Consider the following 72,089-nt stretch of genomic DNA (forward strand, 5'->3'; position numbering starts at 1 on the left):
TCTTCATAAGATCTTAAAGTCAATAACTAACATAATGAACAAACCGCAAACATAGGGGTTCCAAAAGAATCAGCATTTTGCAAATTCTATGATCGTTTACCTGACGAAGATATAGGGCTCATGGTTGGTGTGACCGGTCGACAAGGATTGCTTACTTCTCCTAGGCACCTGATACCACCTCTGGTATACCCATGTTTACCCAACTCTCTAGTCTGTATTGCTTATAGGAGTTATGAGATTGATCATTGTTCGTCATCTTCTTTCATCAAGTTCATTCCCTAATGCAAGTATTCATAACAACCATCTATCTATTGCCCTGCTCTGGGAATAAGTATCAAGTAAACATGTTTATCTAAATATTTGAATTTTTACCCTCTTTCTTGCCAATAGGTTGCAAAATCACTGAATATGAATATCCATATGCTGTTGACATCGACTTTGAATTCTATCGTTCTACACATGACATGCTAGTCGGTCGAAAATGGCTGCTTTACGAATTGGAAAATATAATGAGTTCTTCCCCTAGAGGTGTAATGTTTATAGCAGAAATGGGATATGGAAAATCTGCATTAATGTATCATCTCGCATGCCAGGACGATCAACGACAAGCAGGTTATCCAATATACGAAAATATATCCGTTTTCCATATTTGTACTTTTGAATCGCAAAAGACATTGCTTCCAGGATTATTTGTCAAAAATATGGCGGAGGGATTTGCGAAGTACATACCGAAATTTAAACAGTATTTGGAGCAACATCGAAGGGTTAAAGATTATTTTGAAGGTGGAAAATGTCTTGAGAATGCAGAAGGATGTCTTGATTTTCTAGTTATCAAGACACTTCATCAACTCAAAAATGAATCAAAAACTCATATTGTCGTCATAGATGCTCTGGATGAGTGCATAGAATATGATAATAGATTCAATATTGTAAGCCTACTTCTTAGACGAATTACAACATTTCCCAAATATATCAAATTTCTAACCTCCTCCCGTAATATTTCACGCATATCTCCACTAAACCGACATTTAACTGTGTTTGAACAAAAAGCAGATAATGATAAAAATATCAAGGACATCGATCTCTTTGTTACGGAGAAACTGCAGAATGCTCAACTGAAGGAGATCAGTAATTTCAAATCTTTATTCAAACGTTCGGACGTGGACGAGATCAGGAACAAAGCTGTGAAATATGGAAAAGGAAATATGCTTTTCGTATTGCATGCATTGAAATTGTGGATTGACACTGAGCAGTTGTCTTTAGATACCATTCCTAATACACTTGAATCATTATTTTATGATGAATTTCTTAGAATATTTGGAAACGATGACTCTAAGTTTGGCAGTACAAGAAAAATCTTAGAAATATTGTGCGCAAGCACTGAACCGCTGTCTGAGGACGAAATTTTCGAAATTGCCAACATCCCTGAGGCTGATCAGATTAACATGATTAGGTTGATAGGGAATGAATTAAGCCATTTCATCAGACTAGTTCGCGGGAAAGTACTAATCCTACATAGGTCGCTCTCGAAATTTCTAACAAATAACGAAAGGAGAAGAGAACAGTTCTATATATCAAAACGAAACGGTTGTACCCATTTGTCTTACTATTTCCTAAGAAGTGTGAATTCTAAACGGAGTTGCAATGATACTGATATTTTACAGTTAACAGAATATGTATCTTGCTCGAAAAAACAAGAATTGAAAGATCTGTACCTAAAATATGGGAAACTATTCTATTCTAGTATTCACTACAAGACAAATTTCACGCATCCTACAACGTCCCTTCTTCACCGAGCTGCACTAAAATTATATTCTTACTGCAGTATGTCTCTTTTTCTGGATCTGTACTTAAAATTACCGTCTGCACATGTTGATGAAAATGACGATGGAAATATCACTGCTTTGTACGTTGCTGCGGCCTATGATAATCACGAAGGACTTGAGGCTCTTTTGAAATATGGAGGCAACGTGAATTTTACCAGGTTAGGACCCAGAATAATAAATAGTTCTTTTCATGACATGGTTGAATTCAGCAAAAATTCTACCCAGTGGGAGTACAATCTGTTGAATATTGCATCTCAAAATGGACATCTCAATGTAGTTCACATTCTTCTCCGAAATAAGGTTGATATGAAACATAAAATTTCCTGTGGACTCGATTCTTTCCAACTGGCTTCCGAATTTGGACAAACTTCGGTTGTGAAATACTTTCTCATGTATTACATGAGTACATTTCATAACAGTTTAAATTTCTCTCTTTATCTGGCCTCTAAAAACGGACATGAAGATATCGTATCATTATTATTGTATCATGGAGCTGTTGATGTATGTCTTCCATGTACAGGGAACATGTATTGGACAGAGTTTCATCAAACTCGTTTACAAGTTATTGACAACGATGTTGGTTTTCAGCAGTTTAACTACATTTTTGAGGATGACAGACGAAGGATACGATGCGAGACAGCGATAGAAATGACAACTCAAAATGGATACACTGAAGTTGTAAAGCTTTTAATAGCTCACTCCAATTATAGTCTACTCTGTAGAGAATCTGGTGGTAGAACGCCTCTTTTGACAGCAGCTAGGTTTGATCAAACAGAAATCTTGGAGTTCTTTATGTCTCTCAACATGTCTTTTGCTCAGCACTGTGTTTCTGGTTATCAGAATAAGGATGAATTTGAACTTAGCAAGACGGAGGAATTCGAATATGATAAAAACATATGTTTGAATAACATGTCAGTGTTTCACCTCATCGCTGAGTATGGAAGTTCGAAAACCCTATTTATGCTGTATGATAATTTCAAAAACGCTTTCTGGACAGCGCGTGATATCTTTGGAGCAACACCTTTACACTATCTAGCTTGTCAAGGAAGAGTTGAATTGATCAATCATTTTGAACGCAATTACCATGTCAAATCCTACAATGGTTCTACCCTATTACACTCAGCAGCCATATGTAAGCAATATCCTTTTCTTGATTTCCTTCTCACCCGAATACCTCAATCTCCTTTAGATCATAGGAAACAAGGCGTTGTTCATTACCTTGCTCAGAGTGAAAGTTTTAAGTATGAAAGTGTACAATCCGTCATTGACCACAACCAACCTTCAAGGAAAACAATTTTGCGAAGAATAAAACAAGAACTATTCTTCAGAGATGCAATGAAGAGAACTCCGCTTCACTACGCGGCTATTCATGGAAATATCAATTTTCTTCTGCTTTGTTTTGAACTCGATCGGAGTCACAACATTTGGAACGATCTGTTTGAGCTTCGTGACATCAACAATGAGACAGTATTGGATTTGTTGTTTAAAAATTTACCGCCATACGATAGTTTTCCAACATCAATTTCCACACGTTCAAATTCCTTTGTTTTAAACCCACATCAACAATTTATTTCTTTAATTCTCGATAAATCCTTTTCAAGAAATATGATAGAAAGGAAACTTCCGGTATTCTGTGAGTACAGTGTACGACGTGGATATCCTCGAATCCTTGAAAGACTTTTGATAAAATACCAGGAACATGGTTATCATATTATCCATTTTTATAAATGCATATCAAAATGTTTTCATATAATCCCTACCCTGGATTATATAGATCCAGCGTATTTTGGTCTTATCCCCTTATCGTCTTTACTGGAATGTAATTGCAACAGTTCACAAGCGTTTACATTTCATAAGTTGATGGAAGACCGCAAGAGATCGTTTAGAATGTATTTAAAAACAGTAGTGAATTTTAAGATGAACTGTAGTTCTATGGATTTTTGCTATGATGACGAAGGATATAACCCTTTACATAGGGCTGTTATAGGCGGAAATTATGATGCTTTCGAACTTTTAATAAACAATGGAATGTCTGTGAATGTCAGAAGTAAAGACGGAAGGGACGTTCTACAGCTATTGATTGCACACGCACCATGCATTCCAGACAATTACGATGTGCTGAAAAAATGTCTTTAAACTTGCCTTTGTCATATACCGAATCACTAGGCGTACTGCGGAATAGAATGTACAGAGATATTGGTCGTTACATTGCAAAAAATACGACAATTATTATGAAAAGGACTGCGAGGCAAATATGCAACAGAAAAACGAACTCTCTCAGCATCGCTCATGTTGTTGCCGCTAAAGGCCTTTTAGAAATTTTAGAAGTTATTAACGAAACTTTTGGAGAGAGAAATTCCCATTGCATAAACCATCGAAATATTTCAACTGCCTATTTATTAAGTGTTTTTGGACATTCGCACTTACATTTTCCAGAGACTGAGTTTCCCACTTATCTTGCGAACTCCACAACTGCATTATACCTTAAATTTGCATTCGACTTGAAACCTTTCGTTTTACCAAGAGATTCTTTTTATTGGAAATGTAAACATAGAGTAACAAATTTCAGAAACACAAGATCTTTGCTAAGCTGCACTGGTAAAGGAAATGAGGAAAATGCGATACTCATGTCACAAGTTATCAAACTGGGCGGATTCAAATCCAGGGGAGACTTCAAGAAAAATTGTGAAATTTGTGACGACAAAGGCTTTGATTCCCATTTTGATGGTATTTTAAAAGAATTAAGGAAATACTGGGAAAATCCAAATCGATTCAAATATGAATACTTACTTCGTCACAGAAAGCAAGAAATTGCATTTGAAAATTGGAATTGTAAAATAAGGAGAGATAGGAAAAGGAGTACAAAATGTATCGAGATTTTATCTGAGATGATACATTTCAAAAGACAATTACAATTTCGTTTCTCAAGACTAAGTATAAATATACTATTAGTGGCTATCAAAAATTTATATGAGCATGAGATGATGGCACCATTTCAATTTCTGTCACGTGACGAATATTTGGATAGGTTAAGTCGCTATATTGTGTATAAGTCGATTATACTCTCAAACATTCATCCTGGATTTCAATTATCAAAGGAATATGACTACTGGGGTGTTTTCAGAAAAAACAGAGACACAAGATCCCAGAGAATGGTACAAACAATTCTGAATACCCCAGTATCTGAAATTCGGAAATGGAAAGGAACTGAACAAAGCTGGCGTATCATACTCCATCAGTTTGAGCATTCTTATGATGACCTTCCCATTGATAGACCATTGCGTGTATATGAACGACTCCAGGATATTAACAACAATTGATACGTGTAGAAACTTTTTCTGAATACATTTTACCATAAAGAATCTTAAGTAAATCCAAACAAGGGAATATATGCGGTGAACATAAGCTACATTCTTCGTCATAAAAGAGTTCAGTCGTGTATTCCAAACTTATTTCAAGTTCAAGTTCAAGTCTACTACCTGTAATTCCTACAACTATGCTTCTCCTATCGCATCCAAACTTTTTAATTATAAACAATCTTTTCAGTGCCTAGATATGAACCATCTTATGCATAATCCACCAACGTGTTCTTGTTCTTCATCTTCTTTCAACTATAGTCCAGCAGGACATGTAATTACTGGTGATGTTGATAAAGTTGAAAATGAGAACCCCAAATCACTTATTCTAAAAGGTTCTAAATAAAGAGAAGCTCGGTCTTTCAATAAGCAACATAATTTAATTTCTATTTCTATTTCATTTCAATTGTGGAATAAACTGCCACTGGAACTTCGAGAGCTTGAAGCACATGGAGCATTCCGCAAGAACCTAAAAGCACTCTTGTTCAAGCGTGAATATGCCCTGTGAATGTAAAATTCAGTGTAATATCAAGGATTCCATGTGCAAGCTCTTGCAAACTGAATTTTGATCCAGCATACGAATACATGTATGCCAATACGCAATTTCCGAGTTGCCCAATAGTTCTCTCCCTTTGTGGAACTCTTACGCACAGTGAGACGCAAAACATACTTTCTTCCACACGCGGTGGGTACAAATGCTTATCACTGCCTTCAAAAATTGCTTAAAAGATGATTACCAGACATCATGCAACCACCAAAGCTTATGGGACACACAATTTTAGTAGGTTTATGATTATTTGATAATAAAATAGCTCAAATAGAAACCGATAATCACCAACTTTCTTTGATTAAAGTATCACTCGTGCAGAAGAGGAAATAAAAAATAAATTCATATTTAATTTAATGGTCTAATTCAAACAAATATTATTCTTCATATGGTCAGTGTAATGTATAGCAACAGCCGATATAAACAAAATTTACGCTTTAATAACTTTTATCCTTATTTACATAGCTAGTCTATAACATTTGTATACATTTTGTACCCACCCAAGCGTTCAACGGAATACTGAATGTACCTCCATCACAGAAGAGTTGATATCTCGGAACTTGCGTATTGTATCTTGGCAACTCAAAGTCAACCACTTCGTCATTTTGCTACCATGTTTTATTTTAATTCTTTCTATTCTTATCATTTTCTTTATAGCTCTTGCAGGTCTTTTATTAGTATATTATCAATGATTATTAGCACAAACATTGTACAGCGCATAGAAACTATAGGTAATTTTGCGCTTTATAAATGAATAAAATAATAATAATAATAATAATAATAATAATATGAATTCTGTCAAAGATTATGCTAGACGATGGGATAAATAGGAAACAAAAGAACTTGATACATTGTCAGAATGGGTTAGAAGCAGAAAAGGAATATCAAAATCCCGCATTAGACATATTAAAACAAAAGTGCATACCATCTATTACTCTGTGTTTAGTAAACCAGAAGTGATAAAAGAATTAGATTGGTTACATGAGGAATATGATTATTTGGCTTCCAGCTGACCAAGCTTGTAACAACATTGTCTTTGTTTGTAAGGCTCATTATTACAACTGTATTTTGAACGAACTTTGCATTTATTCCACTTTTGGTAATCGTACTTATCATCCAACTGCCCTTTGAAATTCTTCAAAACCATGCTTCAGTTTTAGTCACATTTAATATACCAGTCAATGGGTCGAATGAATATGAGTTACCGTACCTATACTGGATTTCTAAACTACATAAAAACCCTTAAAACAAACATACATTGCTGGATCCAGTAAGTGCTCTACCAAGCCCCTATCTTTGCTCCTCACGAAAATATTAACAGCTGTGAAGGAGAAACTTTAAGCGTACTGTGCGACTACATATGCCAGAAGTGGTGTTAATCAAGTGTGGATTCTAAAAAATTCTAAAGAACTTTTAGTAAACTTGAAATCGCAAAACTTTTCTCAAATCAATAACATCAAAACCTATGATTTTTCAACACTATACACGACCATTCCTCATGATAAATTAAAGACTAGACTTTTTGACATCATACACAGTTGCTTCTTCAACAAAAACGAAAACAGGAAATATTCATACCTAGTGATCAGTCATACAAAAACTTACTTTGTTAAACACCACTCTGATTCCACACACAAGTACTCTGAAGTTGAAATAAAAAATATTCTAGAGTTCCTCATTGACAATATCTTCGTGGTCTTTGGTGATCAGGTCTTCCAACAGTCTGTTGGAATTCCCATGGGCACGAATTTTGCTTCTTTGTTGGCTGAATTTGTTCAAAAACTTCTACGTGAGAAGGGAAAATCTCTTGCTCTGGCCTCCTATTCGAAATTTAGATATATCGACGACGTTTTGTCGATTAACAATAATAACTTTCATTCATATGTCGATTCGATATATCCCTGTGAGCTCGAAATAAAAGACACCACAGTCTTCCATTTCTACTTTATACTTAAATATTTTATTGAAAGTAGACATTAATTGAAAACTGACAACTCCGCTGTATGACAAACGGGATGATTTCAGCTTCTCCATCGTCAACTTCCCATATTTATGTAGCAATATTTCATTATCACCTGCATATGGTGTTTATATCTTTCAACTGATTCGATACGTAAGAGGTTGCTCTGCGTACGGTAAGTTTTTAAATCGAGGCAGACTACTGACAAACGAGTTGATGGTACAGGGGTTTCAACAGTCTCGTTTACAGTCAGCATTTCGCAAATTCTAATGTCGTTATAACGATCTAGTTTGCCAATACAACCAATCATTGGGTCAAATGCTGTCTGACGTGTTTCATATCGATTGTTAGACCGTTCTTGGCACACTGATTTTGACTACGGATAACTTCATTTACCTGATCAAGATATGGGGCTCACGGCGGGTGTGACCGGTCGACAGGGGATGCTAACTCCTCCTAGGCACCTGATCCCACTTCTGGTATGTCCAGGGATCCTTGTTTGCCAACTCTCTATGTTATATTGCTTATAGAAGTTATGAGATTGATCACTGCTCGTTTCTTCACCTTACATATAGATCTGTATTGATAGGGTATCAAATTGTAAGATTTCAAATAACTTGGTGCAATGGAATGAAATGTTTACCTACCTAATTTATTTGGAAGTGAAATAGGAAACTTTATGGGTGTTGTTGCCCTTCCGTACAGATGATTGTTGCGTTTGTATCTACTTCCAACAAAAGGTATAGTAATCATATAAACATGGAAGGTCATTCAAAGAAAATGTTTTAACATTCAAATTATGTCGGGGTCATATGAAAGGTGAAGATAACGAACATAAATCTATACATTTAATAGGATTCATAATAGAATCTTGTACAGAGAAGCTTGTACAGGCATTGGAGGGGCGGATCCAGGAATTTTTGAAAGGAGGGGGGTTCTACCATTAATTTTGTTTTTCATAGGGAGGGGTCTACCCTCAAAATACGTTATTTTTACCCCTTTTAAGCAAAATTTTCTTAGAAAGTGGGAGGGGTTTCCAATTCTCGGAAACCCTATTGATCCGCCACTGCATTGTCAACTAGAAAACATAATATTATAATAAATTTTCTTGGCAAATTCAGCATTTCTTTTGTACATATTGTTTGATGAAAAATACCATGGATTTGTATGGTGATAGTTTAAGGCGGTATGGTATTTTACAGGAAGAACACCAAAGACATTTGAAATGAAAAACCCTATTTACTATTTTATGATTTCCAATTTATTGTTTATACAGCGACCTTAGCTTTTGGGTTCATATCCAACCAAACTGTGCACAAGTTATCTTAAGATAAAGAGAACTCTGATTTAATAAACGAAGGTCCACACCCGTGTCAATTAAAGAAAATTATGAAATAGCAACAATAAGGCTTGGATAAACATTTTCCTAAAAGACAAGGAATCTGAGACGACAAACTATTCAATTTATTTACATGGTCATGAAGAGACCATAAAGTTTTAATTTAACACGGTATTCTCAAAATCTAGATAGGTGCAATATGTGAGAAAAAAATATTTGTAACCATTCTTATGCAGTGTAAATTTAAAGTTGTGCAAATAATGACCAGCGTAGACCGGAATGGACCAGAATAGGATGGGTTTTACATCGTAAAATTGTCTTACCCGTCGTTAAATGGAGTGTAGTATGAATGGTTTTATACCAATTACTCGGCCGTTTTTTCCTGTGGGCTGAAACGAGACTAGAATTAGGTTCATATAGGAGTTCCTCGAAAATATTTTCAGAAATAAGGCTATATATTTTGATAGATGAGAATCAAGCAGACATCGGTACTATAACTCGCATTTGTTTAAACCAAGACCCCATGAATCATAATAGTGCTTCAGTATATATTTAATGAATTCCTGTGCGAATTTCCAAAAGCAATACGATGGAATGAAATCATAGATTATTATGTCCCCCTTCTCCACTTCCCTAAAATTTTAATATTATCTTATTTTTTCGTTGGTCTCTACCAAAGTTAATGATAAAAACAAAATAAGTATATATTTATACGTTTGGATCCCTGTGTATGTTATTGCAATTACTCTGAATTTTGTTTTTTCTTATATTTTAATAGATACTTCGATATTCTCTTTCTGAAACCTGAATGCATGATATCGTTAACTTACCGGTCGCGTTTGTTTGTGTTCGCTTCGTGGTCGTTGCATCAAATTAAGTAGTGAATGTTCCAGTGACAAACATTCGGAATTTAAAAGTGATATTGGTGTTTCTATGAAATTTTACAAACCAAGGCATTGTCACAATAAACTAAAGCCATAAGCGCCATGCATAGGTTACAGGCAGCAGCTACACTCTGGAACTCTCTGCCTGATACCCCCCGCCGTTGTCAGAATTTGAACACTTTTAAAAAACATTTAAACACACATCTTTTTAGACTTGCATATTATTAGTATTATAGGTGGTTAAATCTTTATGGTTTCTTTACCATCATTTTAACATGACTTTTTCAAGTATATAATTGTATATTTATTTCAACTATTGTATTTTATATCATTTGATTGTACGGCGTGGAACTTTTTTCATGCATATCATGTTTTAGATTTTAATAATTTTACTTCACATTATTGATGTTTTTCTAGCATTGTTTTGATATCATCTGTCTTAATGCTATTATAATTTCCTTTTACTACGTTTATAACATGCTGTATCAATTGTATTGTGTGCAGCGCTTTAGAGTGGTTATTTATAGTCATATAGGGCGCTATATAAATAGATATTATTATAATTAATATGAGGCAGTTCATCTACAGCTTGTGACGTCACAGTATAAGGGAAAAAATCGAAAGGACGTGAAAGAATCAACAAACTTTATCGTGGTTATAGACTGAAGTTTCAACTTCCTGAACAAAAAACCAAACTAGTAATTAGTATAAACTAGAGTAACAAACCAACCCTCCTCCATCTCTTTCTCATGCAATTCTTATTTTTCGATCATAATTAAAGTCATTAAATATCCTTTATAGTACAATGTACGTAATGTTTTGAAATTAAAAGTTACTTTAGCTCCAGACTTTCCTACGTTTTTGTCCATGCTATGTGTGGATCTCCGTCATGCATCTATTTAAGTAGAAAATATTGTAGATACACGTATTTTCTATATTTGATGTACACATGATAAAAAAATATACACACATGCATTAATCAACCTCATTATTATTATCTCCCCAACTGTAGCCATATGACCATGAATTAATGTGAAAAAGGATCCAGGTTGTAACTTTCTCTCTCTTATCGCCTGTGTTACTCTTCCGACACATTCATCGTACGGCTGAAATATAAATGTATTAAAGCGTCATGAATGATAGACGAGGTCATTCCAACGTTTGTATACATTCCTCACAAATGTCTTTGGGCTTTCTAGGCAAAAGTAACTTTTCCCCGTTATATGTTGCCAAACACTATACAAATGTACAAGCCTACTGTTGAAAGAAAATGCGATTCTAAAAAAACTCTAGCGTTTCTTGACGGAAATCTGAACCACCATAATTTGTGAAACTTAAGAGAAAGAAACTCTCATTTTTACCAAGATCAACCCAAGCATCACCTTTACCATACACTGTATTTGAGCTGGAAAGAGTTCAAAAACATGTTATCCGGACAAGAGATGTTATAAACACTAAATATGTTTGGATCCATTGGAAAATGTACAGTTAAATTCTCAACTTTATTCCAAAATCATATCTACTGCCTCAGGCATTAAAATTTTGAGCTGGTCAATTAGCATCTTTATCAGATTATCGATAAGCCACGTATTGAGATCAGGAAAATATTCAAAAAGTGTACAGACGTTTGTGGGGAGTGTACTCAAACGTCGGGATGATTCATGATCAGACTACAAAACTATGCATAACATGTCGAGTAGAGGTCCAACATATAAAGCCTGCAATGTAGAGAGCGTTGAATGAAAAAATATATACATAGCTGCAGCAGAATTATGTCTGCTTGGGTGATGAAAATCACTTGCATTAATTCACCACTTCATTTCAACAAAATAATTTTTCTTGTTTTGGATAATTATGAAACATGTGCATGCATTCGTAATTTGGAAGATCAGACTATAGTAAGATATTATTTACCTCAATGGCCATTCTAAAAGTGCCCCAATGAATTCCCAATGAGTATTTGGCCTGGACATCTGTCTGGATCTGTACAGCTTCCTCAGGACTAACATGATGGTGTCTCAAAAAGTCTCTACAAGAAACCAGCACTACTCATAGAACATTGTTCTACGGTCCTGTGATAATGTTTTACTCATATTGAGACGTCACCAACTGAAGGTAAAAAACCACACATTTTGACCATACGCAATTAGATCGCTTAGGTTTATAAGCTCCATGTGTTTGTCTCTAATGTTGTTTACACAATTTCAAAAACATAAAAAATATATTTCGTATATATAGTAAAAGCATACGAATCTAAGTATAGGGTATGGATATATTAGAATTCAGAGTAAAATTCTATAACATTTGTTTGATCACTTTGTCAAAGGCGGACTTGGGTACCCTATTTTAGAGTTGCATACTTTTACTCTTTGATAGTAAATTCCAATCCAAGCGATAGAATTGCTTGTGATTTAGACCTTTGCTTAGCGCACAGCACCGTGCCAGTGATGATTCTTTAATCTGCCCATGCCTACCTTCAATTTTAATATCACATCCGATATAATTGTAATTCTCACTTCAGTGAGATACCGTTGCATCTGGACATTAAAGCGGTCGCGATAGCGCCTTGGTAGAGCGTTCGATTCGTGATCAGGAGGTCGTGAGTTCGCGCCCCGCTCGTGCCATGGCCGCGTCAAACGAAAGATGTAAAAATAGGTTGTGATTGCTTCTTCACCAAACGTTCGACATTTAGAAGTGAGAATCGCGGATTCTCTGATATGACCTTATAAGGATAGGTCTAAATCTATTTTACTTCACTCACAACTGGTGACGTCTCAGTATAGTGAAAAATTACCAAAGAGTCGTAAAAACACCCACAACAACATCATCATCAACAAAAACAACAACATAAAAACAACAACAATTCTCAATTATTGAGTACAGATCTATGATGTGTTTTAGACAATTATACTTTTATCTAATGAGCGGGATACAAATATTCACACGCGTACTTGTAATAGAAAAAAAAACCCTCTTGTTTTTCAATAATGAATTCTTTTCATACCGTGGATCGTAGGCACCTATTGGAATTGCAGCAAGTGTTATGGGTCCGTATTTCTTTCCAATCTTTTTGAATTCTTCGCAATAGCCCGTGTCTCCAGCGAAAAAGAACGTGTTGTTTTGTCCTTTCACCAGCCAACTTCCCCAAAGACTCTACAGAAGGTAAAATTCTCAGAAATAAAATCAAAATGTGGTATCCCTCCAAGGATATACTAAAAAGATAAATACTATCTGACACACGACTATAAAAGACAAAACCCATTTTAACCAAAGTCTTGGTTTTTGTTCTTGCTTGATAATGGTTGACATTTCTGTTATATCACCAAGAACACCAACAACAATTTTACCTTGTTCCTGTCGAATAACGAACGACCTGACCAGTGCTGTGTGGGCGTGAAAGCAATTAAATATTCTTCCTTTTTCTCCAACTTCACTTCCTTCCACCATGAAAGTTCAGTCACTTTCTGACATCCTGTACTAATCATCCATGATTTTAATCCAACAGGTACAAACCAGTGTAAAGAATCACCAAACTTTGCATTTAGCTTTTGCACAGAGCTGTAATCTAGGTGGTCATAATGTGAATGACTTATCAAAACAATGTCAACTTTTGGGAGCTCCTCTACTTCGCATGGAACAGGGCGGTATCGTCTGTTTCCACCAATCCAGGAAAATGGGGAACATCTTTCACTAAATACTGGATCAGTGAGTATAGAAATCCCGTCGAATTGCACGAGGACAGTAGCGTGACCAAACCAGGTGGTCTGGATTCCGGAAGTCGGGGGATTGGAAAGTTTGTTGAAATCCGGTCTCTCCACCGGCAATCGCTGATCTAAAATCTGAAATTGTTGTAAACCTGGTTACACGCACGCAGAGAGAGAGAGAGAGAGAGAGAGAGAGAGAGAGAGAGAGAGAGAGAGAATACGTGTACTAGTTTGGATGGTGAGAAAGACATATGTTGTTCGTAGATATATCGGCTTATAATTGCTTTTGACAATCTAGAAATTTACAGGAAGAGCTTGGCTTAGCCTTAGAGTACCTGTTTGCTTGGAATTTTCTCTGATGTTATATGTAGCTTCCACAGAAAGCTGAATATTCTTTTAAAGCTAGGCCACTGATAACAGTCCCAAGGATTGCCATACACCCCATTCTGATATGTAGGTTTTGTTAATACTGAATCATCGCTGATAGAATCCATTTACACTTCGAAAACAAAAATAGCACATATCAGTTGTAAGTATAAAAACAAATCAATGTGTCATGACCGTACACTGAAACAGTAATGATTTGTTCTATTTTCACTCTTACCCTTCGTATACTGATAAAAATAAACAATGGGTTTACAGTTTCACAACATATGACTATATAGCATTTGTTCGAAAAAATCAAAACAAGGACATTTTAAACGTTGCCTTATCACAAAATTGGTATCTCAATATCTTGGTATCATGTAAGCATCTCTCTTAATGGATGTTAAATAAGTATTACCTTTAAATTAAAGCGAGTAGCGAGGCCATCATACATCAAATGGCTTCTCACTAAGGCTGTCCAGTTTTGCTAAAACAAAAGACTGTATGCATGAAATTGTAATATGTCATGTTTACACCGATGGGTACATAGATATTCCTGGTTTGATTCCGGTTTGCACACGTTTGAAAATTAGATATAGAAAAAATGTTTTCGAAACAGGAATTCGACCATGTAAGATAACGATTTAATTGATATATGACATACATCTGGTCTGTATCTAAAAAGCATTTTGTACAGTTTTTTTTTTAATTTAGTTTATATATAACTTACAAGCAAGGAAAACTATTATGGAACATAAGAACTATTATCCATCGTATTTACTAACTCACAATTTCTCTCTAGTAGCATTGTATTTGTGTTCTATACACTTCAAGAACATGTATATATCATATAAGTACATAACAAATTCAGAAAATTGTCTTTATTTTCCGTTAGCCTTGGGACGGTCGAACCGTTGTCATAAGCCATGGCTGAAATGTACGCCCCTCTCTCGAAAGGAGCGTACATTATAGCAGTAACTTGCGACAATGGGGAATGACGTGTAATCTAATTTGCAGTAATTTGATTGTGAATTAATTCATTGAGATATTTGTTTTAGAAATTGCACAGATTCCATAACGAATGGTCTTAGATAGGGAAGATATGCTTAATTCATCTAAATCAATAAAAATATAAGTATTATGATAATATTTACCTAACTTGTGAACATTTCGCAAGATGGTTTCATTTGCTAATAAGATAATAATGCTTTTGTCGTTTCTTATTTATTCAGTTTCTAGTTCTTTGTATTGAATAATTTGATAATTTCATCAAAGGTGTGCAAAACAGGAAACATAAAAAATCCAGCTGGTCTGTCTGTCACTGTCTGTACACACCGAGCACGACATCGGACGAATACCAACGGCAAAAGGTCACCTGATTGACTCAGATGACCTGAATATGCTTCAATTTAACATTGGAGGGAATATGCAATTCTTAATTTACATATATTCATCTGATTTCTTTGTACAATATATTTCTTTGTTACGTACAGTAGTTTTTTTCCACTTTATTTCAAGATACTGCTGGATGGTTTATTTCATTGTGAAAAGTGACACTGGATTAAACGAATTGCAAGAGCAATCCATACCAGGACAGATTATGAAAACTGCTTTTCTCTTCAAAATCCGTTGATTGAAAAACTACAAAACATTTCCTGTCGTATCAGTAAAATGTTGAAGTACTATCGTATTTTATGATATACAAAAGCAGATTAAGTAATGAAAATAAAATACAAGTTTTGTTTTCTTTTTCATACAATTCTATTGATTGAAACAGAATAATCGTATAAAATTTTGATACAGAGAAAAGGGTACACTCAATTATATGAAACCAAATCCTGTGTTATATAACTGTTATATGTATAATGTTAATATTCATTTAGAAAGTCACTTGTATATGTACACAACTACATTGTAATCAAAATATCGATTGTTACACAGACCTGTTTCGTTTAAAGTCAGCATTTGCAAATTCTGTGATCGTTATACAATCTAATTTGCGAATACAACCTATCAATTGGACAAATGCTGTCTGAAGTGTTTAATACCGATTGTTAGGTCGTTCCTGGCACATTGATTTTGACTAAGGATTACTCCGTTTACGTGATCAGGATATAGGACTCACGGCGGATATGACCGGTCGACAGGGGATGATTACTCCCACTAGACACCCGATTCCACCTCTGGTATATCCAGGGATCCTTGTTTGCCAACTTTCTATTTTACATTGCTTCTAGGAGTTATGAGATTGATAACTGTTATCTTCGCATTTCATATAGACCTGTATTGAAAGGGTATCAAAAAGTAAGATATCAAATAAATTCTTGTAATGAAATAGAATGTTTTACCATATTTGGAAGTGAGATAGGTAACACACATATTTTCTTTTCGCCCAAATATTTCAATATCGCTTGCATTGGACGCAGTGCATTTTGTTCACGCACTAAATCTTGATCTATATAGTATGTATTTCATAATCAATATCAAGCATGAAGACATTAATTGATGATGGGGTTTTGAGGTTCTGCCCTACTTTGTCAGATCCAAAGATACCCTTTTAAACCCAGTGCGAGATATAATTTAAATACAGGTTAGATTGATTTGCTTGTTTTCCTCATCAATTTTGACTTTGGTCCTGTCGCACTCGCTGTAGCAAAACCTATTTTGAAGCGGACAATAGGTCGTCATGTTCAACATGAAAGGTGAAGATAACGAACAGTAATCGATCTCATAACTCCTATAAACAATACAAGATAAACACCTAAATTGCATAGTTGTTAATAAACTTTTACCATTAACTTGCAAAAAATCAATACATTCTTAGTTATGAAATTTCTTGTTACATATTATTGTCATTAAAATCATGGGTTTGAAAGCATTGCTATCTTCTATAACCTGACCTAATATAGGTAAGGCCGTTCTTGGCACACTCATTTTGACTATGTATAACTCCGTGTATCTGATCAAGATATATAGGGCTCACAATGGGTGTAACCGGTCGACAGGGGATGCTTACTCTTGCTAGACACCTGATCCCACCTCTGGTATATCCAGGGTTCCGAGTTTGTCCAACTCTCTATTTTGTATTGCTTATAGGAGTTATGAGATTGATCACTGTTCGTTATCATCGCCTTTTATACTTTTTATTTTAAACTCTGAATTAAAAATATATATTCTGTTTGTTTTCAGAAAGGAATTGAACCAAGACTAGAATTGCAGGGAATTTTATTTTATAATACTGAGAAGGCAATTCTATATACATGTTTGCTCAGTAATGATACACGTGTTTGATACAGTATTTGTTACCTGATACAATATGTACAACGGTTATATTAACGTAAAACGACATTTTGTTGTTTAACAAATATTGTCTTTATAAGAATTCATTTCTAATGACTATATAACATCATTTTGTTAAATATTATTATAATATTTGCACACATAAAGCGTTTATTGTAATATCTGAAGTGAAATAGTCGTTCAATTATGAATTAAAAGTGGTCACAGTTTGTTGCGATATTTCACAATGTGCATTGATCAATGCATCAAAAGATATCAATAGCAGACCTATGACTTTTCAACACTGTACACGACCATTCCTCACGATAAATTAAAGACTAGACTTTTTGACATCATAGACAGTTGCTTCTTTAACAAAAACGGAAAACGGAAATACTCATATCTAGTGATCAGTCATTCAAAAACTTACTTTGTTAAACACCACTCTAATTCCACGCAGAAGTACTCTAAAGTTGAAATAAAAAATATGATAGAGTTCCTCATTGACAATATCTTCGTGGTCTTTGGTGATCAGGTCTTCCAACAGTCTGTTGGAATTCCCATGGGCACGAATTGTGCTCCTTTGTTAGCTGACCTGTTTTTATATTCATATGAAGCAGAATTTATTCAAAAACTTCTACGTGAGAAGAAAAAATCTCTCGCTGTGACCTTCAATTCCACTTTTAGATATATCGATGACGTTTTGTCTATTAACAATGATAGCTTTCATTCATATGTCGATTTGATATATCCCTGTGAGCTCGAAATAAAGGACACCACAGAGTCGTCCACTTCTGCTTCATACTTAGATATTTTATTGAAAGTAGACATTAACGGCAAACTGACAACTCAACTGTATGACAAACGGGATGATTTCAGCTTCTCCATCGTCAACTTCCCACATTTATGTAGCAATATTCCATTATTACCTGCATATGGTGTTTATATATCTCAACTGATTCGATATGCAAGAGCTTGTTCTGGGTATATTCAGTTTTTAAATCGAGGTAAGCTACTGACAAACAAGTTGATGGTACAGGGATTTCAACAGTCTCGATTGAAGTCAGCATTTCGCAAATTCTATGGTCGTTATAACGATCTAGTTCGTCAATACAACCTTGCATTGGGTCAAATGCTGTCTGACGTGTTTCATACCGATTGTTAAGCCGTTCTTGGCACACTGATTTGACTGTGGATAACTCCGTTTACCTGATCAGGATATGGGGCTCACGGCGGGTGTGACCGGTCAACAGGGGATGCTTACTCCTCCCTAGGCACCTGATCCCACCTCTGGTGTGTCCAGGGGTCCGTGTTTGCCCAACTATCTATTTTGTATTGCTTGTAGGAGTTATGAGATTGATCACTGTTCGTTATCTTCACCTTGCATATTGACCCAGCCGAGCCCAAATACAGCTGGTGTAGCTTGTTGTTTTGGCCTTCATCACAAAAAGAGAAATTTTGTCTTCTCAATATGAAGACTTCAAGGAAAATATCCATATTTCTATGTTCTCATTTAAACAATGATGAACATGTGTATATGTTTCAAAGGTTCTCATCGTAAGAATGATGAACATTTGTATACGTTTCAAAGGTTCTCATCGTAAGAATGATGAACATATGTATACGTTTGAAAGTTTCTCATCGTAAGAATGATGAATATGTGTATACGTTTCAAAGGTGTACAGGTGTTAGCCATTGTTTAGATGAGAACAGGTATTTACGTGATAGTCATTGTTTAGATGAGAACAGGTCACATATGTTGATTATTGTTTAGAGGAGAACATAGAAAAATAGACATGTTTTAAACAATGCGTAACGTGTATACCTTTGAAAGGTGTACACTAGTAATGTTAGACATTGTTTAGATGAGAGCATAGACAAAATGGAACATATTTTAAACAACAGAAAAAACCCTGCATACATAGCACAACAAGATTTGGGATTTATTCGATATGTTGTACACGCGTATATTCAATTCCGAGAGACAAACCAGGATATATATCCCGTCCTCTCTGCGACTGAGTCATATGACAATCTGGGACGGTTGAGTTGTAGGCCTATTATCACTTTCACTTGCAGTTGCCTCGGCCCTTTGAGGCTCAAACCTATAAGGCCTGACACACATGCGTTCACTATAATCGCTTTCGTCGTGTTTTTCTCTCAGTAATTGGTGATGGTAAAGAATGTTCACTATCGCTGTTGAAAGAATCGTCTGCAGATACATAATTGTGTTCATGGTGTGACGTCACATTGTTGAAATCGCGTATGTCTGATAAAATCTCGCATTTGTTCGGGTATTTCTGCAAAATACAAATTCATAAGGTACGTTTTATAAAAATAAATCAAGCTTATATTCCTAAAACAAAACATTTTTAATAGAAGTAGAGTTTATCAACTCAACTGGCACCTCTTGATTTAGTTTTTATACAATGCGTCTGAGGTTATTGAACTTGTTCAACAAATGCTTCATGAACTGTCAATGTTGTGTAAAAAGTACCAGGACCCGCTCTTTAACATGGTTAAGCTCATTGCCGGTAATTCATTTCTTATATTATCACTGATCTATTTGTTAACCTTATTAGTTTGACACAAAGTTAGAAACACTCATGATGATATATTATCATAGTATAACATTGATACGTTGTGTTCCATGTCCCCTGCAGACAACTATTCATTGATCAACTTTAAGTTTATGTAGATATAGAACTTTATCTCAAATAGTGGTGTATATTGCAATTGAGATAAAGCATGAGCTTTATCACACGCCTGTTTGATAAAGCACTTCCGGTCCGAACTACTTTTGACATCGTCCCCGCTTGGATGACACATTTTCTGTGTTTATGCATATCGATGCATCAAATAAAACATATAACTTGTTATTCTGTATTTATTTAGAATTTCGTTTAAAGCAAAATTAAAATGATATTGCCCCACTGACATATAATGCAGGTTACCGGTCATGGAAATGTCAACTGGATCAATAACTAGGTCTAATTACGATAAGAAAACAAAGAGATGTCCACACTGAATCAACATGGAATCAACCGCCTACTGGACAGGCCTAATCGAAAGTACCTCGACATGCTGCGGTACCAAGCATTCACAAGCACAGTCTCTTTTCTTTGGAGCCATATTGAATGTAATAAATCTCAACAGCTTTACTTACGAAAGTGCCTCAGGATTTCCTCTCGCTCTCAGATCCAAAGAAACCCCGTAAATATAATCCAAATACACAAACTTCTACTTTTCATTGTAAACTATTAACCATTCTAATAACGCTGGATTAAAGTATCATTATCATTGATCATTGTTACACATGTTTATTTAAAAAAGACGACGACATCTATTATTAATCAAAAACTATAATCCCTTCGAAAACAATTTTCATTCATGGTTTCTTTTATAAAAAGGCTCTTTGTAATATACTTGAGTCGATTATAAGCACACTATTTTTACCCGCGTAAGGAAGATTAATAAGTACGACGCCTGAGCCACGGATTCAAAACAAATTCAATCAGCTGTTTCTACCATACTGGGGATCATCTCAAAATTAAGCGAAAAGATAAATAGAACATCTATAATTGCGTATTTTGATATTTTGGTTTATCTCATACGTGTGGTGTATATTGAAAGTGAGATAAAGCATGAGCTTTATCACACGCCCATTTGACAAAGCACTTCCGGTCCGAACTACTTTTGACACTGTCCCCGCTTGGATGATATGTTTTCGGTGTTTATGCATATTCATGCATGAAATAAAGGATAAAACTTATTATTCTGCATTTATTTAGAATTTCTTTCATAGCAAAATAAAAATTAAAATGATGTTGCCCCCGCTGACATATAATGCAAGTTACCGGCCACAAAAATGCCAACTTGGTCTGTAACTACTCAAAAAATTACGATCAGAAAATAAAAATGTGTGCACACTATTATCATCAACAAGGAATCGAGCGCCTATTGGACAAGTCTAATTGAAAGAACCTCGACATGCTGCGGTACCAAGTATTTACAAGCAAAGTATCTTTTTTCTGGAGCATAATAAATGTAACAAATCTCAACAGCTTTACTTGCTAGGCTAGGCCTATTTAAAGTGCCTCAGGATTTTCTCTCGCCCTCAGATGCAACGAAACTACGTAAATCAAATCCAAATGCACACACACGTCTACTTTTCATTGTAAACCGTTGAACATTCTAATAACGCTGCATCAAAATATTACTTTCATTAACCGTTATTACACATGTTTATTTCAAAACGACGACATCAACCTTTTATCAGAAGGTCAGGCCTACGTCAAAAAATAAAAACTGGGTCAATAGTTGTTACTTTGTTGGAATGACAAAACCATTATTAATTATAAACTATAATCCCTTCTTAAAAAAATTTCATCCATGGTTTCTTTTATAAAAATGCCCTTTTGTACTGTATATTAATGGTTTATAAGCGCACTATTTTTTCCCGCGTAAGGTAGACAGATTAAGCAAGACGTCTGATCCACGGATTCAAAACAAATTCAATCAGCTGTTTCTACCATACTGGGGATAATCTCAAAATTAAGTGAAAAGAAGACACATGAGATAAATAGAACATCTATAATTGCGTGTTTTGATATTTGGTTTATCCAACGAGTTGATATGGTATATTTATTCGCTCGGCAAGCCTCGCGAATAAATACACCATATCATTTCGTTTGATAAACCAAATATCAAAACACCCAATATAGTTATCCTCTATTTATCCAACTCGGCAAGTCTTGCGAATAAATAAACCATATCAACTCGTTGGATAAACCAAATATCAAAACACGCAATATAGATATCCTCTACGTACCTACCGTTCTAGTACTGTTCTATAGCTCATGTGCTTATAGTTCAAAATTTAAACAAGTAAGATACATCCTTAAAGCATAGCACTGATCTATCATCGTGTGCTAAGCTGTTGTTGACAATTCAGTTATCTGTCCAGTGCAAGGAATAGCTGTTCCATCATTTTTGGTTTTTTGAGGTGAGACATACATCAGATGTTACATCGACATTTCAAAACATTCTACATCTAATAATTATCAAAATCAATACATTTCATATTAATTTTGTTGCTTGATATATAGATAGAACATTTGCAGAAGGAAATAAATGCACTTTTTCACAAACATAAATCACTAGTTTGTCTTCAATGGATTAACATTTCCGTGACAGGATCGAACAAACGTACTGGGATCAAGGCAGTTGCATGATACAAATAAATAATCTATACATTTCCCCCTAATCATTTGATTTAAAGAGCCTTAACAATAATATTTTATTGATATTTGTTAATATTTATCTATTATTTGTGTAAATATAACTCTCATAGAGAATGATGCTCATTCACAAAGTATCATGGACGGTCCTTTATTTTCCATGATTTGATCAAAGCATATAAAATGTTAGTCAGCCACCTTTATTGTAGTTTCCTTTTGGAGGAACTGAATACTGATTAATGCATACTAAGGGTGTGGCCAGCTCTCCACAGATAATTTAAATTCAGGTTGAAATTGAGATGAGCAAATAAGGCTTGCCCTACATGGCTTCTAAATCAGCATCAATATAGTGACATAATTTTGTAGTAAAATAAAGCTGGAATATATCATTTGGTTTCTTAAATTTCAATTTGTTTAAAGGGGATACTCCGAAGGCCATGCAAGCAGGAGGGGTGTCTCCTCCAGCAGAGCACAATCCTACCTCCAACGTTACCAACTACAATGCTAAAACAGCTTGTAGCCTTCAACTGCTGGACAAGTAAATCTTTATTAGGGATAGCCCTGCAAGCTTTAAAATCAAAACGTTAGTATCTACCATGCATACTGGTGTAGTATCATAGAGTACCTGGACAGGAGGTGGGGTAGTACACACGTCTTTTCCCTCTAAAACTTGATCCAGATATTTAATATCATTGGAAATAAAACATAAAATAAATGTTAATCAAAGTATGTGTTATTCTACCTCTCAAAGGACTAACATTTAACATACTGTAACAGCTGACTTTGTAGCTTCAGTATATGTATATGCAAGTTAAATCGTTAAAACCGCCATGGAATTTGCGAAATGCTAAGATGTAAACGAGATTGTTGAAACCCCTAGTAACATCAACTTATTTGTTACATGAAGTAGCCTACCTAAGAAAAGTTGAACATGTTCTCGCAAATGAAATCAGATAAGGAACATAAACACACTAATGATGCAGGTGATAATGAAATATTGGAACAAAGTTCAATTCCACGAAAAGTTATTTGTTTTCTTTTAGAATCTAAATCTAATTTACAATTCTACTTGTATATGCTGTGGCAGAACACATGATCAGCAATATTATGTGAGAAATACACAAAATAGACTATTGAAAATTGCTTTGTGTGTACATGAATTGCTAAATACCGTAATCCAATTTAAAAGACTGAAACTCGATCAAACACTGTCTATTCATGTACCTCGTTATTAATAGGTCTGGGTTGTATATACTTGACTGCCTCCCTGTATGCAGTATTCGATCACTGGTATCAGGTTTGGCAATGAGTTTTGTAAAATTGAACTATGTGTCGATTTTAGAGGTAACTATATGATAAACAAAGGAAAAAGATTTGTTGGTCATTGTCTCTTTATTTGAGTATTCACATAAAGAACGTTAACCCAGGGCCCAAACAACACACCAGACAGATTGTTAAATACCGGATATTACCCGAGAAGTTGTCAATGGAAATTTAGGTATCGATCGAAAAGTTTTCATTGAAAATAACTTATGTTTTGAATTAGCAAAAATGTGTTCTTCAAAGGAAGATAATTTTATCTTGTTGATCCAAGCTCTTCGATTCACAAACAGGGGACTTAAAGAATACGTTGACATTTGTCTGGAAGATATTTATCATGGGATCATTCGAAATGTGTCCAAAGTTGTTCCAACCTGCAACACGCATTGCAACAATCTACCTGGAAATCAATGGTGTGGATATTGTAAAAAATGGAAGACAGAGATAGAAAGCTATATTCGATTTTCCTCATTCAAAAACAAACTAAGATGGCAGGACATTGACTTTGGAAAGTTAACAGGACTGGACAGAGATCTGGCTAAAACTGAGTTATTTTCTGTCTACGTCAAACGACATCCAAATACACCGGTGGATTTTGATATTCAAGCAATTTTATCATTGTTTCAAAACTGTGTTTATTTTGACATCGGAAAAAACAAGACTGTTCTTGATTCTGTTCGCAACATTAGGAATAAACATTTTGCCCACACGATAAATTTTGAAATCACTAAGAAGAGCTTGAAAGATTCAATTGATAAACTTATTCTTTTGTTTCAACATCCATCAATGTTGAATCATGGAAATTCAATTTCTATCATTACCATGTTAAAGAAACTGGGAAAAAAGAATATGGAATTGGTTGAGACGAGTACTTACGAACTAATTGGACAGGTCTTTAAACTCAGAGACGATTCTGCTTCAGCACAAAGCAAAATAGACAGATATATATTGCCACAGTCCACAGAGATAGGATTGATCAGGCGGATGAGGACAAGGGTCATCAGATCGATAAGGGAACAGTACATTACTGTTTTCCTCATCCTCGCATCCTTGATTATGGCATATTGGTTAAAGTACGAGACAGACACTAACATGAAAGGTAAATTGTCACTAAATATAAGATATTATGATGTACCTGGTAGTTGAACATACATTTCTCTCCAATTCGGATTGTTGAAGTAAATTTTCTTTTATAGGTTATTGGTACTCTATAATGACGAGAAATTCTCAACAAGAACCCTATTACCCACAGGGTAAGTTCAAAGTATCAAGGCTTTACAAGACAACGGTCGGGGAAAATTATGAATTCGCTAAGTTCAGATTTAAATATTACCTCTTACCTTCATTGCACGTTGGTATCTTAATTTTAGATATGCGACACATTGAGTAAACGTGAGAGTTCTTATTTCTATTTTACAAAGGCAAATCCTCCAGCAGGCTTGGGGTCAATTACATAGCAATGTTATGGATTACGGTGATTTACCATTACCTAGAAAATTTGACATTACCATTACACCTTATTTGAAATGGAATGCATTACATTACACATTACGTGACAGTGCATAACTTTAAATTACACATTACATAACTTTAAAATTTCCTTTAGTATCTGTAGACAATTCTACTTAGGCGACTGTTCAATGTTTAATTCAAGAATGAAAAAACAAATTCTGAAAACAAGACAATAGTTTACTCTGAAACTTTACAAATAGCCCTAGGGAAACATTCAATAAATAATTCAAGTGTTGGCTTATTATACCTTACGTATTAGAACTAAAACACTGTTTATTAAATACTGTTAACTCTTACAGACTATATACATGAAGACGATATCTTTCTTGATAAAGTCTAAAAGTCAATCACTAATATAATGAATTAATCTAAACCTCCAACATATAATCAAATATTTGAAGTAATGGAATGTGCTTTACAGTATATTTTCTACAAGTAATGCATCAATTACATTACCATTAATTGTAAAGCAAAATTGCCCATTACACATCACACTCCCATTACAATGAAATTGAATGTCATTACATTACCATTACACATTACTATGACCTCAGGCCTGTACACCAGACACAAATACGCCGGTTTCGAGATACGTCCGAGTTATTTCCCTTTGGAGAACTCTCGCACATAGTAAGGCGCGAAAGAATTTGTTTACACGCGGGAGTGGGACAGATATTCATCATAGCGTAAGTGAATGTACTCAGTAAGTTTCTCATACGCTGTTTGAAAACCCGAATTCGACTGATACACAAACTAAGTAAGTGATAAGTATTTAGAGAGTAATCAAATACATAGAATTCTTATCCTATCACGTTGTTTCGCTAGTCATAAGTACCATATCCAAGACATTTCTTGCAAATATGACATTGTTTGTATGTTTCCACTTCGGTAAAACATTTCTTTCGATAGTATTTAGTATTTCCCACATTTACATATTTAAAGAGAAGCCGCTTTTAATACATTTCATCGTCTCCCTCTTTGGCTGTATATCCACTCTGTCCCACTTACGCATTCAAAGTTCCACTAAATGCATCTCCTATATAGAAGAGTTCGTATCTCGAAACTGACGTATTCTTCGACTTGTATGTGAATAGGAAACGTAACAAGACATTGTATCTATTTTTTAAGAAAAAGAAGATATGCTAGGGAAATTAGGAAATATAGCTATTTCACATTAATTTGGAATAAGATATTATCTTAAAAACAATGACTTAAATTATGAAGTCACTTTATTCAATTGGCAAACCGATTAGCTCTATATCTTTAGATATATGAATTTTTACCCTCTTTCTTGCCAATAGGTTGCAAAACCACTGAATATGAATATCCATATGCTGTTGACACCGACTTTGAATTCTATCGTTCTACACATGGCATGCTAGTCGGTCGAAAATGGTTGCTTTACGAATTGGAAAATATAATGCGTTCTTCCCCTAGAGGTGTAATGTTTATAGCAGAAATGGGATATGGAAAATCTGCAATAATGTCTCATCTCGCATGCCAGGACGATCAACGACAAGCAGGTTATCCAATATACGAAAATATATCCGTTTTCCATATCTGTACTTTTGAATCGCAAAAGACATTGCTTCCAGGATTATTTGTCAAAAATATGGCGGGAGGATTTGCGAAGTACATACCGAAATTTAAACAGTATTTGGAGCAAAATTTAAGGTTTAAAGATTACTTTGAAGGTGTGAAATGTCTTGAGGATGCAGAAGGATGTCTAGATTTTCTAGTTATCAAGACACTTCATCAACTGAAAAATGAATCAAAAACTCATATTGTCGTCATAGATGCTCTGGACGAGTGCATGGAATATGATGATAGATTCAATATTGCAAGACTGCTTGTTAGAAGAATTACAACATTTCCCAAATATATAAAATTTTTAATCTCATCCCGTAATATTTCACGCATCTCTCCGCTAAAGCGACATTTAACTGTGTTTGAACAAAAAGCAGATAACGATAAAAATAACAGAGATATTGGCCTCTTTGTCAGGGATAAACTGCAGAATGCTCAACAGAAGGAGATCAGTAATCTCAAATCCTTATTCAAAAGTTTGGACGTGGACGAGATCAGGGACAAAGCTGTGAAATATGGAAAAGGCAATATGCTTTTCGTATTGCATGCATTGAAACTGTGGACGGAAACTGATCAGTTTTCTTTAGATAAAATTCCTAATACACTTGAATCATTATTTTATGATCAATTTCTTAGAATTTTTGGAAACGATGACGCTAAGTTTGGCAGTACAAGAAAAATCTTAGAAATATTGTGCGCAAGCACCGAACCACTGTCTGAGGACGAAATTTTCGAAATTGCCAATATCCCTGAGGCTGATCAGATTAACATAATTATATTGATAGGAAATGAATTAAGCCATTTCATCAGACTAGTTCGCGGGAAAGTACTAATCCTACATAGGTCGCTCTCAAAATTTCTAACAAATACCGAAAGAAGAAGAGAACAATTCTATATATCAAAAGAAAATGGTTGTGCCCATTTGTCTTACTACTTCCTAAGGAGTGTGAATTCCAATTGGAGTTTCAATGGTATTGATATTTTACAGTTAACAGAATATGTATCTTGCTCCAAAAAACAAGAATTGAAAGACCTGTACTTAAAATCTGGAAAAACATTCTATTCTAGTATTCACTACAGGTTTGGATTCACGCATCCTACGATGTTCATCCTTCACCGAGCTGCACTAAAATTATATTCCTACTCCAGTATGTCTCTATTTCTTGATCTGTACTTAAAATTTCCGTCTGCACATGTTGACGAAAATGACGATGGAAATATAACTGCTTCGTACGTCGCTGCGGCCTATGGAAACCATGAAGGACTTGTGGCTCTTTTGAAATATGGAGCCAATGTGAATTTTACCAGATTAGGACCCAGAATATTGAATAGTTCTTTTGATGATATGGTTGAATTCTGCAAACTTTACGCTCAGTGGGACTATAATCTTCTGAATATTGCCTCTCAAAATGGACATCACAATGTCGTTCGCATTCTTCTCCGAAATCAGGTTCACATGAAACATAAAATTTCCTGTGGACTCGATTCTTTTCAACTGGCATCCGAATTTGGACAACTTTCAGTTGTGAAATATTTACTCATGAATCATAAGAGTGCATTTTCTGACAGTTTGAAGTTTTCTCTATATCTGGCCTCTAAAAGCGGACACGAAGATATCGTATCATTGTTATTGTATCATGGAGCTGTAGACATTTGTCTTCCTTGCACAGGGAGGATGTATTGGACAAAGTTTCACCAAACTCGTTTACAAGTTATTGACAACGTTTTTGATTTGAAGCAGTTTAACTTCATTTTTAAGGATGACAGACGGATGATACGATGCGAGACAGCGATAGAAGTGGCAATTCAAAATGGATACACTGAAGTTGTAAAGCGTTTAATAGCACACTCCAATTCCAGTCTAGACTGTCGAGAATCTGGTGGTAGAACACCTCTTTTGACAGCAGCTAGGTTTGATCGGACAGAAATCTTAGAGTTCTTTATGTCTCTCAACATGTCTTTTGCTCAGCACTGTGTTTCTGGTTATCAGAATAAGGATGAATTAGAACTGAGCAAGACGGAGGAATTGGAATATGATAAAAACATGTGTTTGAATAGGATGTCAGTGTTTCACCTCGTCGCTGAGTATGGAAGTTCGAAAACCTTACTTATGCTGTATGATAATTTTGAAAACGCTTTCTGGACAAAGCGTGATGCATTCGGTTCAACACCTTTACACTATTTAGCTTGTCAAGGACGAGTTGAATTGATCAGTCATTTCGAACACAATTACCATATCAAATCCTACAATGGTTCTACGCTATTACACTCAGCAGCCATATGTAAGCAATATATCTTTCTTGATTACCTTCTCATCCGAATATCTCAATCTCCTCTGGATAATAGGAAACAAGGCGTTGTTCATTACCTTGCTCAGAGTGATAGTTTTATGCATGAAAATGTACAATCCGTCATTGACCACAATCAACCTTCAAGGAAAACAATTTTGGAAAGAATAAAAAAGGAAATATTTTTCCAAGATGCGATGAAGAGAACTCCGCTTCACTACGCGGCTATTCATGGAAATATCAATTTTCTTCTGCTTTGTTTTGAACTTGATTGGAACCACACAATTTGGAACGGTCTGTTTGAGCTTCGTGACATCAACACTTTAACAGTACTAGATTTGTTGTTTCAAAATTTACCGCCATATAATTCTCCGACATCAATTTTACGCCGTACAAACTCCTTGATGATAAACCCACATCAGCATTTTATCTCTTTAATTCTCGATCAATCATTTCCAAGAAATATGATAGAAAAGAAACTTCCGGTATTCTGTGAGTACAGTGTACGACGTGGATATCCTCGAATCCTTGAAATACTTTTGACAAAATACCGAGTATATGGTTATGATATTATCCATATTAATGAATGCAAATCAATTTTTTTTCATGCAATCCCTACAATGGACTATATAGACCAAGCGTATTTTAATTTTCTCCCCTTATTGTCTTTTTTGGAATGTAACTGTGATAGTTTGAAAACGTTTACATTTCATAAGTTGATGGAAGACCGCAAGAGATCATTCAGAATGCACGTAAAGAGAGCTCTGAATTTTAAGATGAACTGTAGTTCTATGGATTTTTGCTATGATGACGAAGGATATAACCCGTTACATAGGGCTGTTATAGGTGGAAATTATGATGCTTTTGAATATTTAATAAACAATGGAATGTCTGTGAATGTCACAAGTAAAGACGGAAGGGACGTTCTACAGTTATTGATTGAACATGCACCATGTATTCCAGACGATTTCGACGTGAGGGAAAAAAGGTCCTCAAACTTACCTTTGTCAGATACCGAATCACTAGGCTTACTGCGGAGTAGAAGGTATAGAGATATTGGTAGTTACATTGCAAAAAATACGACACTTCTAATGAAAAGGACTGCGACGCAAATATGCAACAGGAAAACGAACTCTCTCAGCATCGCTCATGTTGTTTCCGCTACAGGCCTTTTAGAAATTTTAGAAGTTATTAAAGGAACTTTTGGAGAGACATACACTCACTGCTTAAATGATCGAAATATTTCAACAGCCTATTTGTTAAGTGTTTTTGGTCATTCGTCTTCAAATTTTGCAAATATTGATTTTTCCATCTATCTTATGAACTCCACTGCTGCATTATACCTTAAATATGCATTTGACTTTAAACCTTTCGTTTTACCAAGAGATTCTTTCTATTGGAAATGTAAACATAGAGTAACAAATTTCAGAAACACGAGGTCTTTGCTAAGCTGCACTGGTAAAGCGGATGAGGAATTTGCGATACTCGCGTCACAGATTATCAAACTGAGTGGTTTCAAGTCCAGGGAAGACTTCAAGAAATATTGTGAATTTTGTGAAGACAGTGAAATGAGCTACGATTCCTATTTTGATAGTATTTTGAAAGGATTAAGGGAATACTGGGAGAATCCAAAGCGATACAAGTATAAATACTTACTTCTGCATAAAAAGCAAGAACTTTTATTTGAAAATTGGAGTTGTAAAATAAGGAGAGATAGGAAAAGGAGTACAAAATGTCTCAAAATTTTATCTGAGATGATACTATTGAAAAGACAACTACATTTTATTTTCTCAAGAATAAGTGTAGATATACTATTAACGAATATCATACATTTATATGATCATGAGATAATGTTACCTTTTGAAATTCTGCCAAGGAACACAATTGCGGATAGGTTAGGCCGTACTTATTTTTATAGGTCGATTCTACTCTCACAAATTCACCCTGGATTTCAATTATCAAAGGAATATGACTACTGGGATGTTTTCAGAAGGAACGGAGACACAAGATCCAAGAAAATGGTACAAACAATTCTGAATACCCCAGTATCTGAAATTCGGAAATGGAAAGGAACTGAACGAAGCAGGCTTATCATGCTCCATCAGTTTGAACATTCTTATGTCCGTCCCACTGATAGACCATTAAATGTATATGAAAGATTCCAGGAAAATGATAACTGATAGTAGCGACACTTCATGCAAACTTTTTTCCTGAAATTATGAAAATGGACCCTATATGTTCCTACCAGTAAAATGAATACATTTTACCATAAAGAATCATAAATAAATCCCTCGTTTTTGAATTATATATAATAAATTCAATTATGTCGAATAAAGTGGGTGAAATTTTGGCAGTTATATAAGAAAGTGTGATATATTTCAACACTTGAACACCACAGAATTTTTACAAATTCCTTATAAAACTTCCATAGTTGTACTAATTACAAACAGAATAAGTCAAAAATATATATCAACCCATACATCGATATTTTAATTTGTAGCAAGTGTTCTTAAGAAACCAATAACTTTTAATCATTTCCTTGCTTAAAATGTTCGCTCTTGTGATTTTTGTAACATTTCACACAGATCTTAAGCAGATTTTGATTCTAGTATCATGAAAATGGTTCAGAACATACACTTTTGGTAAAATCTGTAACCAGAAGAAAAAATGCGCTTAATTACAACAAAGAAACTTTCATGAAGTTATCTATTTAGCAGTTTTCGTTTGAATATTTTTCAGAGATATATATCTCTTTCAGTGTTTTATTTTGTGTTTTGTATTGCTGTGTCGACTTTAAATATACTTTCTGTACAGTCGGATAAACTGATACATATTAAAACAAGGAAGAGTGATTGTGTTGTCATTACTAGGCAAGGTGAAAGGTGGCGACCATCTCATTCAATAATTAGAACAAATACAATTTAATTGTTTACATTTTCATCAACACCAACTGAATGACTATATAGTGTAATGAACGCATTTACAGTCATGTATCGTAAAGTGAGAACACTCAGTGGAACAACGGATACAGGTGATCACTCTATTTTTTGATTCGTGGAAAAGTTTTTTTTAGGCTCGTTTGATATATACAGATGGCCAAATTGTTTCTGCCCGGCTTTTATGGAGGAAAATTATTTTGCGTTGCAGATATTTTCCTGTCAAATTTCTAAAAGAGCAACTCATAGTAACTCTCAAAAGCATATGGAAATCAACTTATCTGTGCGCATGCGTAATACATAATCAATTAAAGTAAGGGCTTTGAGCCTATTTGTAGTGTTTTCATGGTTTTTGTAGAAATAAACCAATGAAATTGTACACCTCTTCCCTCGTCGCCCGGAACAATTTATATATGGTTTAAAAATTTACTAAATAACTTACAATTCTTCTTAGTTTCATTCCGGATGACGATGGAAGAGGGGTTAAAATATCAGTTGAAAGATGCTGACAAATTCGCCATCGTGACGTAATTTGCGTTGATCATGGCACTTTTAAAGGAAACGAGAATCATTTGGGTAGTAAATATATTATCAAATAGTAAATGCTCATGTGGTTATTTATTTAAACAGTTTGACATTTATTAAAATCATCATAATAATAAAAATCCGGATAAATTTAAGCCTATCTTACAGACCGGATGCCATTTTTGTTGTTATGGCTATAGTGTAAACAGATATAACTAGCACAAACCAACGATTCGTGAGAATTCATGTTACATACCAGGTAAACTACATTTTAGATAGTTTATATAACGATGGGTGATTCTTTTAATAAACAATATATTCCTTGAAGATTCAAGCATTATTTTTTTACCATTCACATTCATTTGATTAAACGGAAAACGGCATGTGGTATATTCCAAGTAACATCAGACGACTATATTCACCTAAGTACGTACGTACATCAGTGACGTATTTAGTACGAGTGTAAAATTCTATATTTTCAAAAGACAACAATTTATTTGTCAAAAAGTATACGATGGCTATTCATCAATATAAAAACACACTATCTATAAATACATACAACGCGTACAATCCGTGAGGTACAGAGTGGTGCAAAATTCATCTGATGTTTGGGCATTTGGGGTGTGTGTATGTTCGGTTCAGTGTTCTACTATATCTACAATGTTTACAAAAATATTTCGTTGTTTGGGGGAATACAAATTCACTTTCATTTTTGAAAAAAAAACCAATACAAAACAAAAACAGTTTGTGTAGCTAAGATAGGAATTAATATATATGTACATTTCCTGCAAGGCACTTTTTACTTGCATGTAGTCCTAGAAGAAATTAAAAATATGTTACTCATTAAAATTATTATTAAATGGTATAATTAAGGTGTCTGAAAAATAATTTGCTATGCGTGTTGCTCGTATTACAATATGTATTTTAATTTACAATGATTGAAATAGATTATAGGTCTACACATAGATCGTTTTTCAAAAAATAGAGGGGGTGACTTCTCGAAAACATATTGACAAACACAAAAAATAGGGATTTTGGTATCAATGGAGTGGGTTGAATACATGTATCCAATGTATCACTTACAATTACATTTCATCTATCGTTATCTACTGCTATGAAATGCAGTCCGGGAGAGGGGGTTTACACAAAGCGAATACACCACATATAGATATATACAAATACACAAATATAATATCGAGACTCGCAGTATTGAGTATTCCGTCAAAATTTTGTTTTTCTCCATTCAAGATAAATATACGGTGCATGTATATTGATTGATTGAATATTGTTTAACGTCCTTCTCGAGAATATTTCACTCATATGGAGGAGTCACCACTAACGGTGAGGGGCTGCAAAATTTAGGTCTATGTTCGGCGCTTACGGCCTTTGAACAGGGAGGGATCTTTATCGTACCACACCTGCTGTGGCACGGGACCTCGGTTTTTGCGGTCTCATCCGAAGGACCGCCCCATTTAGTCGCCTCTCATGACAAGTAAGGGGTACTAATGACCTATTCTAGCCCGGATTCCCACGGGACACGATGTATGTATGTATATATTTGCGTAATGAGAAAATGCAGTTTATATTTGAATTGTTTTATTTTTTCATCAGGGGGAGGTTAGCAAGTCATAAGTTTTATTTCTCTAAATCTTGTATAAACAATAGAATGATATTTATATCTACAACAACTTTTAAGAGAGTTTCTTAGGGTATTTTTTAAGTGGATGTAATCACACTGAATTGAGTCAACCAAGTGTTGGGGTGTACAATCTTCGTATCGCCCAGTTGTACTGTCCGGGACACATTGACGGGATTTGTGTGTGTGAAGAAATCTGAGCCTGATAGTGGTGAGTGAGAGTGTGTGAATATGTGTATGATAGACGATCTATTTGAGGCATTAGAGAGAGAGAGAGAGAGAGAGAGAGAGAGAGAGAGAGAGAGAGGGGAGTATTTTGACTTCAAAAGTTTTTCATGTTTTGTTTGTTTATTTTACTTCCTTTCGAGATCTTTTCACTCAAATTGAGAGGTCATCGGCTGCATGTGAAGTACCAAATATAAAACCTATGCTTAGCACTCAAGGCCAAAGCAATGGATTTTTTAACGTGCCAAAGCCTTTATCATGCATCGTATTGACGAACCAACACTTACTCTGTATTAGCATTATATTTGTGTTCTATACACGTCCAAGGCATGTATATTATAAAAGCATATAAAAGTTTAATAAAAGTTTCTTCAGTTTCCGTTAGCCTTGAGACGGACGTGTAATACACCAGTTTCGAGATTAGGGCTCTCCTGTGTAGGAAGTGCATTTAGTGGAACTTTGAATGCTTAGGTGGGACAGAGTGGTACTACAGTCAGTGAGAAAGACGATAAAATGTATAAAAACCGACATCTTTTTAAATAGTTGATGTAGGAAATATAAAATACTATCAAAAGAAATGTTCTACTAAAGTGGAAACATAAATACAATGCCATATTTCCAAGCAATGTCCTGGATATGATAGGTAGGAGCAACAAAATAACGTGATATAATAAGAATTCTAAGTATTTAATTACTTCTTGAATACTTATCATTTACTTAGTTTGTGTATCAGTCGAATATAGGTGATGAAACTGCGTATGATAAACTTACTGAGTAGATTCACTTATGCAGTGATGAATATCTGTCCAACTCCCGCGTGTAAACAAGTTGTTTTGCACCTTACTAAGTACGAGAGTTCTTCAAAGGGAAATAACTCGGACGTATCTCAAAACCGGCGTATTTAATTTGTAGCAATTGATTGTGAATTAATTCTTGAAAAATGTTAGAAATTACACACATTCAATAATGAATGGTCTTAGATAGGAAAACATGCTTAATTTATTTAAATCAATATAAAATATAAGCATAATAATATTTACCTAACTTCTAAACATTTACCAGGTCCTTCATTCAGTATTAAAATAATAATTTTTTTTTGTATTTTCTCATTTATTCATTATTTTTAGTTCTTTGTATTCAATAGTTTGTTGATTTTATGTATATATCAAATCCCCAGGCCTGTCTGTCCTTTTATCTGTTTATCCACCGATCCCATTTCTTGTTAAGTGTCGCATAATTTACGTTCTAATTTGGTTTCCAGCTTTTGCTGTAGTTTTGGTTCTAACCATGGCTTCAATCTGTGAAACGCGAACTTGTTACTTTCATTTTACCTCAAACGGTGGGAGATGTTACCACCTATTTAATGTGGGGAAAATATCCCTGTAATTGTTCTGAAAACTAAAATTGGAAATCAACTTGTTTTCCTGTAAAAGGAACCATACGCATGAAAGGTGAAAATAACGACTAGTAATCAATTTCATAACTCCTATAAAGTCCCTTTCACACACTTACGAATTTGTCGTCGCTGCATGCAAAATTCATCCGGGGTGATCTGGCGTCATTTGGGTTCTGTGACGTCGTAATGCCGGTGTCAGCACGGCCTTACCACGATACAGACACGGAAAATGCCGGTTTTCCTACGGATAAATACGGAAGCTAACCGTACATCCCCGGAAAATATCCCTGTCGGTGCAGGCATGATCACGAAGCGTACGGAAGTTCACAGTTTCTGCTGGTCCATCCACGGTTTTTTCACAGAGATATACGGATGTCCACGGATTATCACAGTCCCCCCCCCCCGCGTTTTGTTGTGACTGTGTAGTTACCGGAAACAATCCGTGTACAAATATTCGTGTTCTTCAGCAGAAAAGTTTCGTACACGGATGACCTCGGGCTTTGCACAGTTTCTTTGGTGGCTACACGGACTTCTTGGTTGTTACACAGACCTCTCAGTTGATACACGGAGGTACACGGTACCTACACGGATCAATACGGAGGATTTTCTTTTGGGACAATCTGGGGAGAATATCAAACATGTTTATAATTATTTTCACAGTTTGGCCGGGTGTACATTGGAGATTTTCATCACATAATGAATGAGTGTAAAAGACTGAAAGTATACATAAAGAAAGAAGAGGCAATCAGAACAAGTCGTCAGAAGTTAAGCAAGCAACATTGAAGGTAGCAGAAGGCAAGAAAATTATGATAAATATTGTGTTTATGGCAGTTTTTTTTTTATTTAAACCTTGCATGCGAAAATTCATCTGAATATTTACGTACTAATCGAAATTTTATTCATAGCTTCCATCTAAAACATGGAATTTTATTTTACTAATGATAGTGCCCGAGGTATACTTTACGACAGTTTCGGATCACCCAAATTACCCGCATACAACGAGAAAGAGAACACGTCAAAGAATGTTTTATTATCAAGAAGACATTGATATCTTATAAATATAATATAAACAAATTTTATAACTCCTCATATTTTGACGTATAATAGAAATATTCCACCTTTGAAATCTGAAATCGTGCTTTGTCTTTCACAACAGTCACATTCTTTATAAAAGGTCTTCCCTTCTTGGGATTAAACTTTTGTGTCTGCCTTTTCCCATGCTGCAGAAAAAATAGGAATTGCAACATATCTCAGAATTGTATAAATAAATACCTAGGCGGTAAAATATGTCAGAAATTTTGAACAAGTACTAATCAGACACGTTCAAATTGATAGACTGTACATAAGTTCCGTGCAATATATGTTCTACATAGTCAGAAACAGCATAGTTTCTACGACCCTGCACTGTAATATTTGGTTTTTCGGAGAAAGAAAATATTCTATTAACTTTAATACAGATGTAACTATGTTAGTTTATAGATGCATTTTTCAAATCAAGTTATGACAAACGGGATGATCCCAAGTTAAACTGTTAGTTTGCCGTTAATATCTACTCTCAATAAAATATCTAAGCATGAAGTAGAAGTGGGCGACTCTGTGGGTGTTTTTTTCGAGTTCACTGGGATATATCGAATCTCCATATGAATGGAAATTATTATTGTTAATAGATAAAACGTCGTCGATATATCTAAATGTCGAATTGAAGGCCAAAGCAAGATCTTTTTTCTTCTCACGTAGAAGTTTTTGAATAAATTCTGCTTAAAACGAATATAAAAACAGGTCAGCTATCAAAGGAGCACAATTTGTGCCCATGGTAATTCCAATAGACTGTTGGAAGACTTGATCACCAAAGACCACGAATATATTGTCAATAAGGAACTCATATTATTTTATTTCAGCTTCAGCGTACTTGTGCGTGGAATCACAGTGGTGTTTAATAAAGTAATTTTTTGGATTAGTGATCACTAGATATGAATATTTCCGTTTTTCAATTTTGTCGAAGAAGCAACTGTCTATGATGTCAAAAAGTCTAGTATTTAATTCATCGTGAGTAATGGTCGTGTAAGGTATTGGAAAGTCATACGTTTTGATGTTGTTGATTTGAGAAAAGTTTAGGGATTCAGGTTTGCGAAAAGTTCTTTAGAATTTTTTTAGAGTCCACATTTGATTTACACAACTTTTGGCATATTTAGTTGCAAAATACGTTTGAAGTTTCGCCTTCAAAGCTGTTAATGGTTTCGTGAAGAGCAAAGATAGGGACATTGTAGAACACTTACTGGATCCAGAAACTTCTACGTGAGAAGAAAAAACTCATTTAGATATATCGACGACGTTTTGTCTGTTAACAATAATAACTTTCATTCATAGGTCGATTCGATATATCACTATGAGCTCGAAATAAAAGACACCACAGAGTCGTCCACTTCTGCTTTGTACTTAAATATTTTATTCAAATTAGACATTAACGGCAAACTGACAACTCAACTGTATGACAAACGGGATGATTTCAGCTTCTCCATCGTCAACTTCCCATATGTATGTGACAATATTGCATTATCACCTGCAAGTGGTGTTTATATATCTCAACTGATTCGATATGCAAGAGCTTGTTCTGCGTATGGATAGTTTTTAAATCGAATCACGCTACTGACAAACAAGTTGATAGTGCAGAGGTTTCAACAGTTTCGTTTATATTCAGCACTTCGCAAATCATATGGTCGTTATAACGATGTAGTTTGCTAATACAAACTTTCATTGGAGCAAATGCTGCCTGACGCGTTTCAAACCGATTGTTAGGCTGTTCTTGGCGCACTGATTTTGACTACGGATGAATCCGTTTATCTGATCAGGAGATAGGGCTCTCTGCGGGTGTGACCGGTCGACAGGGGATACTTACTCCAACTATGGTGTTTGCCCTGCTATCTATTTGGTATTGTTTATAGGAGTTATGAGATTGATCACTGTTCGTTATATTCACCTTTCATCTTTGTACGGGTGTTTATGAAGTTTAAGAATAAAAAATAAGTACGGTAACTCGTATTCATCTGACCCATTGACCTGGATATTAAATGTGTCTTAAAGTGAAGCATGGTTTTCAAGAATTTCATCTTTTGAAAGGGCAATTGGAGTATAAATACTATTATCAAAGATGGAGGCAATGCTTTAAAATAAAGTTGTTTAATAAGTCTTACAAACAAAGACAATTTTCTTACAAGCTTTGTTTGCTGGAACCAAAACATAGTCGTCATATAACCTTTGCAATTCTTTTATCACTTCTGCTTTACTAAACACAGAAGGATAGATGGTACGCATTTTGTTCTAATATGTCTAATGCGGTCTAATGCGGTATTTCAATATTCCTCTTATACTTTTAAGCCATTCTGACAATGTATCAAGTTCTTCTTTTTCCAATTTAGCCCATCATCTGACATAATAGAGATGAAGTTATATCGCCAGTTGAAAGACCAAGGTTTTCTGTATTTAAGGCCTTTTCGATTGGGCATCCTAATCTTCAATATTGCGCTTCGGTCACTCGGATTTGGGGTTTAATTTCTGTAGATACTTTTCAATACTAGAAACTGGACATCTACCATCACCTACACATGACATAATTATGTTAAATCAACAATTGAGAGCGTTTATACTTCTTAAAGAAACTGTCAATCATATAAATGGACTCTAAAATCTACAAATAGAATACGTTTGTTTTATCTATTTGGCCTACACGTGTTTTTTTTTTTTTTATATATTCTTCGTGAAGCACTATAATTGTCGTTAACATCAGTTCCGCTGGGGTTCTTTGTTTCATACTCTGTCGTATTCAATTACTACTTCCTGTCATGACCATCTATTCGTATGGTAAAGTAAGTATATTTTTCATGTTCCTCAAGTTTGCTAACTTCCATTTTAAGCATAATGTCAGAGAAAATTTTATACTGTAATCCTTGTGGATTGTTTTGGTCGAGTGTATTAATATTGTACAGCTTTGATCATCGTTGATGATCTCTTTGCACTGCATTTAATTGATTTATTGATTGTTTCTTGTTTAATATCTCTCTCGAGAATCTTTCACTCATATGGAGAGGTCACCAAGACCGGTGAAGGGCTTCAAATTTAGGTCTTTGCTCGCCGCTTACGGCCATTGAGCAGTAAGGGTTCTTGCCACACTTACTGTGACATGAGATATCTCTTTTTAAGGTAATCTCCGAGGACCCGTGACATTCACACCTGATGCAGAGCGTTTGGCGATGGAACTGTCACTACCTGTTTTAACGACTTAGGTCTGTTGCGGCCGGGATTGGAACCCCGGCCTTCCGAATGCGGGGTAAATGCTCTAAACTTTAAACCACCGGCTCTAAACTCTAGACCACCGCGGGGTGTATTGCGTTAAACCAGTTCCAGATCGCTTAATGTTTGAAGCGCTTTAAACGTATATTTTGGCAAACGAAACGACTATCATGTACAATACATCGTAAACTCTCACTTCGAAGACCCGAAACTTTGTTTTGTACTTAAATATCTCTTTTCTAATATTGCCTGAAGATCGTCGCCAGAAAGACTAGCAATCCTCTACTCGCAAGTCACGATGTTTGGAAACAGACATCAAATGGCATAGTATACCCAAAGTCGTCGAACACATTTTTATAGTCTATATGAATTTTCTCCGATGACATTGTTCAAATATAATCTTTTCCCATAATACATACCGTATAAACCATTTTTTCTGTAACATCCAAAGCAAAAATGATAACATAAAATAGAAAATACAATGTAATTATCAAAAAATGCCCACCCCCCGCAAAACAACCGAAGGAAGATTATTCCGCCATATATGATTTTAAAAAAGGTCAATTTTCTTAGTCAATATATTAATATTCATGATCGGTCAATATTTAACGCACATGGAACCTTTCTGATCCTTTTTTAAAAAAATTAATTTGACTACGGATAACTCCGCTTACCTCAAAAAGATATAAGAATCACGACGGGTGTGTCAAATCGACAGGGGATGCTTACTCTTCTTTGACACCTGATCCCATCTCTGTTATATATCCAGGGGTCTTTGTTTGCCCAACTCTATTTTGTATTGCTTATATGAGTTATGATATTGATCACTGTTCATTATATTCACCTTTCATGACACAAAATCAAGTCATGAGCTTCTGTTAATGTTTACTTATCAACCAATCAGATTCTATCATTCTAATGGAAGGTAGAATATATCTAAAAATGTCTAGCTTGATCAAGACGTATTTAATGCAATGGAAGCAGAAGACGATGATAATATCTGCATAATTCCCTATAAATCATTCATTCCTTAATTACTGAAACAATTAATTTCTTCCAGGGTCACTGAACGTCGACCTTCCCCTGAACACACATTTAAAACCATTCATGATGACAAGGTACAATTATACTTTTATAGCATATCAGCAATATCGTATTCCTCAAAGCGTTTCGAATAAGTATTAAAAGAGGATTATGCATTTCATATGTTGAGATGACTAATGTTTACAATTCCAAATACGTTTCAGGTTTTATATCTTGCTTTTTGGTATGACAAGCTTTCAAAGAAAAGGAAATATATTCAATTGAAAGCGTCATCCAGTCAGAAAGTAAGTAGAGATATGTATGTATTCAAATATTAAAAGAAAACAATGAAGACAATGCCTGTCGATTTTGAGGACACAAAATATCATTACAACTCCACGAAACAATACATCATATCATGAAGAATTTGTGTCATATCCAATTACGGATTAAGTTTGTTCCTTTTAGGGGCTACGTGACAAAAGAAAGTTCAATATAGCAAGACAATTGCACAGGGAAATTCCACGCTTGCTAGAACTCTGTGAATCGGGTCTTTATTCTACAAATAACGTGCTGGTCCAGAAACATTTAGCATTATATTTGATGATAAAGGTATGTGTTTGAAAATATAATCAGCGTCCAATTTTTCGGTGGAAATGATATTGAATGCGAAATAATATTAATATCATTCACTTATAATTTATTATGATGCTTCCTGTTAGTTTCTTCCTATATTTTCGATACCTTACTATATTTTCACACAATGCACAGATAAACGTACATGGGATGCCTACTCCTCCTAGCCACCTGATCCCACCTCTGGTGTATCCAGGGGTCCGTGTTTAACTATCTATTTTGTATTGCTAATAGGAGTCATGAGATTGATCACAGTTCGTTATCTTCACATTTCATATATCACTATATCTGTTGTTTGTTTTGCTATTTTTTTTTTCATATAGACTAAACCGATAAAATTAGTTGGCAATTTGCGACCTTTTTTTTCCAAGGGAACATGCTATCCTCTGTGCCACGGAACCACAAATATCCAAAATTGGGACCACTAAAGAAATATAACCGTGATAAATAAAATTTAACCAAACATTGAGGTTTGCTTTAAAAAGCATTAAGAACTTTAGGAAAATGCGATATGTTCTTTAACACAAAAATTATGAGTTATCATTAAATTTTGATAATGATGCATCAATACAATAACAAATTAATCGCTAGTGCATACATTAAAAATATTCACATCAATCAGTTTTAATGGAAGCGCATTTAGAGTGATCACCGGTATTTTATTGCAACCGAATTTTACAAAGGAATTGAGTACAAGTTCTTTTTTCATCAACTATTTAATCCATAGCTTAAAATATATCCGTATCCAAAGATCATTTCCAATACCAGTTAATATACATGTATACTCAGCTTTCTTCAAGGTTTGAAATGATCATAATTATATGACTTAAAATTACAATGGGTACCTACTTCTAAGGCATGATTTGATGACGTACGTTTATACCTGTAATCCTAAGAAGTTCAATCTAAAAATCCCGTTCTATTTTCTAAATTGATAGTTTTGTTTTTAGTTTGTGTTGCGACCTAGTTATCCAAAACAGCCAGGGTTAAGTGCCAAGACAAAAGGATTGTGTTCTTTGACATTTTCAAATTTAAAACTTTGGAAAGATAAGAAGTCCTGCTGGGTCGAGTTAAGCTTCTTGGGTAAATCGTCCGTACCATTTTCAAGTAAAAGAGTTTTACCAAAATTGGTATATCAAAAATTAGAAGAGTTGCGGGAAGGAAAAGACATGGATGACCAAGTATTCGACTTGGTAAAGGTAATAATTATGACCATTACATTCAAACTAATGCTTTTTGAAATATGCACAGAAAGTTGCGAGTGTAATCAAAAGCAGCTGTAGTTCCACCTAATCTACATATTTAAAGAAATAAGGTAGATGGTCGTTTTTCCATGTTAAAACATGAATGCGTAATTTACCATATAGATTGTGTAATTTGTAAATATTGACAAATTACAACCGATTCTGATGCTATTTTTCTTTGATTACAAGTCATAATGATTGATTAGAATGAATTATTGATGTAAGAAATATGTTTTTTTTTAATATACATGAGGGTATTCATAGTAATTTTTCAAAAATTCACTAGGTGGGTGTAGTCACAAAAACTATCCACCCAGTAAATTTAAAAAAAATAGAACATGACAGTATGAACTGCAACACTTCACGCCAGCACAATTTGTGAATACACTTAGCGTTTCATGAAAAGAGCTGCGATTCATAACCCTATGCTTTTCCAAAAATGAATTGTATTTCTTATATTTTTTATATTCCTATGAAGCAGAATTTATTCAAAAACTTCTACGTGAGATGAAATTTTGTTTTGCTGTGGCCTTCAATTCGACATTTAAATATATCGACGGTGGCTTATGGCAGTTAGATTTTGGAACGCAGTTCGCAGTTCACAATAGACAATTCAATAGTGAACTGCATTCTAGAACGCAGTTCGCAATTCAAATTTCTATATGCATAAAATGAACATCAGACAGAAATTATACGGATGGGGTGCCAGTTACCAACCCCAAACACTGTGAAGAAATGGTGATGGTACTCTCTAGTTACGGAGATCCGCCCCTACAATTCTTATCCATAACGCATTACATTTACTGAATAAACATCGGGCTCGTAATCATCAAATACCCCTACCTCGGGGACTGAACATTTGAGGGTAGGTTATTAGTGGTCCACTCCCACCACTGGGAAGAAATGGTGATGGTAGTCTCTCTAGTTACAGAGACCCTCCCCTCTAAGTTTTATGCATAATTCATAATTTACATGTACGGTGATAATTTCATGTAGGGTCATAATGATGGCCAATAACAACTTAATCTATGCAGGCAGTTCTCCGTTCTCAGTTTGGGGCAGTTTGGTCCTTTGGGCTCCCATGGGTGGGATCACTTTTCAGACCTCTCTAATAATTGAATATTGGGTGATGAAAGAAAAGAAAGCGGATAGGCGGGTAGAGAACAGCAAAGTAAAACACATATAATCCTTTTAAAAGGTCACATAGACCTTAAAGTACAATTGAGCTCACGTAATTTTACATTATGTAGGGTCATAATGAAGGCTAATAACAACTTAATCTTTGAAGAGTCTGCTAGATGAGTATGTAGGCAAGTAAGGGGATCCCTAAGGTTATAATTTTCCGCCCTTAGTTTGGGGCTGTATGGGTACCACCTGGGGTCTTCCAAATGTGGATCCACTTTTGAGACCTTTCTAACGATTGACTATAGGGTGTTGGAATAAAACAAAACGAATAAAGGGTAAAGAACAATGACGTTAAACATATAAAAACAATACATGGGGTCACATTGACCTTTAAAAGCAATAAAGCTCACAATTCATGATTGTACATCATGTAGGGTTATAACGAAGGCTAATCATAACTTTTTAATCTGTATAGAGTCCACAAAAGGGGCATGCAGGCAAGGGAACCCTAGGGCTATTATTTTCGCCCTTAATTTGCGGCTGTAGGGGTACCATCTGGAGCCTCACAAGGGTGGGACCAGTTTTCAGAAATCTCTAATAATTGAATATTTGGTGATGAAAGAAAATAAAGCTGATAGATGGATAGAGAACAACAAAGTCAACAACATTTAAAAGGTCACATAGGCCTTTAAGGACAATTGAGCTTACCTTAAAATTTTTGATTTTACATCTTGCAGGGTCATAATGAAATCTACTCCGGTACATGTAATAACAAATTAATTTTTGAAGAGTTTGCAAAAGCAGTATGCAGGCAAGGAAGGGGATCCCTCGGACTATCATTTTCCGCCCTTAATTTTGGTACATTCTTCGACCTCGATCCCAAAGGTCAGACACGATTTCAGACTTTTCTTATGTTTGAATATTGGGTGATGAAAGAAAATAATTTTGATATAAGGATAGAGGGCAACGAAGTCAAACATATAGAACCCTTCAAAGGGGTCAAATAGGCATCTAAGAGTAAATGAGCTACCTGAAAGTTCATGGTTTTCCATCATGTATAATCATATATAAGGAAGACGAATAACAACTTAATCTTTGAAGTATCCACAAAAAGAACATGGAGGTAAGAAGGGAAAACCCTAGAACTATCATTTTCCGCCCTCAGTTTGGTACTGCTGCAGTCCCACCTTGGGCCTTCCGAGTCTCGGTCCATTTTTCAAACCTCTTTAATGATTAATTATGGGGTACTTTACCGGCGCCTAACTCCAGGTCACGGAGTTATCTCCATGGGCGATTGCAAAGTATTTGTTTCCCTGTAGTACGCTGGTGTGCCGCCATTTTGTCAGAGTCTTTCAATTTAGTTTATGTTATTCAGTTTGAATTAAATTGAGATTTAGTAATTGTTTTAGATGGACAGAATCAATTATTTAGACATTTTGTAATAACAATTTAGTAGCGTTGTATATTTTTGTTTATAAAGGTTATGCATTTGTCTGTGGATGATGTGTCTTTTTTGTTGGGCTTCTGCCCCTCCCCGGATACCCCAGCGGTAGCGCAACATAACCCCGTATCCCTGTACTTACACATGACTGGGTTGAGAGACAATGTAGGATTTAGTTTAGACAACCCACGGAGTGGAAGTGCCCATGGCGGTATGATAGGCCCTAAGTTAGAGTTGTTTTCTCAGAGAACTGGGTAGTGATTATTTCACTCCATCCTTGCCTTTTTGTTTGAGGGAGGGGATGGAAGGTTCAGGGGTGGCAATTATAGGGGTGAGGTTTACTGGTCCCCAGATCAATTTTCAGGAGATTGACAGTTTAGATTTTAGATGGGGATCCATACTGCAGGTGCAACTCCCCGGAGAACTTGATTAGTTTCGCTTCACCTAAGAAAAGTTCTAGCCATAATACTCGAAGTTTTAGGGACTTAGATGGGTTGGCTGACGACTACTCGTCTCAAATGGGGGAGGGGGTCAGTTATGTCCGATATCCCAGTGAGGCCTACTACGACTATACAGTCGAGGGTTACATACCCAGTTCTGGGAATCTCCCAGAATCCCATACCCCAATCACCGCATCCCTTCATTCGAGTGTTGGATAGATCAGCCCAATCCCCTCACCGACAGATTGATGATCAGACCCCAGGTCAGTACGGCCATGGTTTGGTTCTTGTCATTGCCAGCATATCCCTACACCAAGGCCGTATCCCTAGTTGACCTATTGTTGGAGCCGGGTTATTCTTTGAACTCACTGGGTCCTACAGTCCCTCCATTGACCTGATCTCAAAGGATCCTCTGGCCCTTTATCATGCAGTAAGTCCGGATTTTGGAGGCACCAGAGAAGGAGGAGGAATATGGGTACTAAATCATCGGATGGGAAGACGACAAGTTTGAAGCCTTCTCCATGGATAAATTATGTGACCCAGACAAGTTCAAATTCCCATAGGATATTGCAGTGCCAGAGCTGAAAGGGTTTGGTGCAAGGGAACTGGAGTATTAACCAGATCAGGAGGACTCACTTTTTCAGGAAGAGGACGTGGATGATGAAACGCTTGAGAAATGCCCGGAAGCAGCGACACGGGAAGTTTCTCATCCAGAGGAGAAAAATGGTTTGGCGATGGTTTTTAGCTAAGCAGCGGAGGAGACGGATGGCATGCCCTATTAGCATGCTTCTGGGCCCTACAAAGATTTCTTTGCTCCCATTGGGTAATTACGCCCGACCACAAGATCCATTCTACAAATGACAATCGAGGGAGTGCAACTGCAAGCGGTAGTGAACACAGGTACTAAGGTCAGTTTTATTTTCGCCAAGGTCTAGGAGGAACTTGATCCCAAGTCGCTCATAAAGCAACATGACTTTTACCCTTGTGCAGGCTGGCAAAACGCAAGGCTGAGACGATTTATCACCGGTACCGCGGATATATGCCTAGGAAATGTGGAATTCAGTGTTCATGCCTATGAAAGGTGAAAATAACAAACATTGATCAATCTCATAACTCCCATAAGCAATCCATTATAAATAATTGGGCAAACACGGACCCCTGGACACACCAGGGGTGGGATCAGGTGTCTACATGTAGGAGAGGTAAGCATCCCCTGTCGACCGGCCAAACCCGCCGTGAGCCCTATATCCTGATCACGGAGTTATGCGTAGTCAAAATCAGCGTGCCTAGAACGGCCTAACAATCAGTATGAAACACACCAGACGACATTTGACCCAATGCTAGGTTGTATTGACGAACTAGATCGTTATAACGACCATAGAATTAGAAAAATGCTGACTTCAATCGAGATAGTTAAAACCTCTGTACTCCTGTACTATGTGGCTCCCTTAGAGGATCATATTTTTATGTTGAAATGGAGTTCCTGCATCAACACAAAGCTTGCTTGGATTTAGATTATGGTACTCATGGGAGAGGAGACAGTCCCCGTGACATTCGGGCTTTTTGGCGAGAAACAGGAGGCCCAAGTCCCTGTTGCCAATGCAAGGTGAAGATAACGAACAGTGATCAATCTGATAACTCCTACAAGCAATACAAAATAGATAGTTGGGCAAACACGGACCCCTGGACACACCAGAGGTGGGATCAGGTGCCTAGGAGGAGTAAGCATCCCCTGTTGACCGGTCACACCCACCGTGAGCCCCATATCCTGATAAGGTAAACGGAGTTATCCGCAGTCAAAATCAGTGTGCCAAGAACGGCTTAACAATCGGTATGAAACACGTCAGACAGCATTTGACCCAATGCGAGGTCGTATTGACGAACTAGATCGTTATAACGACCATAGAATTTGCGAAATGCTGACTTCAATCGAGACTGTTGAAATCCCTGTACCATCAACTTGTTTGTCAGTAGCTTACCTCGATTTAAAAACCGACTATATCCAGAACAAGCTCTTGCATATCGAATTAGTTGAGATATATAAACACCATATGCAGGTGATAATGGAATATTGCTACATAAATGTGGGAAGTTGACGATGGAGAAGCTGAAATCATCCCGTTTGTCATACAGTTGAGTTGTCAGGATGCCGTTAATATCTACTTTCAATAAAATATCTAAGTATGAAGCAGAAGTGGACGACTCCGTGTTGTCCTTTATTTCGAGCTCACAGGGATATATCAAATCGACATATGAATGAAAGCTATCATTGTTAATAGACAAAACATCATCGATATATCTAAAAGTCGAATTGAAGGTCACAGCGAGAGATTTTTTCTTCTCACGTAGAAGTTTTTGAATAAATTCTGCTTCATATGAATATAAAAACAGGTCAGCTAACAAAGGAGCACAATTCGTGCCCATGGGAATTCCAACAGACTGTTGGGAGACCTGATCACCAAAGACCACGAAGATATTGTCAATGAGGAACTCTAGCATATTTTTTTATTTCAACTTCAGAGTACTTGTGCGTGGAATAAGAGTGGTGTTTAACAAAGTAAGTTTTTGAATCACTGATCACTAGATATGAGTATTTCCATACAGTCCAGATTTCAGATGCCAAGTTACTATTTGCCTTCGTTATGACCCTATATTATCTAAGATTAGGAACTTTCAGGTGAACTCAACTGCCTACAAAGGCATATATGCCCCCTTTCGAGGGTTCTGTAAGTTTGTCTTCGTTGTTTTCTATCCGTATATCAGTATCATTTTGTTCGAACACCATATTCAGCTATTAAAGAGGTCTGAAAAGTTATTCTATACGTGTTATGAGTTATCAATAGAAATTGGATTCACAGTGATGAGAGAGGACCATTAATACCCTACCCCCAAAATCTCGGTCCCCGGGGTAGGGGTCTTTGATGATTTCGAGCCCGATGTTTGCTCACTAAGTGAAATGATTTATACAAAATAATTGGAGGGCCGGATCTCCAAAACTATAGAGAGTACCATCACCATTTCTTCACAGTGGTGAGATTGGACCAATAATATCTTACCCCTAAAATTTCAGTCCCTGGGGTAGGGGTTTTTGATAATTACGAGCCCGATGTTTATTTACTAAGTGTAATGCGTTATGCATAAAATTGGAGGGGAAAATTTCCGTAACTAGAGAGAGTATCATTACCATTTCTTCACAGTGGTGGGAGTGGACCACTAATACCCTACCTACAAAATTTGAGTCCCCGGGGTAGGATTATTTGTTGATTTCGAAGCAAAAGTTGTAGGGGCAGAGAGAGAGTACCATCACCATTTCTTCACAGTAGTGGGAGAGGACAACTAATACCCTACCCTCAAAATTTCTGTCCCCGGGGTAGGGGATATTTGATGATTTGAAGCCCGATATTTATTCAATAAGTGCAATGTATTATGCATAAAAAATGGAGGGGCGGATCTTCGTAACTAGAGAGAGTTCCATCACTATTTCTTCACATTGGTGGGAGTGGACCACTAATACCTTACCCCAAAAATTCAAGTCCCCGTGGTAGCGGTATTCGAAGACAAAAGGCGACAAAATTGATTCCCTTTGTCGTCTTTATAACTTGACGTCTTTTCGTTATTTTGTGACGAAAAGTCGCTAATTAAAGTTTCATCGTGCTTTCATTTTGTCTTTTGCCTCCAAATAACGCAAATACGACAAAATCTAAACGTGCACAAATCCGCCACCATCATTTATAAATTGCATAGCTATGGAAATAGTACGCTTGGGAGTAGTTTACTCGAAACTCTCGTATCCTCCTATTTAGTATAAATGACCCCCAGGTGTAAATTTCTACATTTACAGTAAGTATTCTAAGCATTCCTGGTTATAAATAAGCCATGATTTTAACACCAAGAATTAGAGGAAAATGTAATCATGGAAATAAAATCTCAACTAAAAATAAATATAGAAGAGTTCAGAAAAAATGAATTATTCTTTCAATTTTACAATTTTTTGGGATGCATTTCTGTGTAGAATTACTTTATTTGTATTTGTGGCATTCCTTTAAATGATGCATATAAAAAATTATAGGAAATCTGATAATGATATTTTTCTTTCCTTAGGCACCAACTTTAAACAAGTTTTTCCAGGGCATTTGCAGATATACAGAATCTATGAAACCAACATTAAAATCAATCAGGACATATTGTGCCGGAAAACTGTTTCAAAGTAAACTTCAAAAAATCAAGAAAGACGAAAGTATGTCGTATTTGCATTGTGTACTAACTGTATGTACTAGTATTTCTTCTTTTTCATAATTGATAGTATACTGTATGCTTGTTAATAAAATTAAAAAAATAAGTCTTTTTTTCAAAAAAAGAAAAGAAAATACTAGACATAATTGCAGTAGTTAGCTGTATAATCAAGAAAAGTTAAAACATAGAAAAGCGCAAACTTATTAGCAATAGAAATATTTAATATCATTTCAGAGAGGAGCATGGTTCAGCAATATAACAACGCATTGCAAGAGGTGTCCAAGATGCTAAATCACACGGGAGAAAACACAGCGAAAGTTAATTATATAGATCCCCGGATTACAGTGGCTTGGTAAACAGTGCGATTTGTAATTCATGTAGTATTGACTTGAATCGTTTTATAGCTTTGAGCACGATACATTGCAACGTTGTGGTTATTGTCGTACGCATGCATCCCCCCACACACATACATACAAACAGGCGTTGACTCACATACACACATACACGCACTGTATATACAATAAATATAAAATCCCGAGAAGGTATACCAATGAATTTAACCCTCTTCACGTCTTGAATGAATTATTAAGAGCAATGCTATGTACTGGTAATGATCAAAGAATTACTAAGGTGCTGAGAAATAGTATGTCACAAAATATGCTCATAATTACTGTATGAAACGTGAAGATAAAGAACAGTGATCAATCTTATAACTCCTATATGCAATACAAAATAGAGAATTTGGCAAACACGGACCCCTGGACACACCAGAGATGGGATTAGGCCTCAAGACCATAAACTGAGAATAGACTTAAGTTTAAATTTCATATCCAGCCAACTTTTGAAATAATTTTCATAAAGAAGCAAAATTTTCGGCATATGTTGGTACGTATTTGACTTTTTTTTTAAAAAGCAAACCACATGATTGTTAAAAAACATCCGTGCTAGATAAAACTTTTAAGATGTAAGTGATCAAAATTTTGACTTAAGTCTATTCTCAGTTTATGGTCTTTGGGACATTGGTGCCTAAGAGGAATAAGCATCCCCTGTCAACCGGTCACACCCGCCGTGAGCCCTATATCTTGATCAGGTAAACGGAGTTATCCGTAGTCAAAATCAGTGGGCCAAGAACGGTCTAACATTTGGTATGAAACACGCCAGACACCATTTGACCCGATGATAGGTTGTATTGGCAAATTAAATCGTTGTAACGATCATAGAATTTGCGAAATGCCGACTTTAAATGAAAGTGTTGAAACCCCTATACCATCATTTTGTTTGTCACTAGCTTGCCTCGATTTAAAAACTGGCCATTCGCAGAACAAGCTCTTGCGTATCGAATCAGTTGAAAGATATAAACACCATATGCAGGTGATAATGGAATGTATGTTTCTCATGAAATACTTTACTGTAAGATACATATCAAAATTGAAGAAACAATTAAGTATGTTGGCAACAAAAAGTAATTTCTCACCATATTTGTCCATTCGATAGTATTGTAAAACCCATTTTTGGGTGAAGTTTATTGCATTAACATACAAAATGTATCATTAAAGTATTTTTTTTAAATTGCATCACATTTGTTTCTACATTTGCCCAACTATCTATTTTGTATTGCTTGTAGGAGTTATGAGATTGATCACTGTTCGTTATCTTCACCTTGCTTTCAAAACAATAAAAAACCATATTGACAGTCAGTAAAGAAAGTATTTTGCTAGCAACATAAGATAGGTGGGTTCTTTAATTTTCAAATTTAAGGATTTTTTTTTGATTTTTCAGGTCTTACTTTTTAAAAAATACAGCATATGAATTTTGAAATACTATGACCGAAAATTTGAATGTTTTATAGCTCAAAGCGGGTATTATTTTTTTTAAATACAAAGTAACGATTTCTCAAAGGCAGCCTATTTTTAGAATTCAACTAAAATACAATACAACTATATACCATCAATGAAACAATGTTTAATCTGAAACAAACAATTTAACCATTCAACATCACGAGGAATGCTATTTTTATAAACGAAACACTAATAATTTATAAGATATTAGTGAAAATTTGTCAAACGTATCAAATTAAAGATTTTTTCAAAGAGAAATAATGTTTACATAATGCACTGTAGAAAGTTGTAATTTTGACAAGAGATGTTTTAAAAGCTCGGTAAATCAACTTGATTACCTGTGCAATTCTAAGATCATATTAGAAGGTATATTTTCACCAAAATGAAACAAAATCTATCGTTTATTCTAATATTAAGAAGCAAAATAAGCAAACTTTTCTAAAAATCAGCTTTCCCCAACACTTTTCTTAGACAATGGGTAAACCTCTTTCTACCCCACCTCTCCATATTTTCAACAATTTTTAGATGAGCATCATTAAATGTATGATTTTAAAAAGAATAAAATCTTGAATTTGAGTTACTCCCCCACTACACTGTATATTTAAAGTTAAACCTACATGTACTAGACTATATATACAAAATATGAAAGCTCAGGAGATATTGAACAGGTCCAATCTTTATTATATTTCCATGTAAAACTTTGATTGTCTAATGCGGTATCACCCTACACCTGGAGGCCATGATTTCTGCACTATATCTGTCGTGTAAATTTCAACTTTCCTGGCCTAGTGGTTCACTAAGATGTTCATATTTCGTGGTACTGCTCATGAGAAATGACACTAAATTTTCCTTGAAATTGACTAATATTAAATCAAGTATGATAGATCAATTTTACGTAGTACAATATTTTTATTTATCTAAATTTGTAAGATTTAAGTTTCTGTCTTCTGCTCAATAATCAGGTAATAAAAATGCACATTGTAATGTTTCCTAATACTACTGTGAAGCATTGCTGGACACTGACAAAATTTGGAGTACTTTTAAGTCTTGATAAAATCATAGCTGGCTTGACAAATCTGAATATACTCTGTGTTCCTTCTGATTATACATCCTGGTTAAGTATGTCTGCCTAGTTGACGTTAACTGATGCAGACTAAATTCCACAGAAACTGAACTGCACAAAGAATTTGAACGAAAATTAAAATTGTTCGTGCACGTGCGCTTGTTTTTGATTGGATAATACTAAAACGTCTGTAACTTTCTTATAAATGAAGCAAATGGGTTGATTTTCACAGCAAAGGTAGATACTATGTGCATCTATATATTGGAGTAACACAAAATGCCATCTCGCTGTTGTTAAGTTTTTAGATGTGTCCTGGTAATCCTTACAAATTGTTGTGGTTAAAAATACTGCTCAGCACGTGCATGTACGTGTGCTGAATTTGGATTGGACGATTTCAAAATCACTATAACTTCCTTATATTTAATGGAAACGTTATGAAATTGATACTGTGGTTATATGATACTAATGCCTTTTGAATGATATCAATAAAAGTGCTAAGTCATACTCATATTCGCGTGTAAGCACTTGCATTGCTTTCTTTCATTTCGTGGTACTGAAATGACCATATTAAACGTACTACATGTAATTAAAGGCTAATGATATAACTTTTTAACGGGGGAGGTGTGGGGAATATATGTAACGGTCCCCATTACAACTAGTTTACCTTATCATTGTTGTGACTTAGAGTTCTCACAAATTTCTTATTTTTTATCAGACCTTACACGGATCCTATTGCTATAAAAGAAACATGCAATGCATCAAAAGTAATGAGATCCTCAGAAAAGATAAAGACATATTATCATTGAATTAATTTCTTTTATCAAATTCATCACAAATCATGATCATCACTGTCATCATATCATATGAGAGAAAAGCGAGAGAGAGAGAGAGAGAGAGAGAGAGAGAGAGAGAGAGAGAGAGAGAGAGAGAGAGAGAGAGGGGGATCTGAACTATTTCGATTAAGAGAGATTCCTTTTCATAACGAGTAATTATCATAACATACATGAAGACATACTTGGAACACCACTAGAATTAAGGAGGTATGCTACACCAGAGAAATTTGATATGGATGAAAGGTGGAGGACATGTATTACAATATTTTGAAATTGTAAACTTTCAAATATACTTTATGTATTAAAAATTGAAGTTTTAGTATAATCAATCTGAAAAAATATTAAAACCTTTGCTTGACGCACTAACCTACAGAGCTACTCAGCTATGTAATAAACACATTTCTCTGCATGTTTTCCCTTTACCCTCTGTTTGTAATACCACTACTTGTTATCTCCTACATTAGACATTCCACAATGGGAGATAACTCAATATATAAAATTCAACACATTCATATTTTCTATGCCTACTACAGTTTGAAGACCTCGGCAACATGCATGATAAATAGTTGTGTGTGGTGCAATTTTTCTTTCTTTTCCCTTGAATTTTCACTTCAATAATGTTTCATCAATTGTTTTATGTGATATGTTATATATATAAAATTTAGAAATTCATTTCAAAATTAAGGATTATCTCCCTCATGCATAGCTCTTATCTTTAGACGAATTTGACTCCACATTTTTTGGCACGCTGTTTTTTGGCTATAATAGCTTTAAAACTTCATTGTTATTTCGGATTTCAAACATTTCGGTTGAGCATCACTGAAGATACATTATTTGTCGAAATGCGCATCTGGTGCATCAAAATTGGTACCGTGTAAGTTTTACATGGAGACGTTTATCGAGATATACATATGTAAATCATATGCACATAAAGACACTTTTTATCTATTTTCGATAATAATATATTGATGTTATTACATACATGTATGAATAGTTTTATTTTCTTTATTTCTGAGGTGTCTGAAGTGGAATATCCTCATAACGGATGTATTCACGCCATTCCAGAGACAGAAATTTCAATGGGCCATTGAAATGAGGAAAACAAAGTTTAAATTTGTGGAGTAATACGTACTTGGATATTCACCTGTTATGGGTCAGGATGTGCCCTTAATATAGCCAGCAGAATTTATCAACAAAAGACAATTGAACAATTAATAATATTTATTTACAATTATTAATTAAAATAAAATTGTAACATTAATAAAATACTAACTTACTGTAGCTGAACAATAAATCCGAACAGAATCTACCAACACAAAAATAGTAGGCCTAATTTCAAAATCCTACTCCTAGTATAATAGAATCCAAAATGCTTAAAATATTTTCTAACCAAAACTTCTATTTTGTTTTAATCAGAAGAATCCCAGAGTACAAATGTATTTATAAAAGGAGGGAATTTTCTAGTATAATCTTGAAAGACATTGATGCAACCATTACGTCATCTTCCTACTAAAAATAACATAAGGTCTAGAACAATCTAGGACACAGGTGTCAAAACAAGTGCAAGGAGTGGCGCGATTTGAAGTGCAGATACTGCTGTGTGTCTGTGGGTTTACAATACAAATCTGTGATTATTCTGGGTCCTTCCTTTATAATAAGTAAATCTAAAAATGAGAGTTCATTGTGACTTTTATCCATTGTAGATTGTATTGAATCGCGTATAGTGTTTAGGAAGGAATGGAATTTCTCTAAATTCTCTTCGTCAAGATAACGTTTCTGATTTGGTCGAATATAAACACTAAAGTTATTGTCGAAAACGTCCGATATTTGGTTATAAATTTGATCTTCTAAATATCCCATTACTAAAGTTGCATATGTAGGGGCAAATTTTGTTCCCATAGATATTCCTTTAATCTGTAGAAAGAATTCATTGTCAAAATGGAAGTGGTTGTTTTCAAGAACTAATTTTATCCCTTCTAGTAGAATTGTTTTTAGAAAATCGTGCATTTAATATACCTGCATGGTTATCAATCCAGTAGTTGATGGCTTCAAGTTCTAACGCATGTTGGATGTTGGTTTATAAACTGGTTGTATCAAAACTTACGAGGATAGTATTAGGATTAAGATTTTTAGGAATATAATTTAGAAAGTCAAGGTCATCTCTAATGTAACTAGGAACTAAGTTGCAGAGAGGTTTAAGTATGATGTTTAATAAATTACTTAGTTTCTGTGTACTTGATGCTGGTACAGTGATGATTGACCGAATGTTCAAGTCGTGTGGTTGATGCAACTTTATATATAAGTTTCCCAAGTTTTTACAGCGTCTTGAATGTCTTTAGGTTTGTGAATTTTGGATAATCCGTAGAAGTTACTGGAATTAACTTCAAATTTTGTTAAATAATCTCTTTCATTTTTGGTGAAGCTATCGATTTTTTTCTATTGATTTTTTCTACTTTGAGCATTATTTGGCGATCCTCGTTAGTGGTCGATTTATTATAAAACCGGGCGTTTTGGAGTTAGTTCAAAACTGGTTCTTTATATAGATGTTTTTTTCAAATTTATTAAATAACACCGACGAATTTTGCCGAAAACTACGCCTGAAAGAGTTCTTTCAAAATTCTTCGAATGAGGATGGATCCCTTGTACGAAACAAAAAAGATTTAGACCCCCCACCCCCATTAACAGAGACAGACATCTAGATGAATGCATCAGTTGTCTTAAATCGTCTGTCAACTCTAACAAGGGAAAATTGAAAAGCAAAAGTAAGATTGCCTTTACACAAAAAATCAGCTATTAATGATTTACGAAGTATAATCGAATTATTGTAATTAAAGAAGGAGACAACGGCGGAACTGTTGTGATCATGGATAAGCTTTGTTATAAAGAAATGGCACAACAATCAAAGATATCCCGGTATCATGCTGCATAAGAAATCATACACACCCGTTTTATATTTCATGATCATGATTGAAATAGAACCCGAAACAATCGTAGTACAAATTGACAGCTATAATGTGTATTACAATTTTATGCTAATTCGATTAATTTGTCTTAGAGATAATACAACTCAAAGGCTAATATCAACCTCAATCTCTTATCACGTACGTATTATATTGATTTTGGAAGTATTTTCAAAACTTAAAACATTAATTTCACAGAAACGCATATCATTTAATTTTACATGTTAAACGTTTTTTCATGGATTGACAAATTATTGCAATATCGTATCCAACAAAAAAGAAATGCCGGAAATACTTTCTATTGGTATGTTTGAGATTCTCTGGATGCTTCGTATTTATAGATTGGGAATCCTGAAAACAAAAATTGACATGTCTATTTGAGCCCCCCCCCCAAAGTCACCCGGAAATGACAATCAATAGTTCAGTTTACACCTTGCGACAACTTCCTTCATCCAGATACACCACACATTGCCTCAGCGATACTGCAATATTGTAGCCTTTGAAGACTAGGTTTTCGAACTCCGGCATAATATGTTTATAAGTGAGCACCAAAACGAGGCTTCCGTAAGACGTTACAACAGCTGTGGCGCCAAAGGAATTCACTGATAAAACTTGGAAAACCCTCTGTAACACTCACTTGTCCACCTGGAAGCCGTGTCAATCGTCAAGAGAACTTGGCATCCCACATCATGATCATGCACGTGTCCAACGCTTGCCGTTAGTACCGACATCGAACCTTGCACTTAATTTCAGTTCAACCCAACAAAATTCCAGCAATTTTCTCTCAAATGGTCTTATTTCTAACCTCAGTCCACAAAAACCCGTTTGCTCAACAGTAAATTGTAAATGACAGTTCGTGGAAACCACCACAGCGGATTTAGTTAAAGTTTTTCAAGTTGTGTGTTCACATGTTCCTGCGCCCATCTCGAAATGACATAAAATGTAGTCCAAGAATAAACGTTAATTCAACTCATCATGTTTTATCATATAAGCTCAATGTTTCAAAATATTAAATGATAAGGAATAAATTCATTATTTTTTCGTTGGATGGAGGTATACCACGAAACAAAAGACGGAAAACTTTTCCGTCTTTTTTTTTCAGGGTATCCTCCATCCAACGAAAAAAAATAAGAAATGCATTACTTAAGTACACTTTAAAAACGTTCACGACAAACCCATATCAGAACAGACCACGATTTTGCGCGGTCTGTAATAATAATATTAAGATGATCACACACACACACACACACACACACACACACACACACACACACACACACACACACACACACACACACACACACACACATTGTTGATCTGCAGACCGAGCTTCCCCTTCTTGGCCATTTCAAGTTATTACTTTTTCTTCATTCATTTCTGTAATACACTAGGAATTATGTTCAGTTACGAGGGGTTAGGAAAGATAACTCTTATAAACTTCTAAATGCATATTTTCATTTAATAAATTACAAACTGTGTTTCTGTCTTGTCATTTTGGAATTACACTGAAACCTGAGGGCCAATACGAACCTGGGTTGTAATTCAGTGGGACTTTTCCCGTATATATACTACAACTGTATGCATGAAATTGTAATATGTCATGTTTACATCGTTGGGTGTAAAGATATCCCTGGTATGTTTTCGTTTTGCACACGTTTGAAAAGTAGGTATACATAGAAAAAATGTTTGCGAAACAGGAATTCGACCATGTAAAATAACGATTTAATTGATATATGATATAATCTGTATCTGAAAAGTATTTTCTGTAGTTCATTTCTTGATTTATTTTATGTATAACTTACAAACAATGAAAAACTATTGTGGAACATAAAAACTATTATCCATCATATTTACTAACTAACAAATACTCTCTATTAGCATTGTATTTGTGTTCCATACAAGCCAAGAACATGTATATATTATAAAAGTACATAAAAATGTCAGAACATTTCCTTTATTTTCCTTTAGCCTTTGGACGGACCGTCGTCGGAAGCCATGACTGAAATGAACGCTCCTCTCTCGTTGAAAAGGGAGAAGAGCATACATTTGAACCGTAGTTTACGACAAGGGGGGAGGACGTGTACTTTAATTTGCAGTGATTTGACTGTGAATGAATTCATTGAGATATTTTTTTTTTTTTAGAAATTGCAGATTCCATAATGAATGATCTTAGATAGAGAAGACATGCTTAATTCATCTAAATCAATATAAAAAATTCAATGGGAGAAAAAAAATCCAATTTCTCTCATAGGATGTTAACTTCCATTTTAAAACTTAATATGGGATATAATGTCCCATAGGAGAAGATGTACCATAATGCACATGAAATGGGAATGAATATCCTATTATGATATTAACTTTACTTTACATGTAGTAATCATAAGCTCCTATATGTAGGCCTACGTGTTTGTGAATAAATGTCTTAACAACATAATAAATAATATAGGATATTAGATCTCTGCATTACTAGTCTTTCCCGTGAAATTTTAATGGTATACATATAAGTTAACCTTTACACAAAAAATCTGTATGAAATTCGACGGGGTTATTACAGCTAGAACAATCTGAAATACTCATTCACATGCAGTTGCTTACATTCACTGTTTACAACGTTTCACAGGTCGTCAGGTGTAAGTATATTCACAGGAACCGGTAATTTTGTCTGTATTAATAATAGTGTGGGTATATACCATACGGTACCATCCCCTAATGGGAAAAACCCTACAAGGAATGCTTTAATTTGTCTTCCTTATTTCTTCAGTTTTTAATTCTTTGTATTGAATAATTTTATGAAAGGTGTGCAAAACAGGAAACATAAAATAAAATTCAGCCGGTCTGTCTGTCCCTGCCTGTGCACACGTCACACGGTGCACAACATCGGACGAATGCCAAAGGCAAAATGTCACCTGAGTGACTCAGGTGACCTAAAATATGCTTCAATTTAACAATGGAGGGAATGTGCAGTTCTTCATTTAAATATATTTATCTGATTTCTTTGTACACTATACTTCTTTGTTACATACAACATTTTTTTCACTTTATTTTAAGATAATGAGCTAACGGCTGGGTGAAAGGTGAAGATAACGAACAGTAATCAATCTCATAACTCCTATAAGCAATTCCAAATAGATAGTTGGGCAAACACGGACCCCTGGGCACACCAGAGATGGGATCAGGTGCCTAGGAGGAGTAAGCATCTCCTATTTATTTGATTGTGAAAAGTGACACTGAATTAAATGAATTGGCAGAGCAATCCATACCAGGACAGATTATGAAAGCTGCTTTTCTCTCCAAAATATGTTGATTGAAACACTACAAAACATTTCATGTCTTATGGGTAAAAAGATGAAGTAATATCGTATACAAATGCAGATGAAGTAATGAAAATGAAGTTTTGTTTTCTTTTTCATACAAAATCTTGTGATAAATAACTGTTTAGAGGAGAACATAGAGAAATAGACATGTTTTAAACATTGATGAGTAACATGTGTATACCTTTGGAAAGGTGTACACTAGTAATGTTAGACATTGTTTATATGAGAGGAAACGCCAAACGGGCGTGTTTTAAACAACAACAAAACACCTGCGCACTTAACACAACAAGATTTGGGATTTATTCGATATGTTGTACAGGCGTATAGTCAATTTCGAAAGACAAACCAGGACATATATCCTGTCCTCTCTACGACTGAGTCATATGACAATCTGGGACGGTTGAGTTGTAGGCCTATTATCACTTCCACTTGCAGTTGCCTCGGCCCTTTGAGGCTCAAACCTATAAGGCCCGGCACACATACGTTCACTATAATCGTTTTCGTCGTCTTTCTCTCTCTCTCAATAATCGGTGATGGTAAAGAATTTTCACTATCGCTGTTGAAAGAATCGTCCGCAGACACATAATTGTGTTCATGGTGTGACGTCACATTGTTTAAATTTCGTATGTCTGTATTGCTGCAAAATACAAAGTCATAAGGTACGTTTTATAAGAATAAATCAAGCTTATATTCCTAAAACAAAACATTTTTGATAGAAGTAGATTTTATCAACTCAACTGGCACCTCTTGATTTAGTTTTTATATAATGCGTCTGAAGTTATTGAACTTGCTCAAGAAATGTTTCATGAACTGTCAATGTTGTGTAAAAAGTACTGGGACCCGCTCTTTAACATGGTAAAACTCATTACCGGTAATTGGTTTCTTTTATATTTTCAACTAGTCTATTTGTTAGCCTTTTTAGTTTGACACAAAGTCATAAATATTCATGATGATAGTATCATATCATAACATTGATACAGTGTGTTCCATGTCCCCTGTAGGCAACTATTCATTGATGAACTTCAAGTTTATGTAGATATAGAACTTTATCTCAAATAGTGGTGTATATTGCAAGTGAGATAAAGCATGAGCTTTATCACACGCCCGTTTGATAAAGTACGTTCGGTCCGAACTACTTTTGACATCGTCCCCGTTTCTATGTTTATGCATATCGATGCATCAAATAAAGCGTATAGCTTGTTATTCTGTATTTATTTAGAATTTCTTTTATAGCAAAATTAAAATGATATTCCCCCCACTGATATATAATGCAGGTTACCAGCCATATAAATGTCAACTGGATCAAAAACTACGATAAGAAAACAAAGAATTGTCCACACTATTATCATCAACAAGGAATGAACCGCCTACTGGACAGGCCTAATCGAAAGTACCTGGACATGCTGCGGTACCAAATATTCACAAAGACAGTTACTTTTCTCTGGAGCGATTTTGAATGTAATGAATCTCAACAGCTTTACTTTCTAAAGTGCTTCAGGATTTCCTCTCGCCCTCAGGTCCAAAGAAACCATGTAGAAAAAATCCAAATACCCAAACACTTCTGCTTTTCATTGTAAACTGTTCAACATTCTAATAAAGCTGCATTGATATATCATTTTCATTGATCGTTGTTACACATGTTTATTTATAAAAGACGACGACATCAAACTTTTATCAGAAGGTCAGGCCTACGTCAAAACTAAATAATCGGTCAATATATAGCTGTTATTTTTTGAAATGGCAAAACCATTATTAATAAAAACTATAATCCCTTCTAAAACAATTTTCATTCATGGTTTCTTTTATAAAAATGCTAGTTGTAATATACGCGCAGTTGTGTTCAGTAGGGCCATAGAAATATGTCAGGGGGAAAAGCATTAATAAATAGATCAATTTTTAACAAATTCTGTACACACAACCCTTTTATACAAAAAATATGTATATATAATTAAGTGAATATTTATCTCCCATACATTTTTCACCAGACCGACAGTCTCTACATCAGCTGTATATCACGTGATCAAATATCAAGATAAAATTGTACCGTGTATGTATAAATCGTTCCATTGGCGCGATATCCAGATATCAATGCAATTTGAAGTTAATATAACTTCAAAACATATTAATTTCTTAATTTGAAAAGTGAAGGGAGCAAGTTTATCGTGACTTGTAACATGTCTAATTTTTGCATTGAATATACAAGATGCGGCGATTTTTGCATATACGAAGTTGAATCTAACCTAAAAAAAAAACCATGTTTTCTGTTGAAGCCACAACTTGATCCCCTAACTTTCCTTTTGCTCTGAAGTTCACATGTCACATAAATCAAATATCTTTCACTCAAAAACCTCGGGGTGTCGTGCCGATGATGAAATTTGTATGCAAAGTGAAGATAACGAACAGTGATCAATCTCATAACTCCTACAAGCAATACAAAATAGATAGTTGGGCAAACACGGACCCCTGGACACACCAGAGGTGGGATCAGGTGCCTAGGAGGAGTAAGCATCCCCTGTTGACCGGTCACACACACCGTGAGTCCCATATCCTGATCAGGTAAACGGAGTTATCCGTAGTCAAAATCAATGTGCCAAGAACGGCTTAACAAGCGGTATGAAACACGTCAGACAACATTTGACCCAATGCGAAGTTGTATTGACGAACTAGAACGGAAACCCTGTTTATGCAAATGAGTCCATTGTGAAAGTCACTATACGTGCAGATTAGGGACGATATCAAGATCACAATATAATATGGATATTACTTTAGCATGTATGTTATATAAAGAAGAAATTGAAACTATTTCAATATCAAAGAGAATTTATAAAACTTATTTGGCAGAAACTTTTACACGATTGCGGTTTATCGTTTGACAGCGGTGGTAAACAAAGAAAAAATATTTTGACATTTCCAACCGGAAAAGGAATGTAGATATGTACGTCATGACCTTCACCATGACGTATTTTTCATTGTGACGTCATATAATGTGCCAATGCGGTAAAGTACATTTTTTTTAAAGCACTGGTATTTATGGGGAAATCCTTAACTCATCCGCGCGTTAGTCGATTATAAGTGCACTATTTTTACTCGCGTAAGGAAGATTAATAAGTACGACACCTGAGCCACGGATTCAAAACAAATTCAATCAGCTGGGGATCTTTTAAAAACTAAGCGAAAAGATAAATAAAACACCTATAACTGCGTATTTTGATATTTTGGTTTATCAAACTTGGCAAGCCTCGCGAATAAATAAACCATATCAACTCGTTGAATAAATCAAATATCAAAACACGCAATATAGATATCCTCTATATAGCTACCGTTCTAGTACTGTTCTATAGCTCATTTACTTATAGTTAAAAAAAACCAAGTAAGATACATCCTTAAAGCATAGCGCTGATCTATCATCGTGTGCTAATCTGTTGTTGACAATTCAGTTACTTGTCCAGTTCAAGGAGCAGCTGTTCCATCATTTTTGGTTTTTTGAGGTGAGACAGATATCAGATCTTACATCGACATTTCAAGACATTCTACATCTAATAATTATCAAAATCAATACATTCTATATTAATTTTGTTACTTGATATATAGAGAGAACATTTGCAGAAGGAAATAAATGCACATTTTCACTAATGTAAATCACTAGTTTGTCTTAATTTCCCCTAATCATTTAATTTAAAGAGCCTTAACAATAATATTTCATTGATATTTGTTAATATATATCTATTCTTTGTGTAAATATAACTCTCATAGAGGATGATGTCCATTCTTAAAGTATCATGGACGGTCCTCTATTTTCCATGATTTGATCAAAACACCTTTATTGTAGTTTCCTTTTAGAGGAAGTGAATACTGATTATTGCATACTAAGGGTGTGGCCAGCAGATAATTTAAATTCAGGTTGAAATTGAGATGAGCAATTAAGGCTTACCCTACATGGCTTCTAAATCAGCATCAATATAGTGACATAATTTTGTAGTAAAATATAGCTGGAATATATCATTTGGTTTCTTAAATTTCAATTTGTTTAAAGGGGATACTCCGTAGACCATGCAAGCAGGAGGGGTGTCTCCTCCAGCAGAGCACAATCCTACCTCCAACGTTACCAACTACAATGCTAAAACAGCTTGTAGCCTTCAACTGCTGGACAAGTAAATCTTTATTAGGGATAGCCCTGCAAGCTTTAAAATCAAAACGTTAGTATCTACCATGCATACTGGTGTAGTAGCATATAGTACCTGGACAGGAGATGGGGTAGTACACACGTCTTTTTCCTCTAAAACTTGATCGCAGATATTTAATATCATTGGAAATAAAACATAAAATAAATGTTAATCAAAGTATATGTCATTCTACCTCTCGAAGGACTAACATTTAACATACTGTAACAGCTGACTTTGTAGCTTCAGTATATGTATATGCAAGTTAAATCGTTAAAACGACCATATAATTTGCGAAATGCTAAGATTTAAACGAGATTGTTAAAACCCCTAGTAACATCAACTTATTTGTTACATGAAGTAGCCTACCTAAGAAAAGTTGAACATGTTCTCGCAAATGAAATCAGATAAGGAACATAAACACAATAATGATGCAAGTGATAATGAAATATTGGAACAAAGTTCAATTCCACAAAAAGTTGTTTGTTTTCTTTTAGAATCTAAATCTAATTTACAACTCTACTTGTATATGTTGTGGCAGAACACATGATCCGCGATATTATGTGACAAATACACAAAATAGAGTAATAAAAATGCTTTGTGTGTACATGCATTGCTAAATACCGTAATCCAATTTAAAAGACTGAAACTCGATCAAACACTGTCTATTCATGTACCTCGGTATTAATAGGCGTGGGTTGGATATACTTGACTGCCTCTCTGTATGCAGTATTCGATCACTGGTATCAGGTTTGGCAAATATATTTGTCACAGTTTTGTAAAAGTGAACTATGTGTCGATTTTAGAGGTATCTATATGATAAACAAAGGAAGTGGATTTGTTAGTCATTGTCTCTTGATATGAGGATTCACATAAAGAACGTTAACTCGGGACCAAAAAAAGAAACCCAAACAGATTGTTAAATACCGGAGAGTCAATGGGAGTTTAGGTATCGATCGAAGTTTTCATTGAAAATTAATTTCGTTTTGAATGAGCAAGAATGCATTCTTCTGTAAAGGAAGATAATTTTATGTTGTTGATCCAAGCTCTTCGATTCACGAACAAGGGACTTAAACAATACGTTGACATTTGTCTGGAAGATATTTATTGTGGGATCATTCGAAATGTGTCCAAAGTTGTTCCAACCTGCAACACTTATTGCAACAATCTACCTGGAAATCAATGGTGTGGATATTGTGAGAAATGGAAGACAGAAATAGACAGTTATGTTCGGCTTTCATCCTTCAAGAATAAAATAAAATGGCAAGACATTGACTTTAGAAAGTTAACAGGACCGGACGGAGATCTGGCAAAAACTGAATTATTTTCAATCTACATCAGACGGTATCCAAATACACCGGTAGAGTTTGATATTCAAGCAATTTTATCATTGTTTCAGAACTGTGTTTATTTTGACATCGGAAAAAACAAGACTCTTCTTGATTCTGTTCGCAACATTAGGAATAAACATTTTGCCCACACGATAAATTTTGAAATCATTAACAAGAGCCTGAAAGATTCAATTGATAAACTGATTCTTTTGTTTCAACATCCATCAATGATGAATCATGGAAAGTTAAAGTATAGTATTGCCATGCTAAAGAGACTGAGAAAAAAGAATATGGAACTGGTTGAGATGAGTACACATGCACTTTGTAGAGAGGTCTTTGAACTCCGATACGATTCTACCACGGCAAACAGAAACATAGACTCATGTTTATTGCCACAGTCCACAAGGACAGCGGCCATCAGATCGATATGGGGACAGTGTCATTACATTACCGTTTTCTTCATCCTTCTCATATCCTTCATTACGGCACATTGGTTAAAGTTCGAGGCAGACACTAACATGAAAGGTAAGCACGTGTATAAAAGATTATGATGCAGTTTAATGTACATTTGTCTCTCTCCAGATCAGATTCTTGAAGTGAATTTTGTTTTATAGATTATTGGTACTCTATAGTGACCAGAGGTTCTCCTCATGAACTCTATAATCCAAAGGGTAAGTTCAAAATATCAAACCTTTACAAGTCAACAGTTGAGGAAAATTCTGACTTCGCTAAGTTCACATTTAAATATTACCTCACAACTCCATTGCACGTTGGTATGTTATCATTCTATATGAAAGGTGAAGATAACGAACAGTGATGAATCTGATAACGCCTATAAGCAATACAAAATAGATAGTTGGGCAAACATATACCCCTGGACACACCAGATATGCGATACATTGGGTAAACGGGAGGGTTCTTATTTTTATTTCACAAAGGCAAATCCACCAGCAGGCTTGGGGTCAATTACGTAGCAATGTAATGTATTTACCATTACTTTAAAACAAGGTGTTGCACGTCCCATGTTAATTTCCCTAAAGGTGTTGCATGAAAGATCGAAACATTTAAATTATTGAAATATATGATAAAACCATTTGGAACGTATGTCTTGATTCGATAATTTTTGAAAATAAGTTTAAAAGACGTGTATTGACAAAATTAGCCCAAATATTTCGACTTTAAATCAAGCAATAAGCGATTTATATGATTTTTAACTTTAAAACGGAGGAGTATCCCCAAATTAGTGAAAGCCTGCCTCCGTGAAACAAAAGACATTTAACATGAACATGTTCTTCGAGTTTTTCTCTAAAAAACTGTCGCTTTGAAATTTTGTTTCACGATGGCATTTTTTTGTAATTTAAAAAAAAATCGAAACGACTTCACTGCTATTATTTTCAACTTCACTTGTACGTTAATTTTCCTTAATAATGTATGGTCTACTGCGTGCTTCAGTGGTTAAAAAAGAGGTCATCAACTCTTGTATATAAAGATGTTGTCAATTTTTAAAACGACCGGGTTCGACTCCCTCACATTTTTGTTCATATTACGTTTTCAATCTAGATTGTTTTTTTTTTCTGAATTGAAACACGCTTCTAGTTTTTATGAATGTTTCATGTCAAATCTCTGTTTATTACCGTGTGTCGAGTTTGGAATAAGCTTCCAACCAGGACACTGTTTAGTTCGTGAATATGACTCTGAACAAACACGCCGAATACAGCATACAATACCTGTGATTTAATAATCAAGGCTGCTAACGAGAACTTGTATGTTTTTCTGAATGAAAGTTATTGACAAAGGCATGGTGCCTTTTACGAAAAAACTGTTGTGAACTTTGCAGAGCTTTGGAAGAAAAACTTTAAGGCCAAACAAGGTAAATAACCGTTAAACAGTTTGAGTTTATATGTATTCCAGTAACAAATTGCTATGTTGAATAAATTTTTACTGGTGCATGTACTTCGAATAATGTTGAACTTTATAAATGCGTATTAAACTTCCCATATTTTGTTTTGTGGCCAGAGTCATGTGCAGTTGTCAATTGTTGGTTGTAGAAAATAATACATACGAGTATAAGAGCTTTTGGACTGTAGTAGTGTAGAATACTAAAGATTTGATACACTCGTAACATGTAACCGTATACATTGTATCTGATATTCAGAAACAAAGAAGACAATTTAATTTTCACGATTTCAAAAGTTATCTTTAGACTACATGTATAATGTATTGACAGATAAAATGTATTAGGTTTGTCCCTAGTACTGGGGAATCCTTCAGGTATTTAAATGGCAAATACGCAATGAGTATAAATATGAAAGAAGGTAAGTTCTACGTCACGAGTGCTGGCATGGAGCTCCGATTAGGGAAAATTCCCGCTTCAGTGCAACACCCTCTTTGACTTATCAGTACCATTACATCTATTTTGAAATATAGTGCATTACATTACACATTACTTGAGAGTGCATTACATTACACATTACATAACTTTAAAAATTTCTTTAGTATCTGTAGACAATTCTTATTGTTTGACTGCTCAATGTATATTTCAAGAATTAAAACTTCACTCAGATATAAAGAGCAATTTCTGGAAACAGTTCACAATAGTTTATTCTGAATTATCACAAATAGCTTTAATTCAATAAATATTTGAAGTGTTTACTTACTATACCTCAACAATTAGAAATTAAATGCTGTTCATTAAATACTATTAACTCTTAAAAACAATATACATGAAGTTGATCCTTTTGTTTATAAGATCTTAAAGTCAATAACTAACATAACGAACAAACCTCAAACATAGGGGTTCCAACAGAATCAACATTTTGCAAATTCTATGATTGTTTACCTGATGAAGATATAGGGCTCATGGTTGGTGTGACCGTTCGACAAGGAATGCTTACTTCTCCTAGGCACCTGATCCCACCTCTGGTGTGTCCAGGGATCCGTGTTTACCCAACTCTCTAGTCTATATTGCTATTGGAGTTATGAGATTGATCACTATTCGTCATCTTCTTTCATCAAGTTCATTCCCTAATGCAAGTATTCATAACAAACATCTATCTATTTCCGTGCTCTGGGAATAAGTATCATGTAAACATATTTATCTAAATATTTGAATTTTTACCCTCTTTCTTGCCAATAGGTTGCAAAACCACTGAATATAAATATCCATATGCTGTTGACATCGACTTTGAATTCTATCGTTCTACACATGACATGCTAGTCGGTCGAAAATGGCTGCTTTATGAATTGGAAAATATAATGCGTTCTTCTCCTAGAGGTGTAATGTTTATAGCAGAAATGGGATATGGAAAATCTGCAATAATGTCTCATCTCGCATGCCAGGACGATCGACGAGAAGCAGGTTATCCAATATTCGAAAATATATCTGTTTTCCATATTTGTACTTTTGAATCCCAAAAGACATTGCTTCCAGAATTATTTGTCAAAAATATGGCGGGAGGATTTGCGAAGTACATACCGAAATTTAAAGAGTATTTGGAGCAAAATCGAAGGTTTAAAGATTATTTTGAAGGTGGAAAATGTCTTGAGGATGCAGAAGGATGTCTAGATTTTCTAATTATCAAGACACTTCAACAACTGAAAAATGAATCAAAAACTCATATTGTTGTCATAGATGCTCTGGACGAGTGTATAGAATATGGTAATAGATTCAATATTGTAAACCTGCTTCGTGGAAGAATTACAAAATTTCCCAAATACATCAAATTTCTAACCTCGTCCCGAAATATATCACGAATATCCCCGATTGGCCTACATTTAACTGTGTTTGAACAAAAAGCAGAGAACGATAAAAATATCAGGGATATTGGTGTTTTTGTTAGTGAGAAATTGCAGAATGCTCAACCGAAGGAGATCAGTAATCTCGAATCTTTATTAAAAAGTTCGAATATGGACGAGATCAGGGACAAAGCTGTGAAATATGGAAAAGGAAATATGCTTTTCGTATTGCATGCATTGAAATTGTGAACAGACACTGAGCAGTCGTCTTTGGGTAACATTCCTAATGCACTTGAAACATTATTTTATGATCAATTTCTCAGAATCTTTGGAAACGATGACGCTACGTTTGGCAGTACTAGAAAAGTTTTAGAAATATTGTGCGCAAGCACTGAACCGCTGTCTGAGGACGAAATTTTCGAAATTGCCAAAATCCCAGAGGCTGATCAGATTAACATAATTAAGTTGATAGGAAATGAATTAAGCCATTTCATCAGACTAGTTCGCGGGAAAGTACTAATCCTTCATAGGTCGCTCTCGAAATTTCTAACAAATAACGAAAGGAGAAGAGAACAATTCTACATCTCAAAGCGAAACGGTTGTGTCCATTTGTCTCACTATTTCCTAAGAAGTGTGAATTCTAAACGGATTTTCAATGATACTGATATTTTACAGTTAACATAATATGTATCTTGCTCCAAAAAACAAGAATTGAAAGATCTCTACTTAAAATATGGGAAAAAATTCTATTCTAGTATTCATTACAGGACTAGATTCACGCATCCTCAAATCTTCCTTCTTCACCGAGCTGCACTAAAATTATTTTCTTACCCCAGTATGTCTCTTTTTCTGGATCTGTACTTAAAATTTCCTTTGGCACATGTTGACGAAAATGACGATGGAAATATCACTGCTTCGTACGTCGCTGCGGCCTATGGTAATCACGAAGGCCTTCTAGCTCTTTTGAAATATGGAGCCAACGTGAATTTTATCAGATTAGGACCCAGAATATTGAATAGTTCTTTTGTTGACATAGTCGAATTCAGCAAACATTCTGCCCAGTGGGAGTATAATCTTTTGAATATTGCCTCTCAAAATGGACACCCCAATGTCATTCGCATTCTTCTCCGAAATCAGGTTCATATGAAACATAAAATTTCCTGTGGACTAGATTCTTTTCAACTGGCTTCCGAATTTGGACAAATTTCAGTTGTGAAATATTTACTCATGCATCATAATAGTGCATTTTCTGACAGTTTGAAGTTTTCTCTCTATCTGGCCTCTAAAAACGGACACGAAGATATCGTATCATTATTATTGTATCATGGAGCTGTTGATTTATGTCTTCCGTGCACAGGGAACATGTATTGGACAGAGTTTCATCAAACTCGTTTACAAGTTATTGACAATGAGTTTGATTTGTGGCAGCTTAACTACATTTTTGAGGATGACAGACGGAGGCTACGATGCGAGACAGCGATAGAAGTGGCAATTCAAAATGGACACACTGAAGTTGTAAAGCGTTTAATATCACATTCAAATTCTAGCCTACTCTGTCGGGAATCTGGTGGTAGAACACCTCTTTTGACAGCTGTTAGGTTTGATCGGACAGAAATCCTACAGTTCTTTATGTCTCTCAACATGTCTTTCGCTCAGCACTGTGTTTCTGGTTATCAGAATAAGGATAAATTTGAACTTAGCAAGACGGAGGAATTGGAATATGATAAAAACATATGTTTAAATAGCATGTCAGTGTTTCATCTTGTCGCTGAGTATGGAAGTTCGAAAACCTTAGTTATGTTGTATGATAATTTCAAAGACGCTTTCTGGACAGAACGTGATGTATTTGGTTCAACACCTTTACACTATCTAGCTTGTCAAGGAAGACTTGAGTTGATCAGTCATTTCGAAAGCAATTACAACATCAGATCATACAATGGTTCTACGCTATTACACTCAGCAGCCATATGCAAACAATATCTCCTTCTTGATTTCCTTCTCACCCGAATACCTCGATCTCCTTTGGATCATAGGAATCAAAGCCTTGTTCATTACCTTGCTCAGAGTGAAAGTTTTAAGTATGAAGATGTAGAATCCGTCATTGACCACAACCAACATTTAACGAAATCAACTTTGCAAAGAATAAGGAAAGAGCTATTTTTCCAAGATGCGATGAAGAGAACTCCGCCTCACTACGGGGCTATTCATGGAAATATCAATTTTCTTCTGCTTTTTTTTTAACTCGATCGGAATCACAAAATTTGGAACGATCTGTTTGAGCTTCGTGACATCAACAATGAGATAGTACTAGATTTGTTGTTTAAAAATTTACCGCCATATAACAGATTTCCGACATCAAATTCCACACGTACAAACTCCTTGATGATAAACCCACATCAACATTTTATCTCTTTAATTCTCAATAAATCATTTCCAAGAAATATGATAGAAAAGAAACTTCCCGTATTATGTGAGTACAGTGTGCGACATGGATATCCTC

The 72,089-nt window shown here is 35.1% G+C and overlaps 5 protein-coding genes across 9 annotated transcripts in view; 4 read left to right on the forward strand and 1 right to left on the reverse strand.

Moving 5' to 3' along the window:
• Nucleotides 1-3,963, forward strand: part of LOC125656670 (uncharacterized) — a 9,036-nt gene extending 5,073 nt beyond the window's left edge. The window contains exon 3 of one of the 2 annotated variants that reach the window (XM_056143563.1): nt 391-518. Coding sequence is in view for 1 of the 2 variants with exons in the window: in XM_056143562.1 (XP_055999537.1) it covers nt 391-3,962 (3,572 nt within the window). In the remaining variant the exon portion in view is untranslated. Of the gene's footprint in view, nt 1-390 lie in introns of both variants that reach the window. The other variant, XM_056143562.1, reaches the window with a different exon arrangement.
• A 6,577-nt stretch (nt 3,964-10,540) lies between these two features.
• LOC125653850 (N-acyl-phosphatidylethanolamine-hydrolyzing phospholipase D-like) lies at nt 10,541-15,547 on the reverse strand. 2 transcript variants are annotated; one of them, XM_048883527.2, is made up of 5 exons: nt 13,952-15,547; nt 13,260-13,751; nt 12,917-13,065; nt 11,827-11,941; nt 10,541-11,018 (listed from the first exon to the last, which is right to left on the reverse strand). In XM_048883527.2, exons 1-5 carry the CDS (start codon nt 14,108-14,110, stop codon nt 10,845-10,847), a joined length of 1,089 nt encoding a protein of 362 aa, XP_048739484.2. In that variant the 5' UTR covers nt 14,111-15,547; the 3' UTR covers nt 10,541-10,844. The 2 variants fall into 2 exon arrangements, with proteins under 2 accessions (XP_048739484.2, XP_055999547.1); XM_056143572.1 differs by having other exon boundaries at nt 14,401-14,576.
• Nucleotides 15,548-23,992: 8,445 nt separating this feature from the next.
• Nucleotides 23,993-32,060, forward strand: LOC125653851 (uncharacterized). Its single transcript, XM_048883528.2, has 3 exons — nt 23,993-24,920; nt 25,018-25,074; nt 26,635-32,060. The coding sequence occupies exons 1-3, from the start codon at nt 24,053-24,055 to the stop codon at nt 31,386-31,388; spliced, it is 5,679 nt and encodes a 1,892-aa protein (XP_048739485.2). The 5' UTR covers nt 23,993-24,052; the 3' UTR covers nt 31,389-32,060.
• Nucleotides 32,061-41,273: 9,213 nt separating this feature from the next.
• On the forward strand, nt 41,274-58,527 carry LOC125653839 (DNA topoisomerase 1-like). Its single transcript, XM_056143576.1, has 9 exons — nt 41,274-41,331; nt 41,461-41,541; nt 41,705-41,848; nt 42,823-43,071; nt 44,717-44,812; nt 45,031-45,126; nt 50,224-50,359; nt 50,590-50,707; nt 55,106-58,527. Exons 3-9 carry the CDS (start codon nt 41,840-41,842, stop codon nt 55,212-55,214), a joined length of 813 nt encoding a protein of 270 aa, XP_055999551.1. The 5' UTR covers nt 41,274-41,331; nt 41,461-41,541; nt 41,705-41,839; the 3' UTR covers nt 55,215-58,527.
• Nucleotides 58,528-65,300: 6,773 nt separating this feature from the next.
• Nucleotides 65,301-72,089, forward strand: part of LOC125653822 (uncharacterized) — a 20,578-nt gene continuing 13,789 nt past the window's right edge. For 2 of the 3 annotated variants that reach the window (XM_048883460.2, XM_048883462.2), the window contains exons 1-3: nt 65,301-66,379; nt 66,469-66,525; nt 68,991-72,089. The exon at nt 68,991-72,089 is cut by the window's right edge and continues 2,309 nt beyond it. In XM_048883460.2, the coding sequence (XP_048739417.2) occupies nt 71,972-72,089 (118 nt within the window). In that variant the 5' untranslated portion in view covers nt 65,301-66,379; nt 66,469-66,525; nt 68,991-71,971. The remainder of the gene's footprint in view (nt 66,380-66,468; nt 66,526-68,990) is intronic. The other variant, XM_048883463.2, reaches the window with a different exon arrangement.

Source organism: Ostrea edulis, chromosome 7, assembly GCF_947568905.1.
Source record: "Ostrea edulis chromosome 7, xbOstEdul1.1, whole genome shotgun sequence".
Classification (NCBI taxonomy): Eukaryota; Metazoa; Mollusca; class Bivalvia; order Ostreida; family Ostreidae; genus Ostrea; species Ostrea edulis.

Coding starts and splice junctions, on each gene's coding strand:
- LOC125653850 (XM_048883527.2), bottom strand. CDS start 14,110: ATGGATTCTATCAGCGATGATTCAGTATTAACAAAACCTACATATCAG. Junction 13,066..13,259: donor CGTTATTCGACAGGAACAAG/GTAAAATTGTTG, acceptor TACCTTCTGTAG/AGTCTTTGGGGAAGTTGGCT. Junction 11,019..11,826: donor CTTTTAGAATGGCCATTGAG/GTAAATAATATC, acceptor TTTATATTTCAG/CCGTACGATGAATGTGTCGG.
- LOC125653851 (XM_048883528.2), top strand. CDS start 24,053: ATGTGTTCTTCAAAGGAAGATAATTTTATCTTGTTGATCCAAGCTCTT. Junction 24,921..25,017: donor GACAGACACTAACATGAAAG/GTAAATTGTCAC, acceptor TTTCTTTTATAG/GTTATTGGTACTCTATAATG. Junction 25,075..26,634: donor AGAACCCTATTACCCACAGG/GTAAGTTCAAAG, acceptor TCTTGCCAATAG/GTTGCAAAACCACTGAATAT.
- LOC125653839 (XM_056143576.1), top strand. Junction 43,072..44,716: donor AAGTATTCGACTTGGTAAAG/GTAATAATTATG, acceptor TAATCTGTATAG/AGTCCACAAAAGGGGCATGC. Junction 45,127..50,223: donor CTTCGACCTCGATCCCAAAG/GTCAGACACGAT, acceptor TTCTTTCCTTAG/GCACCAACTTTAAACAAGTT.